The sequence below is a fragment of the Indicator indicator genome, chromosome 7 (assembly GCF_027791375.1).
Source record: "Indicator indicator isolate 239-I01 chromosome 7, UM_Iind_1.1, whole genome shotgun sequence".
NCBI classification, from domain to species: Eukaryota; Metazoa; Chordata; class Aves; order Piciformes; family Indicatoridae; genus Indicator; species Indicator indicator.
In genome coordinates this window covers 35,164,204-35,223,331 of record NC_072016.1, presented here as the reverse complement: position 1 = coordinate 35,223,331, position 59,128 = coordinate 35,164,204, and the positions used below count along the sequence as shown (strand labels likewise).

The window sequence follows — 59,128 nt, the reverse complement described above, 5'->3', positions numbered from 1 at the left end:
GCACTGCCAGCTGGTCCTCTGGGCACTGAGGAAACGCTCCAGGAACCATTCCAAGTCAGGTTAGAGGACTCTGAGCAACCTGCCCTACTTGCACATGTCCATGTTCACTGCAGGAATGTTGGACTAGATGGTCTTTAAAGGTCCCTTCCACCCAAATCAGACTGGGATTCTGTGATTTAAGAATTAAAAGCAATTTTTGGAAATCCCAGTGAACGTTTATGGATTTATGGTCAGGAGAACATGCCCATACCCACAATTTTGTGTTTTTTTTTTTTTTTTCCTCCCTTAAAATAGCCAGATACACAACTGCAGGGAAACCACCCAACACTAACCATCTATCTTGACACCCGTGCTGAGCACACACTGCTCAGCAGAGCCATCCGGGAGCATAAAAGCATTCCACTTCATCAATATTTATAGACCTGGAATTTGAAGCGCTGCTGCTGGGGCCCTGGACCCCCCCTGAAGCTCTCCAGCATCTCCATGGGGTTGGGGTGAGCCTGGAGCCAGGCTGTGTCGGGGCAGGTTGGGATTTCAGGCATCGCCTCCCTAATGCGAGCTGCCTGCGCCGAGCCTGACCTAGATCTGAGCCTCCCCTCACTGGCAGGAGGCTGAGACAAGGACTAACAACCAGCACAGCTCATTTTTAACCATTTCTGCTCACTTCCCTTCACCATTTTATGCCACAGACAGACCCAGACGTAGGGCAAGGCTGGGTGTCTGGCATCAGCAGCATGGAGCATAATCAGGTCTTGCAGCAGGCCCTTCCACTGGGGTGGACAACACTAAATTCAAAGCCAAGTCACAGAATCACAGAGTCACAGAATGATAGAATCACAGACTGGGTGGGGTTGGAAGGGACCTCGAAGATCATCTAGTTCCAAGCCCCCTGCCATAGGCAGGGAGACCTTCCCCTAGACCAGGTTGCTCAAGGCCCCAATTCGACCTGGCCTTGAACACCTCCATGGAGGGGACATTTCCAAACACCCTACCACAGACCACTTCCATTCAGTTCAATCACCACTAACCACAGAGATGCTGACCATGTCCTCCTGATGCAAGCTCTGCCTGTTGGCTCACAGACCAGGTTGCTCAAAAGTCTCATTCAGCCTGGTCTTAAACACTTCCAGGGCATCCACAACTTCTCTGGGCCACCTGTTCCAGTGCCTCACCACCCTCATAGTAAAGAACTTCTTCCTAATGTCAAATCTAAATATACCCTGGGGCACTGCTGTGATGACTGCACACAAAGGATCCATTCAGAACCACTCAGCCTAGAGAGAGTTCCTCATGGACCTTTCGGATTTTCAAAAATTAATCTCTAGAAAATGAAGCCTTCTGCTTGCAGCAATAGGTGAAAGCCAAAGGTAAGTGCACATGAGAAATCTGGTTGGCACCTGGGGCTGAGCTCAAGCATCACAGAATCACAGAACAGCTTGGGTTGGTAAAGACCTATAAGATCATCAAGTCCAACCATCAACCTAAGACCACCATGCCCATCATCCCTGCACAGGTCTGCTCACAAGGTATTGCAACGGTGCCTTCCACTGGGGTGGACAACACTAAATTCATGGCCAAGTCATGGAATGATAGAGTCATAGAATTACAGAATGGTTTGGGTTGGAAAGGGCCTTAAAGATCACCTAGTGATCAACCCTTCTGCCACGGGCAGGAATACCACCTACTAGACCAGGTCACTCAAGGCCTCATCCAGCCTGGCTTGGAACACTTCAGAGGGGCAGCCACAACTTCTCTGAGCAACCTGGTCTACAACAAGTGGTGAGGTGCAAGTTTTCTGTACAGTTTGAAGATCACAGTTACCCAGCATACCAGGGAACAGAAAGACCTCCTGGCTCAGCTCCTCTGTGCTGTATTGGCTCTGAAGCGCAGTGGAAATGAATAATTGAAGCAGAAAGATGGAAAAATCATAAATCCATGGCAGCCTGTCAAGAAGCTGGCTGCTCACAGGGCTTGTTTCCTGTTACAGCTCAGCAGGTCGCAGAAACGAGATCTGCTGCGGCGTTATGAGGTGACATTCCCAAGGGAAGGGTCTCCAAGGAGGGGGAGAGCCTAGTTAAGCTGTAAATGGGGAGCCAGAGCAGAAAACTCAGGCTGACAACCCCACCACAGCTCAGGCTGCTCCTGGAGGAAAGACAGCCCAAGGGCAAGATAGGGGCAAGATGTCAACCCCCATCTCCACCCCAACGAGGAACCCCTGGGTGGGGTCCTCTGGGTTGAAGGCAGATGCTGAACCTTTCTGAAACACCATTCTGGCTCCTCAGCCACCTTTTCATGGCAGCTTTTGGGAAATGTGGCTACAATGAACCCTCTGAGATCTGTTATAGGATAAACAGACAGCCTCAGGATTCCGTGGTTGTTCTCCTGGTGCAATTAGTAGAGCCTGAGAAGGTTCTACTCTGCTCTGCTGAAACCTCACATGGAGCACTATGTCCAGCTCTGCTGCCCCGCCCCCAACACAAGAGCGACATCAAACTGTTGGAGTGGCTCCAGAGAAGGCCATGAAGACCATCAGACCACCATGAAGAAGGCCCTCAGAGGGGTGAAGCACCTCTCCTATGCAAAGGGACTTTTTACATAGCTTGTAGTGATAGGGCAAGGGGCAATGACTTTGAGCTGGAAGAGGGCAGATTTAGACTGGAGATTAGGAAGAAATTCTTTGACAGTGAGGGTGGCAAGACACTGGCACAGGTTGCTCAGGGAGGTTGTGGATGTCTCCTCCCTGGAGGTGTTCAAGGCCAGGTTGGATGAGGCCTTGAGCAACCTGCTCTAGTGGAAGGTGTCCCTGCCCATGGCAGGGGGTTGGAACTGGATGACCTTTAAGGTCCCTTCCAACCCAAACCATTCCATGAGTCTATAAACCTCCCACGACAAATCAGCAGCTTTAAGAGGCTGTGGTCTCTCTTCTGGTGCAATTAGCAGAGCCTGAAAAGATTGCTTTGATTGGACAACCTGTGACTATTCTGCAGCCCTCTTCCCTCATGACCATCACAGCACTCAGCCCATGCTGGTGTCTCCTTGGCAGCCACTCTGACGTTCGTTTCCCCAATTTGTTGTATCCCCAGGGCGAGTTCTTGTTTACCAGGAGAAGGCAGCTGGCCACAGGGGCAATCTGTCTGCAGAGACCAGCCACTGACAGAACACTGCCTTCATCTGCCTCTGCAGATCTGCATGAGGCCATGACAGCTCTTAGTGACTTGGACATGTTCTCCTTTCCTGGGGGAGGTTTGTCTGGGAGTTCTGATGACCTAGAAGTGCAGACAGAGCCACTGTCTGTAACAGTGCCACAGGCTGCAGAGCAGGTGCAGCAGATGTGGTGGGCTTGGGGTGAGCAGGGCTGCAGGAACACTTGTAGGTGCTCTAGGTGGGGATGAGGGGCTGACCACACCAGCTGGACACAACATGTGTATGAAGGAAGCCTTCACATGGCACTGCTGTGGAGCAGATCACAGAGTCATTTTGGATGGAAGAGTCCTTTAAGATCATCAAGTCCGACCCTTAGCCCAGCACTGCCAGGTCACTACTAAACCACAGCCCTCAGCACCACATCTCCACAGCTTTGGAACTCCTCCAAGGATGGGGACTCCATCACTGCCCTGGGCAGCCTGGGCCAGTCTCTTGTCGTTGGTGCCCAGTGACAGAACAATGGGCAACAGACAAAAAGTTGAACCCAGGAGGTTCCATCACAACAGGAGGAGAAACTTATTCGGTGTGAGGGTGGTGGAGCCCTGGAACAGGTTGTCCAGAGAGGTTGTGGGGGCTCCTCTGGAGAGATTCCAACCCCACCTGGCTGTTGTGGTCCTGGGCAAGCTGCTGTGGGTGCCCCTGCTTTAGCAGAGGGGTTGGACTGGATGATCTCCAGCGGCCCCTTCCAGCCCCACCATGCTGGGATTCTTTCATTCTGTGCTAGCCAATATTCATTTCAGCTCAGAATTTGACTCTCCAGGTAACACTGAAGTGTTTTGCTGTGCACCTTGGCTCTGCATCAGAAGCACAAGGATGAGATCCCAACATTTATGCTCATTTATGCTAGAATATGCTCAAAGATATCTATTTTTTTTTCCCTTCCTTTGCTGTCACAAATCAGAAGAACATTGCCCCCAAAGGTCTGTCTGCTCCTAGCCTTGCAAATGACTCCTGTGCACATACAATTGTGTTTGTACACTCAGGGAGTGTGCACACAAGGATTCCCTTGCTGCTGTAATCCTTCTTTGACAAAAAAAAAAAAAATCACTTTTTAATAGATTTTCCAGCTCATTAATTCTTCAGGCTGATACTGTGTTTGGAAGATGATCCAAATGTGTCCTTATTATTTACAGGAACTCAGCAAGAAGCAAATTAAGGGGAAGAAGAGCTCAGATTTGATGACACCAGGATCTGCTGTGCCCGGGAGTGCTTTGGAATGTGAGTGATGGAATGAGTGATTGCCTCCAAAAGCAGCTCTGTGACTCAGGCTTGTTCCAAGTCTCCAGCCTGCCCTCAATGATGCTGAATCTTTGTTTTGGTTAAAATCACTGATTTGGGAGTTTTAGACAAAGAAAACCCTGCACTGCTGATCAGATATGGATGTGAAGGTAACACCAAGGAGGTGTCTGGTCCAGGAGGGATTCTAGGAAATGGTCAGTTTAGGAAGAAAGGTCTCAGTGGGATTTGTTCCAAACTCTGAGTGAAGTTTTCTTTCTGAGAGGAAGGTAGAGGATGAAAGCTCCTGAGGTCTTGAGGGGAAGCAGACAGGACACAGAATTGCTGTGCACAAACTTACAGGATATTTAGACTCAGAGAGAGATCTTCTCTACTTCTCACAGGTATGAGGACTGCCCAGGGAGGTGGTGGAGTTGCTGTCCCTGGAGGAAAGATTGGATGTGGCACTAAGCAACATGGTCTAGTCACTGTGGTGGTGTTAGGTCACAAGCTGGACTTGATGATCCCAGAGCTCTATTCCAGCCTCAATAATTCTGTGATTCTGAGAACACTCACATGAGCCACACTGGCATCAGATCATGGAATAGCTTGGGGTGGAAGGGACCTTAAAGATCATCTAGTTTCAATCCCCTGTCAGGGGCAGGGACATCTCCCACTAGACCAGGTTGCTCAAGGCTTGGAGCCTCCCCAACTTCTCTGGGAAACCTGTTCCAGTTCCTCACCACCTTCATGGGGAAGAATTTCTTCCTCATGTCTCATCCAGCTTCTTCCAGATTGAAGCCATCTCCCTTGTCCTGTCACTTCATGCCTTTGTTTGAAGTCTCTCGCCAGCTCTCCTGTAGCCCACTTCAAGACAGAATCATAGAATCACAGATTGGTAGGGGGTTGGAAGGAACCTCTGAAGATCCTGCCAGAGCAGGTTCACCTAGGGCAGGTCACACCTGAACTCAACCAGATGGGTCTTGAAAGTCTCCAGAGGAGACTCCACAACCTTTCTGAGCAGCCTGTTCCAGTGCTCCAACACCCTCCCAGCAAAGAAGTTTTTCCTCACAGTGAGGTGGAACTTCACACTGTACAACAAAGCAGGAATGTGGGCAGCTTAATGGTAGAGAGGATAAAAGATTGTCCTAGGCCCTGCCCTTCTGAACCTGTCCAGGAAACACAGTAAGAACCCACCACCACAACCAAACAGATGCAACTTTCAGCACGAAGGCAACTTTCAGCAGGTTTGCTTCCAAATTGTTGTCCTCTGGGATTTAGCAAACCAGTAAATTGCCACCTTTCTACCAAGGGAGACCTCCCTGTGCTGAAGCTTTCCCAGAGGTGCCTCAAAGCTGCTCTGCACTGAAGCTCTCTTTGAGCACCAGCAATGTTGTTATTCCTGCCTCAGGACCTCCATCTCATCTCATCCCATCTCTAAATGCAGACTGACATTGTCATTTCTGCACGTTTCAGGCTGTGACCACCCCGAGACATCCCAGCAGAGATCCTGTGCTGTGAGACACTGACACACTTCCATAAACCAGGGATTGTTACGCTGCCAGAAACCACTTCAGAGCAAATCCCTGCTCCTCACTGACACCAAGGAGGTCAGGGAATCACAGAATACTTTCAGTTGGAACAGACTTTTCAGATCATGGAGTCCAACCATTCTCTAACTCTACCAAGGCTGGGGCTAAGCCATGTCCCTCAGCACCACAACTCTGCCTCTTTGGAACACCTCCAGGGATGGGGATTCAGCCACCTCCCTGGGCAGCCTGGGCCAGCCTTTGAGAATCCTTTCAATCAAGACATTTTTTCTAAAGCCCAACCTAAACTTCCCCTGGTGCAACTTGAGGCCATTTCCTCTTGTTCAATCATTTGTTACAAGGGAGAAGAGCCCAACCCCTACCTCACTCCAACCTCCTGTCAGGGAGTTGTAGAGAGCCAGAAGGTCTCCCCTCAGCCTCCTTTTCTCCAGACTGAACAACCCCAGGTCCCTCAGCTGCTCCTCACAAGTCTTGTGCTCTAGACCCTTTACCAGATTTGCTGCCCTTCTCTGGACCTGCTTGAGCCTCTCAATGTCCTTTCTGGAGTGAGGGGCCCAAAACTGAGCTCAGGATTCAAGGTGTGACCTCCCCAGTGATGAGCACCATGGAAAGTGTGCAGCTTTTGCCTCATTTCCCCTCCATCCCCCCAGGAATGGTGTTTGCTCAACTGGAGGCTTGATGGCTTGAACTTCCCCTACATGGTTCACAGATTCACAGAATGCATTGGATTGGAAGGGACCCTCAAAGGTCAACTTGTCCAACCCCCTGCAGTCAGCAGGGACACTTTCAACTAGACCAGGGTGCCCAGGGCCACAGCAAGCTTGACCCTGAATGTCTCCCAGGGATGGGTTCTCAACCACATCCCTGGATAACCTGTTCCAGTATTTCACCTCCTGCAGTGCATGAAGAACTTCCTCCTGCTGCCCAAGCTCAATCTCCCCTGCTCCAGTTTCTAGTTTCCTCCTTACTCCACTTTAAACAAAGAAGTTTTGGGTCATCCTGCCCAGCAGAGCCTTGCTAATTAATATTCTAATGATGCATCTATGACTCCCTGAATCTCATCAGCCTTACCTCAGCAGCCTGTGCAGAGCCATATCTCCAAGCCCTTTCAAAAGGCAGTGATGTGCAGACATACAGCAGGAGGCAGCAGATAAGACACCACAGAGAAACTGAAACTCCAGGAGCTCATCATCTCCCCTGGGGATTGTTTGTGCAAAGATGTGCTGCTGACCTTAAAAAGACCTCTTCTGAGAAGCGGATCCCACCAGTAAAGAAGAATAATTTGATTGTGGAGTCAATTTCAGAGAATCATAGAATTGTTAGGGTTGGAAGGGACCTCAAGAATCATCCAGTTCCAACCCCCCTGCCATAGGCAGGGACACCTCACACTAGAGCAGGTTGCCCAGAGCAGCCTGGCCTTAAAAATTTCCAGGGATGGGGTTTCTACTACCTCCCTGGGCAACCTGTTCCAGTGTCTCACCACCCTCATGGGGAAGAACTTCTTTCTAACATCTAATCTAAATCTCCCCTCCTCCAGCTTGGACGCATTTCCACCCCAGTCCTATCACTCCCTGACACCCTAAAAAGTCCCTCCCCAGCTTTCTTGTAGCCCCCTTCAGATACTGGAAGGTCACAATAAGGTCTCCTCAGAGCCTTCTCTTCTCCAAACTGAATAGTCTCAACTCTCTCAGCCTGTCCTCATAGGAGAGGAGCTCCAGCCCTCTGATCACCCTCATGGCCCTTCTCTGGACACCTTCCAGCACCTCCAGATCCTTCTTGTACCAGGGGCTCCAGAACTGGGCACAGTACTCCAGGTGGAGTCTCACCAGAGCCGAGTAGAGAGGGAGAATCACCTCCCTCAACCTGCTGGCCACACTTCTCTTGATGCAGCTCAGGATCTGGTTTGGTTTCTGGGCTGCAAGTTCACACTGACAGCTCCTGTCCAGCTTCTCATCCACCACCACCCCCAAGTCCTTTTCTTCAGGACAAAGTAATTGAAAGCAAAGTAATTATCTGCTAATCACACAGCCTCACCTGGGCTCTCCCCACCTTCCTGTCACTGACAAAATGGAAATAGTCTTCTCTTAATATTAATAGTGCCAGTGGGGTAATTAAGGTTGAATTAATTAAGACTGTAATTACACCGACAGGGAACCTCTACAGCCATGAAGAAAACTGGACCACCACCCAGATGGGATTCTCTTGACTTTTGTTTTATTATTTATTTGGAATGCTGGTTTATTTATTTGGATTTTTAATGTATTTATTTGGATTTTTTATTTTTGTGGATTTTTAATGTATTTATTTGGAATTTTAATATATTTATGTGGATTTTTAATGTACTTAAGTGGATTTTTAACGTATTTATTTGGAATTTTAAAAATGTATTTATTTGGACTTTTTATGTATTTATTTGGACTTATTTGGATTTTTTACTTATTTGGATTTTTAATGCATTTATTTGGGTTTTTATTTACTTTGAATTTATTTGCATTTATTTGGATTTTTAATGTATTTATTTGGACTTATTTGGATTTTTTACTTATTTGTATTTTTAATGTATTTATTTGGAATTGTAATGTATTTATGTGGATTTTTAATGTATTTATTTGGACTTTTTATGTATTTATTTGGACTTATTTGGATTTTTTTACTTATTTGGATTTTTAATGCATTTATTTGGGTTTTTATTTACTTTGAATTTATTTGCATTTATTTGGATTTTTTAATGCATTTATTTGCCTATTTATTTATTTCTAATTTATTTGCATTTATCTGGATTTTTTATTTATTTGGATTTTTAATGCATTTATTTGGGTTTTTTAAAATGTATTTCCTTGGATTTTTATTTATTTACTTGGAATTTATTTGCATTTATTTGGATTTCTTAATGCATTTATTTGGATTTTTTAAAATGTATTTCCTTGGATTTTTATTTATTTATTTGGAATTTATTTGCATTTATTTGGATTTTTTTAATGCATTTATTTGGATTTTTTATGTATTTATTTGGATTTTTTATGTATTTATTTGGATTTTTTATGTATTTATTTGGAACCTGTTTGGATTTATTTGGAACTTACTGGATTTGCTTGGAAATACACGAGTGCCACTTCTCCCTGGGAGCCTCCCACCCTCCAGAGTATGACCAAAACACTCAGTAAACACCAACTGAGACCAAGCAGCTTCCTGAAGCCGCTTAGAAGCTGGGTGAGGCTTCGAGCAACCTGAGCTCGTGGAACAGAACCCTGCCCACGGCAGGGGTTTGGACTGGATGATCTCCAAGGTCCCTTCCAACCCAACCCACTTCGTGATCCTCTGCTTCTAAGAGAACAAAGCAGCCCACGAGGCAGCAGATCCCTCCCCTGCAGTCCCACCATTCCCAGTTTCCTTGGCTTGTAGCCCCCTCCAGTGGTGAATCTTCTGGTGGTTTCTCTACGATGGACACCTCCCCGCCCTCCACACACACTGTTCCCAGCCCCTCTACCCTTAAGAGCAACCCACCAGGAGTGCTTCAGCTTGTGGTGAAATTTAAGCCAGATGCATAATTAATGCAAATTTTTATTACTGCATCTGTTTGGTGCAGAAAGGTATAGAAGCATTTGAAGCTGCCACCAGGAGAGGTTTAGGTTGGAGATTAAGAAAAGCTTCTTTGCTGCAAGAGTGGTCAGGCAATATTGGAACAGGCTGCCCAGGGAGGTGGTGGAGTCATCATCCCAGGAGGTGTTCAAGAAACATCTGGACATGGCACCTGGGGACGTGGTTTGATGGCCATAGTGGTGTTGGGCAGATGGTTGGACTGGGTCATCTTGGAGATCTTTTCCAACCCAAACAATTCTGTGATACTATGATTCTCTGTACATAAAGTAGCATCATCACTTGCTGATCACACCTGACTGTATGGCACTGCCCAAGAGTTTTTGATTAAGGGTGATGTAAATCCATGCAGGGAGCATTTGGGACCCTATCAGACTGAAATTCAGTTCCTAAAGTACTGAAGTGAAACTGAGGGAAGTAAGGAAGTTTTACATAATGACTTTTGTGACTAAAATAGAACCTCAGAAATGTTTGGGATGGAAAACCCCTCTAAGATCATCTAGTCCACCCATCAATCCAACACCACCATGGGCAATAAACCATGACCCAAGTGCCATGTTCACACAAACACCTCAAGGGATGTGGACTCCACCATCTCCCTAGGCAGCCTGTTCTAATGCCTGACCACTCCTGCAAGGAAGAAGTTTCTTCTAATCTCTAACCTAAACTTCCCCTGGCACAGTTTCAGGCCATTTCCTCTCCTTCCACCACCTGATACTAAGGAGAAGAGACCAACCCCCAACTGGCTCCAACCTCCTTTCAGGCAGTTGTAGAGAGCCAGAAGGTCTCCCCTCAGCCTTTTCTCCAGACTGAACAACCCCAGGTGCCTCAGCTGTTCCTTGTGAAATCTGTTCTCCAGACTCTTCAGCAGCTTTGTTGTCCTTCTCTGGACCTGCTCCAGCACCTCATTACCTGCCCCTGCTCAGCCAGAGCCTTCTCCAGATATTTGTGTTATCATCAGAAGCATTTTCACCCAAGCAAGAGCTGAACAGCCTGGTCAGGTTCCATGCTATAGATACAGCTCTACAATCTCCATATCATTAATGGCTTTCCAGTCAGTCCTACCTGTCACAAGCTCTGCTTTTCCTGCCAGGTGTTTGCAAGAGAAGTTACTCCACCACATCCTGCCCCTTGGGTAACCTTTGTTGCTCTGCAGCCATGGAGAGCTGCAAACAGGAACTTTCTCCTGATGTTGCCCAGCAACCCCGTATTTGTGACCTGGCTGCATCTGCTGAGTCCCATGGGGGGTTTCTTCTGGATTTTCCTTTTTTTCCAGAGGACCTATTTTCCTTCCTGGCTCCTGTGCTGGCCCCCTGGGCTTGGGCTCTTGTGCTCCTTTGCCTGAAGGTGGTAACATCTCTTCCCCCTTGCTGCCTCCTCCAGCCCAGGATGATGTGGTTTATGTTCACTCTTTTCCAGCTCAAACTTTCTTGCTGGGACAGTGTGAAGTTTTTGGGCATCACCCAGGGGCAGCAAATGATGAACTGTTGTGCTGTTTTGCTCATCCTGCCGTGGGCCATGGTCTACTGAAAACTCCAAAAATTCTAGAGCTTGATGTCCTTCGTGTTCATCGTGTCCTTCATATTCTTCATGTCCTTGACAGCTCCATGTCCTTCATAGCTTCATGAAGTGTTCAAGAAATGTGTGGACGTGGCACTTTAGGACATGGTTTAATGGCCATGGTGCTGTTGTGCTGATGGTTGGACTCAGTGATCTTAGGGGTCTTCTCCAACCCAAACAATTCTATGATTCTATGTTCTCAAGCTCAAGCTGTGGGTTGTTCCACAAACCACAGGACATACCCTGTGTTATGAGGAAATACCTTGGGACAATCAACTTCACCTTCACTCACATCAGTCTTTCCATGAGTTACTCCTCTGGAACTCTTCTCAAAATCAGCTTCTTCTTCCAAGACAGATGCTGAAGTAGCTATGAATAACAAACATCAATGCACGACACACAAACCAGGACATGGTCACTTCTACAGAGAAGCAGTTGACTGCCTGCTTAGCAGGGAACCAAAATCTATTCAGTTGATCTGAATGAAGGTATCGCTCCTGAGGCAGAGCTGAGCTACTCCCAGCAGCAGAGCCAGGACCCCAGGAAGGAGCCTGTGGCTGTAGGAGAGGGAAAGGTTGTTTTTGGCTTTCTTCTTCTTCTTCTTCATGGTTGGTGTAGTTCTGGCTTTTCAAAGCCCTCAGTCTGAGGTGCCAGAGGCACAGATGTCACCTGGGCAGAACCTGCCACCTACCCCAGTTCATCTGCAATCTGAAAGGGCCACAGAGATTGCACTTGCCAATGCCAGGAGCAAAATGAGAGAGAGATTTGGGGGTTCTGAGATGGCAAAGTCTCTTTTTCTGGCTGGGAAGCCAATGCTGTCTTCTTGCAGCAGCAGCAGAAGCTGTTGTAGCTTCCTCCGAAGGCTGAAACAAGAGAAGAAATGAAAACATCAAAGAAAAGTTAGTCTGGGCCAAAGCACCATCTGTGAAATTTCTCTAAGGGTTAGGTCTGTCAGTGTCTGTTGGATCTGTACAACAAAGGATTTGTGTGATGTTCTGCTGGGACTGACCCAGTGGGGAACGTTCCCCTCAGTGCCACCTGTGATGTGGCAACTTCTGCTGCCTCTGGGAGCACAGGCTGGCAATGGATCCCCTATGGACCTGGGAAAAAAGGGGTGTAGGTAATATCTAAGGGTCCTGTGCCATGGAGCTTGGAGAAACAGACATTCATGTGTGACATATTCCTCCTAAACCATTCTGGCTGCACAGCTTGAAGGCAGCAGAAGGCCAGGCTGGATGGGGCCTTGAGCAGCCTGGTCCAGTGGAAGGCATCCCTGCCCACGGCAGGGGCTGGAACTAGATGACCTTTAAGGTCCCTTCCAACCCAAACCATTCTATGATTCTGATGTAAGAGGTTGAGCGTGGCTGTGAGCACATCAGAGCCCCCAGCAGTGCAGGGAGAAGGGCACTGGATTCCACATGGATATCCAGGAAGAATCAGCAGGAACAACCCCCTGATGCAGTTAGGGGAACAAGCACAGTCTGGGTGTCCACATTGGGTTGAAGCTCCTTTGCTTTTAACCCTGCTGTGGCTTTCTCTTTCCTTCTCTTCCCTCTGGAGAAAGACATTCCATTCAAAGGTCTTCAGCTTGCTGCTGCCCAGCTTTCACATTTTTATCAAGGCTTTAGAGGTTTCAGTTTTAGGGTTGTCTGGGGGCACCCAGGATACCCCTACCAGTACTGCCAGAGCAACTCTGAGTAGCCAGGGGAAGGCTCTGATGCTTCACAAGAAGAAGAGGAGACCAGAGGCGATCTGAGGGCTTACCTTTTGCATGTGGCCTGAAGGGCTATGACCAAAGAATGAAAGCTAAAGAGAAAAATAAAAACAAAAATAAAAACTGAAAAGGGGAGGGAGAAGAGGAAAAAATGGAAGAGAAGAAAGAGAATCAGAGTTTACAGTGTGTTCAGCTGAGAAACAAGCTGTGCTTACAGACAGGGCACAACAAAAGTCACAGTTGAAAAGAAACATGAAGTGTGAAGTAAGCTCTGAGGCCTTGGAGCTTGACTCAGCCAGAGCCTCTCTGTCCCTCAGATCGATGAGAGTCATCTCCTGCCCCAGCAGAGCCCGGCCCAGCCACAGCCAAGGGCTTGGGAAAAACAGGGAGGAAACAAAATGAGCTGAATTCTTCTGATACCTCAAAAAACCCATCCCAAACTCAACACTGCTAAGGTTTGGGGTCAGTCTGAGGTGAAAATCCAGCTCAGCCTCTGCTCTGACTTAACAAACTCTGCGATGGCAAGGTCAGTGCAAAGAGAGAGTTTCAGATGAGGACAATTTGAGGGTAAAACTCAAGAGTCATGGCTTGACTGGAGGCAGCTTGATGACAATAACCATGGTGACAGTGACTACTGTGGTGGCAGGTGAGGAAAGGACAAAGAGCCTCCTTCTCCTCATTCCCTCTGGATAAGGCTGGTCAGTGCAGTGCTGGAGACGGGAGGGAGGGAGAAAAGATCCTGGCTCCTTCGCCAGAGCATATCTTGACCTCATCTCTCCGTCCCTCCCTTCCCAGGGCAGACAGACCCCTACACCCCTGCTGAGCCCCGAGGTTTGGGCTGTGCTGAAGGAAAACAGAGTGGATTTAAGGTGGAAACCTTTCCTTCTCCAGGGGAATAATACAAATGCAGAAGGGTCTCCTGGAGCACTCTCATGTTAGCTCTTGCACCACCACCAGAGTGTGTTCTGAGCCAGGGTGACATGGACAGATGGTGATGTGCATGTACAACAACTGTTTCATCTGCATTACCTTACCTTTTCCTCTAACTCTTTTATTTGTCTTTTTTGGCCTTCAATTCTTTCTTCTAGCTCTTTAATTCTCTGTCAGATGTCAAATAAAAACACATTTATTAACCAACCAAACACAGAGGCACCCAGCAGACATGTTACTGTGGGAGAGACAAACTGCATGTGCTGTGCTTCTCAAAAGATGACTTGGGGGTTCAAATTGTGAAGGAGTCCTCTGGGAATGTCACTATGTGTTGTTAAGACAGAAGGACATGATGGGTGCCATTCAGAGGGACCTGGGCAGGCTGGAGAAGTTGAGGGTTGAGGAGAATCTCATGAGGTTTGGTAAGGTGAACTGCACCAAGGTCAGGACAATCCTCGATACCACTACAGGCTGGGGGATGATGAGATTGAGAGCAGCCCTGCAGAAAAGGACTTGGGGGTGCTGGTGGATGAGAAGCAGGACATGAGCCAGCAATGGGCACCTGCAGCCCAGCAGGCCAGTGGCATCCTGGGCTGCATCAAAAGCAGTGTGGCCAGCAGACAGAGGGAGGTGATTCTGCCATTCTGCTCTGCTCTGGTGAGACCTCACCTGGAGTACTGTGCCCAGCTATGGGACCCCCAACACAAGAGAGACATGGACCTGATGAAGCAGGTCCAAAGCAGGGCCACAAAGATCATCAGAGGGCTGGAGCACCTCTCCTACAAAGACCGGCTGAGAGAGTTGGGGCTGTTCAGCCTGGAGAAGGCTCCAAGGAGACCTTAGAGCTGCATTTCAATATCTGAAGGGGACCTACAGGAGGGCTGGGGAGGGACTCTTTAGAAGGGTTTGTGGTGATAGGATGAGGGGCAACAGTTTCAAACTGGAGCAGGGCAGATTTAGGTCGGTCACCAGGAAGAATTTCTTCACAATGAGAGTGGTGAGATACTGGAACAGGTTACCCTGAGAGGTGGTGGAAGCCCCATCCCTGGAGACATTCAAGGTCAAATTGATGTGGCCCTGGGCAGCCTGCTCTAGTTGGAGATGTCCCTGCTGAGTGCAGGGGAGTTGGACAAGATGCCCTTTGAGGGTCCCTTCCAACCTGATGCATCTGTGTGACTAATCCATTCAGATCACAGGAGTTATCCCAGGCACGTCCCAGCCTGGCCCCAGGACCAGCCATCTGTGTTTGGCTCCATGAGGAGGGGCTGGTGCTCACAAGTTTATCACTTTTCCAGCTGAGGGAGCATCCCACCCCACAGGCCCCCTGCCTGTGCCTACCTGCTGTGCATGCTGGATGAGCTCCATCCTTTCCCGCAGGATTTGGGCGTCCCTCTCTCGGAGCTCACTCATCACCTGCCTCTTCCATTGCTCTACAGCACTCTTCAGCTTCTCTTTCTCCTCTTCTGAAAGAAGTTCGGAAATTTTGGCTCCAGCTTCTTGCTGCAGGGCATCATAGAGCATGGCTTCTAATTCCAGAATTTGCTAATCAAAGACAATATGAGGCTGTCAGCTTGGCCTTGGCTCTGCTCCCAGCAGGAGTCTGGCAGGAGCTGAAAATCCTGCCCCAGTAAAGGGGGTGTGTGGAAGAGGGGTTGGGAAAGGAGCTTCCCACCAGGGCAGGGAAGGAAGCTCACACCCAAGGGAAAACACTTCAGGGGCTTTCATGCTGTGGGCTCTGAGCAGCACTGGGGTTGGGATCACCTCTGGCACAGCCCCAACTGCCACTGGTGCAGGGTAGGGGTGAGAAGGTCTCCCTTCTGGAGGTGAGGAGGAAAGGGAAATAAAAGGGAAAAAAAGAAATCTGAAAAAGGTAAAAAAGGAGAAGGGGTGAAAAAGGGAGGGAAAGGGGTGAAAAGGGGAGAGGGGAGAAAGAAAATGGATAAAGGGAAAAGAAAAACAGAAAAGGGGGAAAAAAGAGGGGAGGAAGGGAGAAAAGAGGGGGAAAGGGAAAAAGGGAGAAAAGGGAGGAAAAAAAAGGGGGGAAAGGGGAGGGGAAAAGGGGGCAACAGGGGAAAAAGGGGGCAAAAAGGGCGGGGGGGATAAAAAAAGGGGGAAACCCTGAGAAAATAGGGGAGGAAAAGGGGAGGAAAATAAGAAAAGGTTGAATAAAGAGTCACCCTGTGAGTCACAGAGATGTTCTGTCTCCATTTACCTGTCCCAGCTGCTCCCGCAGCAGAGGACACAGCACCAGCTCACCCTCCTGCCAGAGGGGAAGGACTCCCTGCTGTGTGCTTACAGTACTCAGCAACCACTATCTGAGAAGTCCTCATCTGAAGGTGCCTCCAGCACCTCCCCTGGCAGAGCTGCCAGCTCCAAAGGGCCTTCTGCTCCGTCTCTGGTAGCTGGGCTCTGCTCTTGCAGGTCTCAGGCTGCTGAGCCTTTGCTTCACTGCATCAGAGAACATCTCTGGCACACAGACAGATGTGTGTGTCCTCCAGATGTGCTGAGATATGGAGGTGTGGAGGACACGGACTGCCAGCACTTCCCCAAGGTCACCATGTCTGGCACCCTCCTAGGGAAGGTGACTTGGCCAGACAAGGTCTTCTGCTTCAAAGTTGCTCCTTTTGTGAAGATTGCTCCTTCACACAAGCTGAAATCTTTCCCAGCAACTTTGATACAGAGCAAGAGACAAAGCAGCAGCTGATGCCACCTTTCCACACCCCTGGTGGTGTCTCGAAGAGCTCTTTATAGCTTCAAGAGACCAGGACTGCAAAGTGTGTTTTGAAGCCTGGAGAGCTCTCCACGGCTTCAGAACAGGACTGCTGCAGTAGTGCAGCTTGAACCTCTAAGGCTGTTTGGAACTGTACTGGGTGAAAGCTCCACAAGAAGCACAAACTGCTCCAGGGCAAGCAGAACTGTGCTCAAGATTTAAATGAGCTGAAAGAATGAGATAAACTGACATGAAAATCTCTGTTGGTGTCTTCCATGAGTACCTATTGAACTTCCTCTGAAGGAAACCAGGCATCTGAGGGCTAAAGAGGTGGCTGAAGTGGGTTGGGATCAGCTAGTGATGAACCTGACCTAAAAGCAGTTTCACTTCAACTTCACAGAACCACAAAATGCCTCCAGCCTTTGTGCCTACAGAAGATGCAACCAAAGATCTAAGGAGATACCTGGGTCCAAATCTCTATTTTGGAAGGCAAAGAGAAGTTACCAAACCCATCACTTCCTTATCAGTCATTTATCAAAATATCTCCTATGTTAGAACTTGTGGGTTAATAAAGCAATATTTAGGTCTTAATCCTGCAAGGATAACGTCAACAAGAGGAGCTCCATCCACAGGGAACTCAATGGTAGCTTAGGGTATGGAGGACTTGTTGCCCAGGGAGGCTGTGGATGGCCCCTCCATGGAAGTGTTCAAGGCCAGGTTGGATGAGGCCTTGAGCAAACTGGTCTAGGGGAAGATGTCCTGGCCCATGTTCAGGGTGTTTGAAACTAGATGAGCTTTAAGGTCCCTTCCAACACAAACCATTCCATGAATCTAGGAAAATTCAGCCTGGTTAGTCCTTGGGTGAGTCCATGAGCAGTTCTGTCCACAGCAGAGTTGGTCTGACAAGATCAGACTACACTCATTACACAAGGTCACTGATCAAGGGGTCGTAACTCAGCCCAAACTGGGTCTCCTCACCTTGTGAGCTTTGTCCAAGGACTGCTTCCTGAAGTCCAGCTCCTCATCTAGGTAGCCCTTCTGCTTGCTGAACAGCTCCTGAGGACAGAAGGAAGAGGTTGGGCAGTGCAACAGCCACATCCCTGACCCACAGGCTGAGGCTAAACCATGTCCCTCAGCACCACATCTCTGCCTCTCTGAAACACCTCCAGGGATGGGGATTCAACCACCTCCCTGGGCAGCCTGGGAGAACTCTTTCACTCAAGAAGGGTTGCTCATCCAGGTAGCCCTTATGCTTGCTGAACAGCTCCTGAGGACACAAGGAAGAGCTGGGCAGTGCAGCAGCCACATCCCTGGCCCACAGCTCAGCCTCTTCCCCTGGTTCATCCACCCCATCCCTTGGTACCTTTTCATTCTCAAGGTCCAGCATCTTCTGCTGCAGTGCAGACTCGGTCACTTCTATCTGCTGGAGCCACTGTGCACAAAACAGAGGACAGTGCTTTAGCCTAGGAGCAGAGGCAACCCAGCCACAGTCAGCCTTCAGGGGACTTCCTGGAGGGTCAGCAGTAAATAAAAGGGGGGAACATTAACTCTGTTTTCACATTTTTTCTTTTATAGAGATATTGGTGATGGGAAAAAAGCACTGTGGCAAAGCCTGGTCAGGTACCTGTTCACGGAATCACACAATGGTTTTGGTTGGAAGAGATCCTTTCAGATCACAGAGCCCAACCATTCTCTGACTTTGCCAAGGCTGGGGCTAAACCACTTCCCTCTGCACCACATCTCTGCCTCTTTGAAACACCTCCAGGGATGGGGATTCAACCAGCTCCCTAGGGAATCTGAGCCAGTCTCTGAGAACCCTTTCAGTCAAGATATTTCTTCTAATCTCCAACCTAAACCTCCCCTGGTGCAACTCGAGGCCACTTCCTTTTGTTCTATACTGGTTCTGTGGGAGAAGAGCCCAACCCCTACCTCACTCCAACCTCCTGTCAGGGAGTTGTAGAGAGCCAGAAGGTCTCCCCTCAGCCTCCTTTTCTTCAGACTGAACAACCCCAGTTCCCTCAGCTGCTCCTCACAAATCTTGTGCCCTAGACCCTTCACTAGCTTTGCTGCCCTCCTCTGCACCTGCTCCAGCCCTCAATGTCCTTCTTGGAGTGAGGTCCCCAAAACTGAACTCAGAATTAGAGGTGTGGCCTCACCAGAGCCCAGTACAGGGGGGCAATCACTGTCCTTGTCCTGCTGGCCACACCATTGCTAATCCAGGCCAGGATGCTGGTGGCCTCCTTGGCTACCTGGGCACACACTGGCTCATCTGCAATCTGACCAACACCCCCAGGTCCTTTTCCACCAGGCAGTTTCCAGCCACTCTGGCCCCAGCCTGAAGCATTCACGAGGTGGTTGTGACCCAAGTGCAGGACCCAGCACTTGACCACGTTGAACCTCATCCCACTGGCCTTGGCCCATTGATCCAGCCTGGCCAGGTGCCTCTGTAAAGCCTTCCCAGCCTCCAGCAGATCCATGCTACCACCCAGCCTAGTGTCATCAATAAGCAATGTCTGTGTTGGCTTTAATTGGGCAGAACCTCAATGTAAGTGGACTTCCCTGTGAAGAACCACAGAGCTTTGTGATGAAGCTACATCACCAGCTGCTTCCACACCACACATTTACTGCTGAGTGATTATTGCTGTTACCTTTTCAGCCAAGGTGAGGACTGTCCTTGCTTGGATGACAACCACTTGCTCTTCATTGGTCAGGTTCTGCACCAAAAGCAGAGCATAATTACAACAAGTCCCAGTACCTCGTTAATTAATCCACTACCTGGGCCTGCTGTATCAAACAAATACAGAATTAATTACATAGGTTTGAGAAAGAAGAAACAAAGGTGAAGAAAATCAGCACTGCAACATGAGATTGATGTAACCATCCAAGCTGAAGTTATCATAGAATGGTCTGGGTTGGAAGGAACCTCCAAAGGTCATCCAGTCCAACCTCCTCTGCAGTCAGCAGAGACATCCTCAACTAGATCAGGAGGCCCAAAGCCTTGCTGAGCCTCACCTTGAATATCTCCAGGGATGGGGCCTCAACCACCTCCCTGGGCAAGTTAATTCATCTAAAATGCTCATATTTACCATAAAAAAAAGAAAAAGGATCTAATTTTCCCCACCAGGAATGAGCACCCAGTTGCACAAGACAAGCCCAAGCTGAGCATGATGTGCCCTTGAGAAGAGAGATGCAGCTCTAAGTCCTTAAGCTTGTTCCATGCACAGCAGGTTCATACAGTCCTGATTTTGTGCAGCCAAGCCATGGTTCTGGAGAACATTTGTGAAGGTGTTGGCCACTCAGTCCATGCTTGGGTGCTTCTTAAAAGAAAAAGAAAATAAAGCACTGAAGCTGTATTTTGCATTTCGCCCCAAAACTTGGTATTGCTCTGACCACATCTTACATAGAAGTGACTCCTAGTCTGGGACCTGCCTTTGTTCAGACCCAGAGCCATCAGCTCTGCTCCCACAGGGTTGGCTGGCAAGAAGGGTCACTATGGTGAAACTCAAACTGATGCACAAGGCTGGGAAAGTGCTGCCTGGCAGGGATGGAAGAAGACAGGAGCTGTGTTCAAGGCCAGGTTGGACAAGGCCTTGTGCAACCTGGTCTAGTGGAAGGTGTTCCTGCCCATGGCAGGGGGGTTGGAACTAGATGATCTTGAAGGTCCCCTCCAACCTAAACCATTCTAAGATTCTAAGACCCTTCCTGAGGACACCTGAAATTTGTCTCTTGCACAAGGAAGAGTAATTTTTCTTTAAAAAATGATCTGTCACACTGAAAATGAACCATCCCCACAGCACATTAACTGTGGTGCTTCCTCTTCTCCAAGTTGTCCCCAGCCTGCTTCTCCTGCCTGTGGGGAGTCAGAGAATCACAGAATTGTTTTGGTTGGAAGAGACCTTTAAGATCGTCAAGTCCAACCCTTAAGCCAGCACTGCCAGGTCACCACTAAACCATGGCCCTCAGCACCACATCTCCAAGGCTCTGAAATCCCTCCGAGGATGAGGACTCCACCACCACCCTGAGCAGCCTGGGCCAAGCCTTGACAACCCTTAAGTGGAAGAAATTGTTCCTCTTGTCCAGCTTAAACCTCCCCTGAGGCAACGTGAGGCCATTTCCTCTTTTTCTATTGCTTGTTCACTGGGAGGAGAGACCAATCCCTATTTGGCTCCCACCTCCTTTCAGGGAGTTGTAGAGAGCCAGAAGATCTCCCAAAGGAGGAAGAGGAGAGTATCTGTGCTCCTCAACCTCCTCTGTCCCTGTCCCCAGGGACCAGTGGGTAGGGAGGATGTATCCAACCCTTCTAATCTTGTTTCTGCTCTATGTAAAGGTTCTACTCTCCCAAAGGCTGACCTTACTCCAAGCAATATTTAACTTCTGAGAGTTCAGCAGGAAGCAGCTAGAAGCTGCTGGGGGGCTTTCTTGAAATGCAGGTGGGAAAATGCATGGACAAGGATGGAATCACTTGCACACAGGTGGGTTCCCTTTCCCAGCCTCCCTGAGAGTCAGATGTGACAATCTGCAGCCACAGGGCAGAGCCTGTGATGTGAAACATGAAAACAAGATAAAAACAAGTGACAGAACCATCTACACTTGGCTTGAAGCTATCTGAGGTGGGAAGTGGGACTTCCCTTTTGTGTCACATCTGGAAGTTGGTTGTTGGATATAACAAGCGAAAAAAAGCAGGAGGAAATAACATCATCAAGGAATGGATTGGGTTGGAAGGGACCTTAAAGATCATCTAGTTCCATCACCCCTGCCATGGGCAGGGATACCTTCCACTAGATCAGGTTGCTCAAGGCCTCCTCCAACCTGGCTTTGAACATCTCCAGGGAGGGAGCATCCACAACCTCCCTGACAACCTGTTTCAGTGTCTTAAAGAGACCATGAATATAAATAAAGAGGAAACAAATTGGAGCAGAAAACAGGAGAAAGATCTCTGTTTCTGTTCCTTTTTGTCTCCGAGTTGCCTGTTTGGGATGTTGTCCCAAAAATCTCTGTATGGGACTACCCTGATATTAATAATTAAATATTAATAACTGAATGCAAGATTACTTCAGGGATTAATGATCAATAAGTATTATCTTTCTACACATCAGCAGGGTCATTCATAGCTCATTGGTGATTAAAATTCCATCTTTCTGTTCTTCCATTCTTTGCACCCAGAAGGTTTTAGGACTCTTCCCACTGCTGGCAGTGTGACCATCATTAGCTGAGCAGTGGTGGAGCTCAGTAATGGTATCAATGTGTTTCAGGTCCTCCACTACCCCTTGCTTGATTTCATGGGGCAGAACATGTAGATGTCAGAAACCAGGGACAGTGAAGACATGATGACCTGACTGGTCTGGCTGGGGAGGTGCACAGGAGGTACTCCCAGGCTGCCCCATGGCTCCAGGGATGGCAGTTTGCTGGTAACCAAACTGCAGACAGGCAGAAGGCAGAGCTGGGGCAGCTCAGGTGAGGAGCTCTCAGAACCTTTCTGCAGACCTGATGGTGGAGGTGGTGTCTACCAGGAAGGTTCCCTCAGCAGCCAAAGGGTCTGTGAGACTCTGTGCTCTCCTCTGTCCCTCACAGCTCTGTGTCTCTGAGGTGACAGATGAGAGTACAGAACCAAAATATCCAAGACCTTACCTATCTTCTACAGATATGACTACCTCTGGGACTATTCAATTCCACTTGCTGAAGGAGAAACACCTTCTTATTTCTTATTATTTCTTTCTTCTTTTCATGATGCTGCTACAGAATCCCCAAATCCCAGCATAGTGGGGCTGGAAGGGACCTCTGGAGATGATCCAGTCCAATCCCTCTGTTACAGCAGAGTTACCCACAGCAGTTTGCCCAATATCATAACATCCAGGTGGATTTGGAAGCTCTCCAGAGAAGGACTTTTTGTTTCATCTCCTGGTTGCTACCAAAGGTTTGTGGGTTATTAGATGAAATCAAACCAGAAATGCAAAAGCAAAGCAAAGCAGAGTGAGCAAATAAAGATACCAGGTGTGAAGAGTGGGCAGGAAAAAAAACCCCAAACACCACAGTTTGGAAATATTTTCCAACTCATTGGCAAATCCAAAGCAATGCTGTGGGCCCATGATCCTGCAGAGGCTGTTAAGAAGACTTTGTCAAGCCAGAAGACACTTAGCTCATGGCCCAGCACTGGGAGCAGGGGCAGGCCAGGCTGTGCAGCAGCAACCCAAGGCTTTGCTTGCTTAAGAGGAGGACAAAGATGCACCAAAGCATGCACAATTGATTAAAGGAACATACACTTACGGCGTTATCCCCTAAAATGTCCAACTTTTTCATCAGCTCTGCTACTACTATGTCCTACCAAGAGAGAAAGGGAAAACCAGGAGTCAGAACAGAGGGTCTGGTTTGATCTGGGAACAGGGAAGTAGGAAACGAGAATCCCTTACTGTTACACCTTCTGCCTCGCAGTAGACTTGGAGAGGGCTTTTCCCCTCCGTGAAAGGACCGTGGTGGAAGTTGATGGCAGGAGATCGTCTTTCTCTCTCCTGAAACAACAAGAGTTGCTTGGTTACCCACCAGGGCTTACCCACCATGAGTTACTGACCATGGCTTACCCACCATGGCCTACCCACTATGGGTTACTGACCATGGCTTACCCACCATGAGTTACTGACCATGGCTTACCCACCATGGCTTACCCACTATGGGTTACTGACCATGGCTTACCCACCATGGCTTACCCACTATGGTTACTGACCATGGCTTACCCACCATGGCTTACCCACTATGGTTACTGACCATGGCTTACCCACCATGGCTTACCCACTATGGGTTATCCACTATGGGTTACCCACTATGAGTTTCTGACCATGGCTTACCCACCATGGCTTACCCACTATGGGTTACTGACCATGGCTTACCCACTATGGGTTATTGACCACTGCTTACTCACCATGGCTTACCCACTATGGGTTACTGACCATGGCTTACCCACCATGGCTTACCCACTATGGGTTACTGACCATGGCTTACCCACCATGGCTTACCCACTATGGGTTTCTGACCATGGCTTACCCACCATGGCTTACCCACTATAGGTTTCTGACCATTGCTTACCCACCATGGGTTATCCACTATGGGTTACTGACCATGGCTTACCCACTATGAGTTTCTGACCATGGCTTACCCACTATGAGTTACTGACCATGGCTTACCCACCATGGCTTACCCACTATGGGTTACTGACCATGGCTTACCCACTATGGGTTATTGACCACTGCTTACCCACCATGGCTTACCCACTATGGGTTACTGACCATGGCTTACCCACCATGGCTTACCCACTATGAGTTACTGACCATTGCTTACCCACCATGGCTTACCCACTATGAGTTACTGACCACTGCTTACCCACCATGGCTTAATCCACTATGGGTTACTGACCATGGCTTACCCACTATGGGTTATTGACCACTGCTTACCCACCATGGCTTACCCACTATGAGTTACTGACCACTGCTTACCCACCATGGCTTAATCCACTATGGGTTACTGACCATGGCTTACCCACTATGAGTTACTGACCACTGCTTACCCACCATGGCTTAATCCACTATGGGTTACTGACCATGGCTTACCCACTATGAGTTACTGACCACTGCTTACCCACCATGGCTTACCCACTATGGGTTACTGACCATGGCTTACCCACTATGAGTTACTGACCACTGCTTACCCACCATGGCTTAATCCACTATGGGTTACTGACCATGGCTTACCCACTATGAGTTACTGACCACTGCTTACCCACCATGGCTTAATCCACTATGGGTTACTGACCATGGCTTACACACTATGAGTTTCTGACCATGGCTTACCCACCATGGCTTACCCACCATGGCTTAATCCACTATGAGTTTCTGACCATTGCTTACCCACCATAGTTTATCCACTATGGGTTACTGACCATTGACTGCCCACCATGGCTTACCCACTATGGATTACTGACCATTGCTTACCCACCATGGCTTACCCACTATGGGTTACTGACCATGGCTTACCCACCATGGTTTATCCACTGTAAGTTACTGACCATTGCTTACCACCATGGTTTATCCACTATAAGTTACTGACCATTGCTTACCCACCATGGTCTATCCACTATGAGTTTCTGACCATTGCTTACCCACCATGGCTTACCCACTATGGGTTACTGACCATTGACTGCCCACCATGGCTTACCCACTATGGGTTACTGACCATTGACTGCCCACCATGGCTTACCCACTATGGGTTACTGACCATTGACTGCCCACCATGGCTTACCCACTATGGGTTACTGACCATTGACTGACCCACCATGGCTTACCCACTATGGGTTACTGACCATTGACTGCCCACCATGGCTTATCCACTATGGGTTACTGACCATTGACTGCCCACCATGGCTTATCCACTATGGGTTACTGACCACTGACTGCCCACCATGGCTTATCCACTATGTGTTAGCCTCCATGGGGTGCCCACCATGGCTTACACACCATGAGTATGGGTTTTAGAAGAGATACATTCACAGAATCATAGAATGGTCTGGGTTGGAAGGGACTTCCAGAGGCCATCTAGTCCAACCCTCTCTGCAGTTCGCAGGGGCATCCTCAACCAGATCAGGTTGCCCAGAGCCTTGTAGATGCTGACCTTAAATATCTCTAGGGATGGGGCCCCAACCACATCCCTGGGCAACCTGTTTCAGTGTTCCACCACCCTCATGGTAAAGATCTTGTTCCTAACATCCAATCTAAACCTGCTCTTCTCTAATTTGAAGCCATTGCTCCTTTGTCCTACCTCTACAGGCCTTTCTAAACAGTCTCTTTCCACTGTTCTTGTAGCCCTCTTCAGGTACTGGAAGGCTGCTATTAAGTCTCCATGGAGCTTCCTCTTCTCCAGGCTGAACACCCCTAGCTCCCTCAGCCTGACTTTGTAGCAGAGATGCTCCAACCTCCTGATCATTTTCATGTCCCTCCTCTGGACCATTTCCATCAGGTCCACGTCCTTTGTGCATTCAGGGCTCCAGAGCTGGACACAGTACTCCAGGTGAGGTCTCAGCAGAGCAGAGCAGAGTGGCAGAATCACCTCACTTGATCTGCTGGCAGTGCTGCTTTTGATGCAGCCTAAGATGCCATTGGCCTTCCGGGCTGCAAGCTTTCATAGAATGGTTTGGGTTGGAAGGGACATTAAAGATCAGCTAGTTCCAACCACCCTGCCATGGGCAGGGTCACCTTCCACTAGACCGAGTTGCTCAAGGCCTCATCTAGCCCTGCCTTGAACACCTCCAAGGAGGAAGCATCCACAACCTCCCTGGGCAACCTGTTCCAGTGTCTCCCCACCCTCACTGGAAACAATTTCTTCCTAATCTCCAGTCTAAATCTGCCTTCTTGCAGCTCAAAGCCATTGCTTCTCATTCTAGCACTACAAGCCCTGTAAAAAGTCCCTCCCCAGCTTCCCTGTAGCCCCCTTCAGGTACCAGAAGGCTGCTCTAAGGTCTCCTCAGAGCCTTCTCTTCTCCAGGCTGAACAGCCCCAGCTCTCTCAGCCTGTCCCCAGCAGGAGGTGTTCCAGCCCTCTGATCATCTTTCATGGCCTCCTCCGGACCCTCTCCAGGAGTTTGATGTCTGTGTTATGCTGGGGGTACCCAGAATGGGTATGGGTCACCCACTATGAAATTCTCCCCCCTCTACTCTTGTCTGGTGAGATCCCACCTGGGGCACCATGTCCATTTCTGGTGCACCCAACACAAGAAGGACATGGAATGTTTGGGGCAACCTGGTCTAGTGGATATCTTCAAGGTCCCTTCCAACCCAAACCATTCTGCTATGAATGGTCTCAGACTATGAAGTGTCTGAAAACCCTTTCAGCTGATCCACTGTGCCTTCTGTTCCCTAAGCAGTACCTGCATGTACAGAATCCATAGGCTCTTGGAAGCTGTGTCTGAAGTTCTCCACAGAGAGATTAACAAAGCAGCCACTCACAAGAAAAATGCAATCCTATCTATATTGTAATGTTTTTTTTTTCCTTTTCTTAGCACTTGTCCCAGCCCTTTTGGGCCATGTTGCTCTTCACAGCAAACACGGGCGAGCTCCCAACTGCCCTGCCCACAGCTCAGGCAGCCCAGGGCAGGTGGGAAGGACCATGCCTGTAACAAGTGCTCACTTCAAGCTCCAGGATCCTGAACTCCAAGAGCTCATTTTGATCCTTCACATCCTGGACATCATGTTTTAGGCGAGCTTCCTCAGCTTCCATCTGTTTGATCTGGAAAACAAAGCAACAAGCTGTCAGCACTGCAGCATCATTTGAGATCCACCACCCACTGACCATGCTGGGGAAACACCAGGGTCAGTGTGAGGACCCCTGGGGTCAACAGAGCAGGGACATGTGGCTCCAGTACTTGGGGACATGGAGCTTTTCTCCAGCACTACTGTCCTCACCAGGACATGGTGTGGAGCAAGAGGGAATGCCAGAAATCCACTTCTGGCATGTTGGAGGATTTTGTCAAGCTAAATGAATTAATGCCAGTGGAGCTCTGTGATGCAGGTTAGAATACTGCACCTTCTGCATTCCTTAAGCTGCAAATATTCATGGAATAACAACAGAAACATTAACCACCTTTTCTACCAGTTCTTGGTTTCTTCTGTACAATGCTTGCTTCTCCTCAATCCACTTCATGTCCTTGAAAAAGAAATGACCAATATTGTAGGTGAGGCTGCAAACGGTCAGCAAAGACAGCAGAAAGTGTCTGAATAAATCCTAGAATTACAGAATTTGCTTGGAAAAGACCTTTAAGGTCATCAAGTCCAACCATTAGCCCAGCACTACCAGGTCACCACTAAACCATGTCCTTCAGCACCATGTCTCCAGCACATATCCCTTTACAGATGGGGACTCCACCAACTCCCTGAGCAGCCTGTTCCAATGCCTGACCACTCTTGCAGCAAAGATATTTTTCCTCACCTCCCACCTAAACCTCTCCTGGCACAGTTTCAGGCCATTTCCTCTCATTCTATCATCTGATATTAGGGAGAAGAGACCAATCCCCCCCTCTCTACAACTTTTAGGGAGTTGTAGATGTCCAGAAGGTGTCCCTTTAGCCTCCTTTTCTCCAAGCTGAATGACACCATTTCCCCCAGCTGCTCCTCACCAGACCTGTTCTCCAAATCCTTCACCAGCTTCATTGCCCTTCTTTGGACCTATTCCTGCTGCTCAATGTCCTTCTTGGAGTGAGGGGCCCAAAACTGAACCTAGAATTCAAGGTGTGGCCTCACCACTGCCCAGTACAGGGGGACAATCCCTGCCCTGGCCCTGCTGGCCAAACTATTGCTGATCCAGGCCAGGATTCTGGTGGTGGTCTTGGCCACTTGGGCACACACTGGCTCATCTTAATCTGCTGTCAATCAACACCCCCAGGTCCTTTTCTGTCAGGCAACTTTCCAGCCACCCTACCCCAAGCCTGGAGCATTCATAGGGTTGTTGTGACCCAAGTGCACCACCTAGCACTTGGCTTTGTAAACCTCTGTGATGGTTTGAAACTATCTTTTTAATTTTTCCTTGCAAAGTTCAGAACAGAGAAAGTGAAAGAGTGTAAATAAGTCACTATTGGGTGTAAGAAAGCAAAATACTGATTGTTCTAAACACTTCCATTGGATAGATAGAAATGTTTAAGAACTATTACCCAAAACAAAGTAGGCACTCTGCACATTCTGCGTTCGGCAGTGGGGGCAGTTGCTGGGCTGTCTGGCTGCTGTTTCTTCTTCTCTTCTGGCTGAAGATAACACACACTGACCTTGGCAGCTAAGTTAGCAGCTAAGTTAACAACTTTCTGCTTAACTAACTCTGCTTTCTGTCCAAGGGGAGTCTGGGGGGGAAGCTCCTGGGAGAGAGAGAGGCCCCTTTGGGAGGGTCCCCTTGGGGGGAAGCAAAGGGAGATCGGTTGTGCTTTTTCTGTTGATTGTATATATTTGTAAATGTTGTGAATTTTGTATATTTGTACATATTCATTGCATTTCATCATAGATTGTAGATTCTGCTTTCTAAATACAGCTTTTCATTTGCTTCCAGACTAGGCTAGCCTGGTTATTGTCAGTGGGGGGGGGGAATTTCAGCTCACACTGACACAACCTCATACAACAGACCTGAACCCAGCCAGCCAGCCAGCCTGGCCAGATCCCTCTGCTGAGCCTCTGATCCTCAAGCAGATCAACACTGCCACCCAATTTAGTGTCATCTGCAAACTGACTGAGGGTGCTCTCAATCCCCTCATCCAGGTCACTGATAAAGATCAGCCACATCAGGATCGCTCTATAAATCCAGGAACACTTGCTCTGTACATCCAGGAACACTCAGGAGCATCCCCAGTACTTATTACAAGGTGACACGACCAGTCTGATCTCTAGAGCCCCCTCCTGCCCCCAGCACAAGGGCTGGGGACAGGGCTGGTGGCCAGCCCCAGGCATTACCTGCCCCTGCTCAGCCAAAGCCTTCTCCAGGTCTTCTATCTGAGCCTGTGACCGGTGTATTTCTGCTTGCAGCTGCTCACGTGTCTGTAGGATGGGAGGGGAAAGAAGGAATGAAAAAACAGATAATAAATCACCCTTTCTCTAAAAGACAAAAGCTAAAGCAGGCACAGAGAATACAGAGAGCAGCAAATGCTTGCAACAAGTGATTTCTAAACATCTTTGGCAGAGCAGCTGAGCACACAGCTTTACAAATTAGTCACAAAGAGGAGTCTTTGAGATAGGATCATCAACCTGAGATTTAAGGCTACCATAAGCAGCATCCCATTAGGTGGACAGTAGGACAGCAAAATACAAAGGACTTCTTGGAATCAAAGAATTGTTTGGGTTGGAGAAGCCCTCCAAGACCACTGAGTCCAAACACTGGTCTAAGACCACAATGGCCATGAAACCATGTCCCCAGGTGCCATGTCCACATGTTTCTTGAACACCTCCAGGGATATGACTCCACCACCTCCCTGGGCAGCCTGTTCCAATCCCTGACCACTCCTGCAGAAAAGAAATTGTTCCTCATGTACAACGTAAGCCTCACTTCCAACCTCTCTGCCATGGGCAGGGTCACCTTCCACTAGACCGAGCTGCTCAAAGCCTCATCCAGCCTTGCCTTGAACACCTCCAAGGAGGAAGCATCCACAACCTCCCTGGGCAACCTGTTCCAGTGTCTCCCCACCCTCACTGTAAAGAATTTCTTCATACTCTCCAGTCTAAATCACCCCATCCAGCAGCATGGAGCTGACGGAGCTGCCTGGCCCCACTGTTCCTTGAACACAACCTGAGCCAACCCAGCCAGAAACCCTCCCACCACACCAATCCTTTATTTCCAGGTAATATAAGCCATTTAGACCTTAACTTCTCGTTCTGCATCCAATGTTCCTCCGACCTGTTCTTGCAAGAGGGCGTAGGCTCTCTGCAGAGCCTGGTACTCCATCGTCAGCTGCCGAAAACGCAGCTCCGTCTCTTCCTTGGCCATGCCCTGCAATGACAGCAAAAAAAATAAAGGGAGAGTGGATGATGTTTGTTTTCTCCAAAAAGGACCACAAGTAGTCCTTTCCAAATGCAGCTTGGGAAGCACAGTAGCAAAGATCTTGCTGTGCACCCTCAAGACTATGTCTCTTTTGTCCCTTGGATGTCTCTTGGATTCGCTTACTTCAAGAAAATGCAATACAGGAAGAAAAGGGAATTCTCTCCACCTTGGGGAGACAGACACCTGGCATCCATGTAACACTCCAACACCTCCATCTCCTTTCTCACTGCACCAGGCAAAGTCATCAAACCATGGAACTACTCAGGCTGGAAGAGACCTTTGAGACCATCAAGCCCAACCATTCAGCTCACAATCCCACCACTACTGCTAGGCCACTGCCACTAAGCCATGTCACAGAATCACAAAATCATGAAACTGTTGAGGCTGGAACAGACCTTGGAGATCATCAAGTCCAACTGCTCGCCTAGAGCTCACAATCCCACCACTACTGGGACCTTCCAACCCAGCCTTGTATGACTCTGATTTACTGTTAAGTCACCACCACTGAACCACACCTCTGGGCACCACATCCACGTGTCTTTTAAGTACCTCCAGGGATGGTGACTCCACCACCTCCCTGGGCAGCCTGTTCCAATGCCTGACCACTCTTGCAGGAAAGAAATTCTATCTCATCTCCAACCTAAACCTCCTCTGGAACAATTTCAGGTCATTTCCTCTCCTATCACCTGATACTTAGGGACAAGAGACCAATCCCACCTCTCAGGGAGTTGTAGAGAGCCAGAAGGTCTCCCCTCAGCCTCCTTTCTTCCAGACTAAATACCCCTAGTTTCCTCATATGTTCCTCATCAGATTTGTGTTCAAGGCCCTTCATCCACATCACATGTAATGATGAAAACCTGACTTGAAACAACAAAAGGCTTCCAGCCTGGAGATCAGGCAAGCCTGACAGCCTCCCTCAATTATTAAAACACTGATCTTGAGCTGACACTTGTAGAAACAGTGACATCAACATGAAAGAGCCCTTCATCTTCTTCTGCCTCCTCACAATACCCAGCACTGAATGCTTTCATGTGGGGCTGACTGCAATGCTTCACCTGACACAAAATGAGGTTATGCTGCTGGCTGTGTGCAGCAGCTTCCCACTGCCTGAGCAGGGAAAGGTGTCACTGCATCACAGAACTGGTTGGCAGAGACTTCTAAGATCATCCAGTCCAACCATCAACCCAATACCACCATGGCCACTAAACCATGTCCCCAAGTGCCATGAACAACTCCAAGGATGGTGACTCTACCACCTCCCTGGGCAGCCTGTTCCAATGCCTGACCACTCTTGCAGGAAAGAAATTGTTCCTAATCTCCAACCTAAACCTGCCCTGGCACAATTTCAGGCCATTTCCTCTTGTTCTATCAGGATACTAGGAAGAAGAGACTGACCCCACTTCACTCCCACCTCCTGTCAGGGAGTTGTAGAGAGCCAGAAGGTCTATCCCCAGCCTCCTTTTCTCCAGACTAAACAACCCCCCATGTCTCTCCCCTGCTCCTCACTAGCCCTGCTGTCCAGACCCTTCACCAACTTTGTTGACCTTCTCTGGAGCTGCTCCAGCCCCTCAACGTCCTTCTTGGAGTGAGGGGCCCAAAACTGAACCAGGATTCGAGGTGCTTCTTGAGGCAAGGGGATAGTCATTGCTCTGCAGGCAAGGGCCTCCTGTGAAGGCTTACTTCTCCTTCCAGCAACACAAACCTTATTGCTCCATGCTGAAGTCAACATGACCAACAGAAGGACCTGAACCACCTCCTTCTCCTGCCCCAAACCGCACGTGCAACAAACCTGCAGTACACTTCTTTGTGAAGACATCTTCTGAGGGTTGTCCAACTTCACAGTCCTTTTAGACCCCCTAACCTACCATAAATCTCCCATTCTTATGCTGTAACATTTCCAGCTTGGCTACAAGCTGTGAAATGACTGAGGACCTGAGGTCCAGAGATATGAGCCAACATACCCAGTATGACATTCCTGATTTGCTGGTCAAGTAAATGACAAGTAAATGCTAGACCAGAGCAGGAGTTTCATTAGCAGCTAGCAGTGAGGTTGCACAGCAAAAGAACAGAGATGTTTGACAAATACCTCTTCCAGGTCATCTTCAGGAGTGCAAGGGGTTTGATCCGTCCGGTCGGTTTGGTATGAGATGGAGGAACCATCAGACTCCAAGGAAGCTTCTTCATCGTAGCCAAAGAACGTCTCCACCACCGGCTTCTGGCAGAGAGAAGGCATCAGGAGGCGCAGCCCTGGCACGTCGCAGCGCTGCCACGGCTCTGCCAGCACCGTGGCAGCAGGGGGGCAGAGGTGACATGGGCACGTGGCTACACCACCTGGGATCTGAACATATCCACCTCTGGAGGAACCGCAGTTCCAAGGTATTGGACAATTCTCACTCTATCACACAATCACAGAAACATTCAGGGGAAAAAGCCCTCAGGATCACCCAAAAGTCCAACCCAGACCCCTACTCTACCAGGGTCACCCCTACACCATGGCCCCAAGCACCACAGCCAAACCATCTTTAAACACATCCAGGGTTGGTGACTCCACCACCTCCCTGGGCAGCGCATTCCAATCCCTGACCACTCTTGCTGGGAAAAAATTGTTCCTAATGTCCAGTCTAAACCTACCCAGTCATAGCTTTAGGCCATTCCCTCTTGTTCTGTCACTAATTGCCTGTGAGAAGAGACCAACACCAGCCTCTCCACAATGTCCTTTTTTCAGGTAGTTGTAGGAGAGCCATGAGGTCTCCCCTCAGCTTCCTCTTTTCCAAACTATCCCCAGCTCCTTTAGTCACTCTCCATAAGATTTATTCTCCAGGCCCTTCCCCAGCTTCCTTGCCCTCCTCTGCACTCACTCCAGCACCTCCACATCTTTCCTGTATTGAGGTGCCCAAAACTGGACACAATACTCGAGGTGTGGCCTCAGCAGAGTGCAGTCCAAGCTCCTTGAAGAGCTGGTTGTGGCAGTTTTAGACCCTGCCTATGACAATTTTCCACAGATGGAGTAGAAATGTGGTAGAATGTAAATGAGTTACTATTGAATCACAGAATCATAGAATTGTTAGCATGGGAAGGGACCTCAAGGATCATCCAGTTCCAACCCCCCTGCCATTGGGAGGGACACCTCACATTACATCAAGTTGTTCAGAGCCACAGTCAGCCTGGCCTTAAAAGCCTCCAGGGATGTGGCCTCCACCACCTCCCTGGGCAACCTGTTCTAGTGTCTCACCACCCTCATGGGGAAGAACTTCTTCCTAACATCCAATCTGAATCTCCCCACTTCTAGTTTTGTTCCATTCCCCCTACTCCTATCATTACCTGACACCCTATTGGATGCAAAAGAAAAATAATGATAAGGTCTAAACAATCCCGGTGGTCTGACATCTGCCATGAAGGTAGTTGTGTAAACTAACTCCTTCTTCTTTTTGGCCTCCTCACTCTAGCAGATACTAGCTGGGAGCTTTTGCTTTAGCTGTTGCTGACCTTGGCTGCGTTTCTTTGTTGTGGCTAAGTACTAACAAGCTACTCTCTGCCTTTCTCCCTCTCTCTTTTACCTTGTATAGGTGTATGGGAAGGGAGCAGGGAGGAGGAGGTGTTGGTAATCCCCTGGTTTTGTCCAGGGGGGGTTCTTGTGTTGTTTATAAATTGTAAATATATATAAATATTGCCTGTTTTGTACATATTCATTGCATTTCATACTCCTAGATTTGTAGCGTGCTTTTAAATAGAGCTTCATTTGCTTTCACCTGAGCTGGTCTGGCAATTTTATGTTGGGGGTAATTTCAACCCACCACACTGGCCCAGTTCTGACCATGTATGTACATCTACAGGGTCTTCACCCCATGAGAGAGCTCCAGTGGCAGCTAAACCCATCCCAGATGCTGAACTGCCCTGTTTGCTATCAGGTATCAGTGTCCAACCTCAAATCTCCTGCCTTATGGGAATGTGTCTTCTCCTGATTTCTCCCTGAGTGCCCAGCCTGAGGTGGGAGCTGGGCATTGAAACAACTTTGTCAACTCATCATCACCCCCACCATGTCCCTGCTGGCCCTACCACAACCTCCAAAGGACATGTCAGATGTACAAGAAATGTTCTGCTGGGGAGTGTGAAGCTCCTCACCACAGGGCTGGTTTTACAGGCTGAAGAAATCCATTTCTGCACTCCAAGCTGCTTCTCTTTAAAAGGGTGAGGGCAGTGGTGGCAAAAGAAGGTTTGCTGTTAAAGCCTGAAAGCCAAAGGTGACCTTCCAAAGACAGTTCTAAGGTAGTTTTGGTTGTTGATTTACAGAAACATTTCTAGATTTCATAGAACTCCAGGCTGGAAGGGACCTCAAGGATCACCTGGTCCAACCAATGTGGCCTTTTGGTTTTCATTTGCAGTGGATAACTTCCCACATCTCTTTTCCCTGTTGCCATTTCCAGGATGACAAAGATTGAGGAATTATCTCCCTCTCACCCTCAGTTCATTACTGACAGATTCATTAGCTCCAACATCTTCTTAGTCCCTCCTGGATAGAGCAGTGCTTGCTCTCAGGTCCCCAACACTACACCTCATGATGCCATCAGTGCTGACATTGGCATGAACATCCTGCCAATCATTCCTTAACCAGCATTCTCCTTCTGCCTGAATCACACAATCATTAAGGTTGGAAAAGACCTCCAAGATTATCAAGTCCAACCTTCTACCCAACACCTCCATGGCCACTAAACCATGTTACAAAGTGCCACATCTACTCATTTTTTTGAACATTTCTAGGTACGGTGACTCCACCACCGCCCTGGGCAGCCTGTTCCAATGCCTCACCATTCTTTCAGTGAAGAAATTGTTCCACATGTCCAACCTAAACCTCCCCTGGTGGCAACTTGAGGCTGTTTGTTCTTGTCCTATCACTTGTTCCTTGGGAGAAGAAACCAATCCCCACCTCACTCTAACCTCTACAACTCAGGGAATTGCAGAAAGCAATGAGGTCTCCCCTAAGCCTCCTCTTCGCCAGACTAAACATCTCCAGTTCCCTCAGCTGCTCCTCAGCTGCTCCTCATATTCTCTAGAGCCTTCAGCAGCTTTACTGCCCTTCTAAAGGGCAGATCCTCCCAGATCTTCTCTGGATATCCCCACACAGGCTACCAAAGTCCTTGAATTACATGTCCCAAATCTAAGATGAGGACCCATTATGTGCACCCTTGAGGAGAACATTCCCCTGTGTGGGAACCAGAGGAAGCCAGCATGCCCAGGTCACCAGGCAAGCTTTTGCTTTTACCTTGGGAATTCTTGTCATTTTCTTCCTCTGCTTCCTATACCTCAGCAGTTTGTCACGTTCCTGAAAGAACCAGACACAGACAGGAGGTTTATTTACATTACCTGTGGCAGTACTGGGAGTCACTGGGCAACCAAGAAACAGCAAGGTCAGTGTTGGCCAGTGTCCCAAAATCAAATATTTATCCTTTCCTCAGTCAGATCTTAGTTTTACAGAATCACAGAATTCATTGGGGTAGAAGGGACCCTCAAAGGTCATCTTGTCCAAGTCCATCATGACTGCAGCAAGGACATCTCCAACTAGAGCAGGCTGCCCAGGGCCCTATCAAGTTTGACCTTGACTGTCTCCAGGGATGGGTCCTCCACTACATCTCTGGGCAGCCTGCCCCAGTTTTAAAGTCTAACACGTCACAGGTTTGCCATGCAGCTGCTCATTAAAAGAGCAAAAGAAGGCTGATTATAGCCCAAACTGACAGGTTAAGCTTCACTTCAGAGCTGCTCCATGACCAAGCCTCTGTGTGTGTGCCTGTTCAAGGCCACATCTTCTCTGGTGGATTCAGATTCTGGGTTGGAAGGGACATCAAAGATTACCTAGTTCCAACCCCCCTGCTATGGTCAGGGACACCTCCCACTAGAGCAGGTTGCTCAAGGCCTCACCCAGCCTGGCCTTGAACACCTCCAGGGAAGAGGCATTCCCAACTTCCCCAGGCAACCTGTTCTAGTGTCTCACCACCCTCACTGTGAAGAATTCCCTCCTAATCTCCAGTCTAAATCTCCTCTCTTCCAGCTCAAAGACATTACTGCTTGTCTTATCACGACGAGCTCTTGCCAAAAGTCCCTCCCCAGCTCTCCTGTAGCCCCCTTCAGGTACTGGAAGACTCTAAGGATGGGCTCTCTGACCAGGGAGGAGTAGCAAAGACCAACTCCTGCCCATGGCTCTTGGTGCCTCTGGAAGGCAACCCAGCAACACAACACTCAGAGTGTTTGGCCTCAGTACTCTCATTCTCAGCTACTTTCTCTAAGTGTCTGCAGGTGTCCAGTGCCTCTGGAAAAAGAGTTTGAGCATTTATTGCTCCCAGCAGATGTTTTCTTTTTAATTGGAAATTATGATGCTCCTCCTAGAGTCATCACAGAATGGCTTAGGTTGGAAGGGACCTTAGAGATCATCTGCTCCAACTCCCCCACCCTGGGCAGGGGTGCCTCTCAACTAGACTTGGTTGCTCGAGGCCTCGTCCAGTCTGGCCTTGAACACCTCCAGGGAGGGAGCATCCACAGCCTCCCTGGGCAACCTGTTCCAGAGTCATGGCAAGATTTTATAGTGCTGAAAAAAAGGCTTTATTCTGGGTGGGAAATACAGGCAAAGAAAGAAGTTCTAAAGGGAAGCTCACCATAGCAGGAGAAGGAGACACAGACTGGGGAGAAGGAAGAAATGTTTGACACTGGGGGTGGTGAGAGCCTGGCCCAGGTCATGCAGAGAGGTGGGAGATACCCCATCCTAACAAAGAGATGAGTTGGGCAAGGGCAATGACTTGCTATCTGCCATCAGGACAGGGTGAGCACACTGATCTTTGCCTCTGGGGTCATCCTAGAGGGGGAAAACTCAGCTTTCCTCTCTCACCAGAGCTTTCCTGTCCACTATCACTGTGCTCTTCTCTGGTGAACAGCTTCTGCTGAACATCTACATTGACAGAAACCCTCTGTGATCCCCTGCATGCTTTTCATGAGCAGCAGCTTCAAGCACAGGAAGATGAGGATGAAAATGCCCTTACCATGACACTCTTCACATAGCCAGCGGTTTCCAGGGTCTGATGGAAAAGAATTAAATGAGGTCAGCAAGAGAGCAAATTTACACCAATCCAATCCAATCCAATCCAATCCAATCCAATCCAATCCAATCCAATCCAAACCAATCCAATCCAAACCAATCCAATCCAATCCAATCCAAACCAAGATATTTCCTGAAGGAGTGTTGTGATTCCAGTGTTTTCTCCTTCCAAAGACTGAGAACATGTCCAGTTAGCCCCAGTGCAGTGCCCAGCTGAAGGAGCTCTGCCATGTTCTCTCCCAGGTGCAAGACTTGCCCATCAGAACATCTGCTGGGCATGCTGGTTCTGGCATGCAGTGCAGTTAGATTCATTCACAGATTCACAGACTGCTTTGGGTTGGAAGGGACACTGAAGATTATCCAGTTCCGACCCCCCTGCCATAAGCAGGGACACCATCCACTAGACCAAGTCACTCAAGACTTCATCCAACCTGGCCTTGAACAGAGAGGGGACATTTCCAAACACCCTACCACAGACAGCTTCCATTCAGTTCAATCACCACTAACCAACCGTGGTGATTGAGATGCTGACCATGTCCTCTGCCTGTTGGCTCACAGAACCCAAACCACCCCTTGCTTGGTCTTCCTTTCTTGTGCTTTGGCCTTAGCTGACCTTGCACGAAAGCATGAGAGCACCAGAATTGTCTCTCACCTTGGAGAGCTCATCAATGATATTTTGCTGTTCAATAACTTGTAGTCTCAGGAAGTCAACTTCTCTTTCTTCCTGGCTGTGGTCAAGGTCATTTAAAGAGCTTGGTCTCCTGATTGATCCAGCTCTTTGTCTCTAAAAGAAGCAAAGGAGGAGATGATCAGAAGGTTTGCCAAGGGACAGGACATGACTCTTCCCCTTAGTGAGGCATCCAGTCTAATGGCTGTTCTGGCAGCCATCCTGCTTGGCTTTTGCTGAGCCTTACATCCAGACTGCAAACACCCTGGGTGTTCCTGCTGCTCACTGTGCTGCTCATTGTCACCACAGAGGACATGGGGCATGGGGCAGACAGCACACCACAGACAGGTGTTAGCAGCACAGAATCACAGAACGTTAGGGGTTGGAAGGGACCTCCAGAGATCATCAAGTCCAAGCCCCCTGCCAAGCAGGATCACCTAGGGCAGGTCACACAGGAATGCATCCAGGAGACTCCAAAACCTCTCTGGGCAGCCTGCTCCAGTGCTCTGTCACCCTCACCATAAAGAAGTGTTTCCTTGCGTTGAGGTGGAACCTCCTGTGTTCCAGCTTTGTTCTACACATTCCTTGAACACCTCCAGGGATAGTGACTCCACCAGTCCCCTGGACAGCCTGTTCCAATGCCTGATCACTCCTTCAGTAAAGAAATTCTTCCTAATCCCCAATCAAAAGCTCCCCTGGCACAATTTCAGGCCATTTCCTCTTGTTCTATCACCTGATACTATGGAGAAGAAACCAGCCCCCACCTCACTCTAACCTCTTCCTTTCAGGGAGTTACAGAGAGACAGAAGGTCTCCCCTCAGCCTCCTCTTCAGAATAAACAACCCCAGGTCCTTCAGCTGCTTCTCCCCAGACCTGTTCTCCAGACCCTTCACCAGCTTTGTTGCCCTTCTCTGGACCCACTGCAGCCCCTCAACGTCCTTCTTGGAGTGAGGGGCCCAAAACTGAACCCAGGACTCAAGGTGCATCCTCACCAGTGCCCAGTACAAGGGCACCATCACTGCAGCCAGTGCCAGAAAGTGGCATCTTCTCTGTTAAAGCTGGAAGCCTGGGACAATGCCTGACCCTCCCATCCAGTGAGCAGCAGCCCCCTGCTCTCTGGAGCACACAGACACTCACCATGGCGAGGTTCTCCTGGGTTACAAACTTCAATTTATTCTCCATGCGCCGTAAGGCATGGGACAGCTCCTCATTCTTCCTGCTGAGGCGTTTGTTCTTGTCCAAGATGGGCTTGTACTGACTTTCAGCTTCTCTAAGGCGTTTGAGCTGGAAGAGGAGGGGAGAATGAACACCTCTGGAGCTGGCAGCTTTCATCAAAGACATTCATCCTGTTCTCCAACTCTCACACTATCAGCATTTCCTTCTAATGCAAAGCAGAACCGAGCAACAACTCCTGGTATTTTCCATGGGGAAGCAGATTATTCCTCCCTCATCAGGTGTTCAATCTGTGCCTCCTTCATGAAGTGTTCAGTCTGTGCCTCCCTCATGAGGTGTTCCATCTGTGCCACAAGTGTGTCACGTCAGCAGTCTATTCAGCTTATAAATTAATAAAATAATTCCAGTTCATGTCACAGATTGATAGATTCATAGAATGGTGTAGGTTGGGAGGGACCTTGAAGATCATTTAGTTTCAAGCCCCTGCCATGGGCAGGGACATCTTCCACTGCATCAGGTTGCTCAAGGCCTCAGGTCATCTAAAAAAATTCTTTGGTGTATAAGGAAAGATGAGTGTGCTGTCAGATACCAGCAGCTACAGGGTGCACAGAGGAAGCAGCTACTCCTGCAATGATTCCACAGAATCCCTGTATGGTGGGGGCTGGAAGGGACCTCTGGAGATAAGTCAGTCCAAACCCCTCCTAAAGCAGGGGAACCCACAGCCGCTTGCCCAGGATCACAATGACCAGGTGGAGTTGGAATCTCTCCAGAGGAGACTCCACAACCTCTCTGGGCAGCCTGCTCCAGGGCTCAGCACCCTCACACCAAACAAGTTTCTCCTCCTGGTCAGATGGAACCTCCTGGGTTCCAGTTTGTTCACACTGCCCCTTGTCCTGTCACTGGGCACCACTGACAGGAGTCTGGCCATATCTTCTTACCCCCCACAGGTCCTTTAGCTCTTGCTGAGCACTTAGAAGATCCCCTCTCAAGCTGCTCTTTTCCAGGCTCAACAGCCCCAGGTTTCTCAGCCTTTCCTCCTCACAGAGGTGCTCCAGGCCCCTCAGCCTCTTTGGAGCCTCTAGTGCAGTAGTTCCCTGTCTCTTCTGAACTGGGGAGCCCAGAACTGGACCCAGGACTGCAGCTGTGGCATCAGCAGGGCAGACAGGGAGGAGAACCTCCCTCAGCCTCCTGCCCACACTGTTCTTCATGCAACCCAGGAGACCATTGGCGTTTTTGGCAATGAGGGCACATTGCTGGCTCATGGGGATCCTGCTGTTCCCCAGTACTCCAAGGTCCTTCCCCACAGAGCTGCTTTCCAGCAGGTCAACCCCTCACCGACAGTGGTGCAGGGGCTTATCCCTCCCCAGGTGCAGGACCATACGCTCGCCTTGGTTGAACTTCATGAGGTTCCTCTCCGCCCTGGGGAGGTCGGAATTCTTTCCAAAGAGCCCAGAGGAGAAGATCTCCCCATTTTGGGGACAAGGCATGGCCAGAGCAGGATGTGCACTCACCAGCTCGTTTCTCTCCTCGGACAGCAGCGCGTTCCTGTCCTCCAGCTTCCTGATGATGGCGCTCAGCTCAGCGATTTTCAGTTGGAAGCGCCGGGCATCCTTTTCATCCAACTGCTGTTCCTAAAACAAAGATCAACTGCAAATAACTGTTCATCAGTCTGCAGGCAAGGGCAACAGTTTGTCAAAGCTCACACTTTTTTTTGCTTAGCCCAAAATCCAAACATTTCAGAGCGTGGTGGTGGGGCAGAGCGGGGGCTACTCAACCTCAAGTGACCCCTGAGAGCTGCAGGAGGAGACCAATGGGAGGTTGGAGTGGGAATGGAACAAAGAATGCAAATGCAGAAGGATGTAGATGCAGGGATGGAGTCATAGATGGGCAGACTTGGGAATGGAAAGGAGAAGATCCAGAGTGGAGGGAGGAGGCAACGTGCCCCATGTGTGCCACTGCTGAACTGAGTGCTTTAGACACAACACCCACTTTGTGAGGAGAGAATGGGATCAAAATAGTGAAGTACAAAGAGGGGGAAATCCGTGCAGTCAGTCATGGCAGAAGCTCCTCCTCCACAAAGCTCTGGCCCTTATCGACTTCTAAGGGGTCATAAAGCCAAGAGGGTGACACTTGGATTGAGAACACTCCAACTGTAAGCAAACAGAATCAGAGATAGATGTCTCCTGGTGCAGCAGTTACAGCTATTTACAAATGTGACAGACTTTCCCCCTTCTCTAGGACTTCTTCTGCTGTTTGGCAGAGGTTGAGTATCAACTGAGACAAAGAAATTAGTGCCTGTACTGCTGGTGGCACTTTTGGGAGGTCTAAGTTTCCTCATTCAACAGGTGCAGGAGAGGCTTGGGCCAAAGGATTGGTTTGCTCACGTCTAGGTGTCTATATTCTGTCCTGGTTTAAGGACACCCAGGACAACTTCTAGTGAGAAAATTAAGGCTGTTGCAGAAGGTATCTTGATGGGAATCAGTGATGGGGAGAACTTGCAAAGGTCAGATGTATGAGGTCAGTTAATTGCAGGGGTTTCATATCAGCAACTCAAGGCAGAAGCAGAAAGGTACTGTGGTTATAGTAAAAAAACCCAACAGCCATTGAAGAAGGATGATTAAAATGGAATGTTCTGGATTCTTAGATTCAGAGTGGTTTGGGTTGGAAGGGACTTTAAAGACCATCCAGTTCCAATCCCTGTGTCCTGGGCAGGGATACCTTCCACTAGCTCAGGTTGCTCAAGGCCCCATCCACCCTGGCCATGAACACCTCCAGGGAAGAGACATGCACAGCCTCCCTGGGCAACCTGTTGCAGTGTCTCACCACCCTCACTGTAATGCTGGATGCTGCACTGTAGAACAGAAAAAGAAGAGATGTTCCCAGCAGGTGTCTGACTCGCTGTATGGTCCCCTGGAAGTGAGAGCACTCAGCAGCACAAACCCTGAGCCAGTTATAGGAGGACTGGGGGATGCCCCACACCTTTATGCACTGTGTACCTTTCCCTGGGTGAACTGGCCTCGTCCATCTGCTAAGAAGAGCCACTCTTGGAAGTCCCAAGGTGGCAGAGATACATCAGTGGGGCAGGAATGCATTTGCATCGTTTGTTGGCAAAGCTATGTCAAACCAAGGCAGGTGGCAGTGGCATGGAAGGGTGAGGAGAAGGAAGAGAGAAAGCACAGAAAGATTTCCCCCTGCTAACAGAACCAAACCAACCAGGAAACAAAAGCACCAACGAGCAAGAGCTCTCCCATGCCAGGGCTGGGTTTAAACCTGATGGGTCTGGCTAACAAACTGGGCATGAAACCTGATGGGTCTGGCTAACATATTCACAGAATGCATCAGGCTGGAAGGGATCCTCAAAGCTCATCTTGTCCAGCTCCCCTGCACTCAGCAGGGACACCTCCAACTAGACCAGGCTGCACAGGGCCATATCAAGTTTGGCCTTGAATGTCTCCAGGGATGGGTCCTCAACCACCTCCCTGGGCAACCCATTCCACTCTCTCGTTGGAAGAGCTTCCTCCCAATGTCCAACTCAAGTCTACCCTGCTCCAGTTTCAAACCAATGCCTTCATCCTATCACCACAGGCCCTTCTAAACAGTCCCTCCCCAGCCTTCCTGTAGGTTCCGTTCAGATATTGAAAGGCTGCTCTAAGGTCTCCCTGGAGCCTTCTCTTCTCCAGGCTAAGCAACCCCACTCTCAGTCTCTCCTCATAGGAGAAGTGCTCCAGATGGGCCTGCTCCAACACATCCACGCCCCTCTTGTGCTGGGGGCCCCAGAGCTGGATGCAGTCATCATCCCCCAGCTTAAACTGATATCAAGGATTGCCCCAATTCCTTCTCCATTGAAGAGTCCACCCATCAAATCCATGTCTCTCTTAGAGAGAAGACTGTTGTGGGGGACTGGGTCAAAGGCTTTACAAAATTCCAGACAGATGACGTCCATTGGCTTTCCTTTGCCCACTGCTGTAGTTACACCATCAATGAAAGCCACTAGGTAGGTCAAGAGGGACTTGCCCTTGGTGAAGCCACACTGGCTTTCCTGAATCATCTCCTCGTTCTCCATGTGCTTTAGTAGAGCTTTGAGGAGGATGGTCCTGGCTAACAGCCTGGGGCAAGAACTGGTGCCTCAGGGTGTCCCCTGCATGGCTATGGGAAAGCTGTTGCTCGAGGGTGCACTCATCAGGCTTCTGTCACTCTTGTGCCGCCTTGTCCCTCTGTCTGCTCGCTCGTTGAGGTGAAACCATGTGAAAGTGCTTACGGGGCTTCCCGAATGATCTGAAGCGTCTCCTGCACCACTTGGATAAGGAAGTTCCCGCTTGGGGCTGCTCAGATGCCGATCAGACTCTTTGATCTGGGAAAGTTGTTCATCTAAAGCCTCCTTTTGGAGCTGCAGTCTCTGAGCATGCCCGGCTTGAACCCCTAACTCTCTCTCCAGCACGTAGACTGCTCTGTCTTTAAACTTAATCTCCTCCATCTACAAGGAGAAGAGAACAGAATCACACAGAGCATCTCGACAACCCCCAGGGTGGCCAGAGAACAGCCACATGGAGCCAACACCCCTCCACATGGAAAATACAACATCATCCTCCTGGAAACAGCACAGCAGCAAGAGGTTGATAGTGAGAATGTGAACTGAGTCACTCCACCCTCCTGGGAGCATTGTCCCTTCTTCTGGGGACCACCCAGAGCAAAATCTCCCTCTTCAAGCAGAGGTTTTGCCCTTGAGATGGTTGGGAATCATAACAGAATCATAGAATGGTTTGGGTTGGAAGGGACCTTTAAGATCATCAAGTGGGGTTGGGACTAGATGATCTTCAAGGTCCCTTGCAACCCAAACCATTCTACAAATCTACTTCCAACCCCCTGGCACGGGCAGGGAAACCTTCCCCTAGACCAGGTTGCTCAAGACCCTGTGCCTTGAACACTTGCAGGGATGGAGCCCCCCTGGGAGCCCTGTTCCAGGGAAATAACCTGGGAATACAAATAAATACAAATATAAATATATAAAATTGTCATGGGAAATAACCCACGTTCTCAGCACCACTTCAGGACAGAGTAAAACCCATTAAATCCTAACATTCCCAGCACAGTTTGGAGAAGTTCACTCAAACATTTTGATCTCTTTGCAGCATTTTGGCTTGGGAAACTTGCAAATTTGGATTCGTAGCTGTAAAAGAAAACCATTAAAAGCTGCATTTCCTTTTAAATTTCCAAATGCAGAAGGAATGTGAATCCTTTCAGTTCTTTATCCAGGAGTCTCCCAAGAGAGCAATTTGTTTAATTACCCCCTTGCCACAAAAGGTTTTGCTTATGCATAATAAACACGATGCAAAAATCATTAAGTGCTTAAATGACAAATGTCAGTTCTCTCTTGGTCTCTCCTGTTAATTGCCTGCCTGCTCCTGCTGGGCTCAGAGCTGTGCTCATCACCCCTGCATCAGGCATGCTGCACTTGCAGGTGCTCCAGGAATATCTTCTGTGTGGTTTTCCCCAGTGCTAGTGTGGAATTAAAGCCTCCTGTCTACAGAGGTGAGCAGGTTCACCCACGTGGGCGCTTCCCTTGGAGGGGTGCTGGGGTCACAGGGGACACCTCACACACCATGGGCTGGGTGCACATCATGGTTTACACCAGGGTGAGACCCTCAGAGTCACTGGATAGTTTCACAGATTCATAGAATGGTTTGGGTTGGAATGAACCCTCAAGGGTCATCTTGTCCAACTCTCCTGCACTCAGCAACCAGACCAGGATGGTCTGTGCTCTACCTAGCGACCAAAAATTACTGAGCACAGCCCAGAAATGTCCTCCAGGGGCTGTGTTGATGCAGGGCCCTGCTGGAGGATCTGAGGCTCTTCCCAGCTGGATCTCATGCACATCAATTATACATGAAGACAAAGCCTTAATTGCCCTCAGAAGGCTGCCAAATGTGCTTACAGAAGGAGATTGTCTGGGAAGAAAGAAATCATATACCCCCACAACTTTTGGGTTTGGACACCTAAGATTTTGGGCATGAGTTTTAGAGCCTTGACATGTTTAATTTAAATGATCAGATATTACAATGCAGCCTGCTTGAAACAAGAGCATTTTGCCTCACAAGAACCTTGTTTGATGTTTTTACCTTTGCTGGCTTTGTCTGTAAACCTGGTAGAAAAGTGCCCTTGGGAAGTGAGAGGTCACCCATGGTGCTTTGCTTCCAGCAACTGCAGAAATCACAGAATATCTTTGGTTGGAAGAGACCTCAAAGATCATCCAGTCCAACCTTCAACCCAGCACTGCAAGGTCACCACCAGACCATGTCCCTAAGCACCAGGTCCACACACTGTTTAAACACCTCCAGGGATGGTGACTCCACCACTGCCCTGGGCAGACCATTCCAATGTTTGAGAACCCTTTCAGTGAAGACATGTTTCCTAATGTCCAGTCTAAATGGCCCATCCAAGGACTGGCAGTTTACAGACCCAGTGATGGCACTGGGAAGTGGCTTCCCTGGGTGTGTTTGGGTGTGTGGGGGGGTTACAGCTGTGAAAGAGATTAAATTGGAAAGGACACAGGGCATGATATCCCTCTGCTGCACTTCACCACTCACCCCATCACCCTCACAATTCCACAGCTCCAGCCAAGGTGCTCCCTGAAGGGCTGCCTGGAGTAGTCCTGCCCTTGGCTAGCCCAAGGTTGGAAGAATTGAGCCAGAAAGCCAGGGAGATCCCACATCATCCCTGGGGGAAAAGCCAGCCAAAAGACAGCGCAGGACAACCTGTGTGGAATTTGTGTTTTAAAGTCATGCAAAATTTAGATTCTTTTGGTAAAATGGAGCAAAGCAAGGTGCTTTGGGTGCTGTTTCACTAAAGGAGCTTTCCACAATTTCCATGAAGGCAACGGTCTACTAACTTCGAATGAAACAAAGAGATTCCCACTGAGGTCCTCCTGCTAAAAACCTCACCAGGTAGGAATCTAAAAGGCTGTATAAATGAGAAGGCAGCACATCAGCAAATGGTTGTTTGAAATAAGCAGAATATTAGGTAGCTGAATCCCTTTTTGTATGGAAACAAAGACACGGCACTGCACAGACAACACTTTAAAGTGGGAAGAACAAAGAAACGGGAGGAAAAGACAAAACATTTCACAGAGTGTCACCAAAACCCCTAAACACAATCTTCATAAGGAGCAAAGGAAGCATCAGCATTCACATCTCCCCTCTCACATCATTAAATTCAGGTTCATGGAACGTGCACAACAGTTTGATGCTTGCAGCCTGTTATTAAGGAGCAGCATGGCAGAACCAGTACAAATCGAAGGAAGCACTTCACTGAAAAAAATATCATTGTTTAGCACATTTCTTCCTAGATTAGAGACAGTAAGCAGAGGGAAAGAGAAGAAATAAGTTGCAACTCACTGGCAGAGGTGCTGGTCCCCCGTGGTGCACCCCAGGCTGCAGCGTGTGCCAGCCTCATTCTGCGGCGGGTGCGGGACCGCTGGGACTCCTGGCCCGACTCCTCCTCCCCACCCCTCTCTGATGGCTTCAGACACCAGCAGTGCTCAGGAAAGGCTGTCAGCAGGTAGGAACCCAGCATCCAACCACCTGAGAGGACGCCCCGTGCTGCGCTGGGGACATTCCCACCCCAGCTCGAGCAGGCGGCCGCGGCTTGGGATGAATATTTATGTGGGAGCACTAATTAATATCCAGCCCCTGAGCAGAGCTGGTGCCAATTATGCAAACATAATCCCATGCTGAGTTAGATTTGCTGTGCCCTCCTTCTGCCACCAAGCACAGTCTGAAATGCAGCTGGGTTTGAGCCCTCTGATTCTTTTGCCATGTATTATTTCCATCATGATGTCCAACACAAAGGTTCCCTGGTTGGCAGACTTCTTCTCGTGTTGCTCCCACAGCCTTGATTTGCAGCCACGTGCCCCTGAGAGCCTCCTTTGAAGCTGCCAGAGTGTGGTGGATAAAAGGCAGTCACCTGAGGAGCCCCTGTCCAGTTGGAGCTGTGGCATGACAAGGAAATCTCCCCATGGGCCCTGTGTCAGACCTGGCAATTAGGAGACATGAAGAGCCCTGCCCTGTGCCTGGACCTTCAGGGGTGGAAGGGACTGTCAGGCCCTTGTCACCCAGGCTGACACCATGAGAACCAGTTGAAAAGAGATGAGATCACCCCTTGAGAGTTAGGGTTCATATGCCTGGGCTGGCCGGGGGGGTGTCTGTCCCATGTGTGGTGGTGCTCACTTCACCTCCTCTCTCCTATCACTTTCCTCAAGGCTCTTAAATAAAATTCAATTGCCCCTTTATCCTGGTGACCCTGGCTTTGGAACAGGCTGTTCAGGGAAGTGACGGAGTCACTACCCCTAGAACTGTTCCAAAAGTGTGTAGACATGGCAGTTTAGGATGTGGTTTAGTGGGCATGGTGATATTGGATTCACAGTAGGACTTGATGATCTTAAGAGGTCCTTTCCAACCTTAATGATCCTGTGGGCACTGATCAGATCTTCTCCCAGGCTGCTCTTCTCCAGGCTCAACAGCCCCAGGGCCCTCAGCCTTTCCTCCTCACAGAGATGCTCCAGGCCCCTCAAGCACCTTCCCACCCTTTTGTTCTATTCTGCATTCCCCTCTTTTGCTCTACCTTCAGATCCATATCACATTTCCCTCACAACCAGGACATGCTCAGGTCAGTGTCGCTCTCCAGTGCCACTGGTAAATGCCATGAAATGCCAGAAAACACCTCCCAGCCCTGCCCTGCTGACAGCATAAACCTCACAGCCAGCACCAACCGTTTCTAAGGGCTTCCAGATGGCCAGGAGTCCCAAGCCCTGGGAGTCAGGTGTGTGGTAGCACACCACCACCATGGTTAGAGCACATAAAGGAGCAGAGTTCTTGTTTAGCACCACAGAGAAAAAAAAAAAAAACAAAACCAACATTTTGAAGAGCTGGACTAAGATACAAAAGGGACAACTCAGAGCCAGGAGGTTTATTAACCCTCTGAAGTGCAGGAGTGGTCTTGTGTAGCTTTTAAAACACAACCAAATCCTACAGCAGTCCAGGTTTAGCTGGAATAAATACTGTTGTAACTGAAGTGCAAACTACCAATGAGGAAAACAAATCCACCCTTGCAAGAAGGAATTATTCACCTTGAATAATTTGTCTGCCTTGCAGGGCAGGGTGGCTGCTGAGAGTCCTTTATCATACCAAATATGGGAATTTTTCACTGTAGAAGGCAATAAAGAGAAGAATAAAAAGAGTAAATCAATCAGCAAGAAAATGAATATTTAAAAAGTCAGCTGCCTCCACTCTTCCTCTGATGCCCTCCTTTCAAATCTGACAGCTCCACTAATTTACCACTGCCTAAGAGGGAAGTGTCTGCAATCAGGTTCAGAGTGAAGCTGAGAAGATTGATCTCTGTGGGGTGGCAGCCCCACACCAGTGTACAATGGGCTCACATGAGCTATTAGAGCAGGTTGTTAAACCTCCTGGCAGTCATCACCTTAAACTGCAAACAAACCCTTTCTAGTCTCTAACAAATCTCATTTCTTTGGTTTTTCCGATTTCTGCCTCAGCCCCTTACAAAGGAGACAGGAGGGAGGGAGGCTGGGGTGGCCATGGCTGCCCAGTAATATTTACATGGAATTTTAGTCCCTGTCATAGATTCATAGAATGGGTTGGGTTGGAAGTGACCTCTAAGATCATCTAATTCCAAACCCCCTGCCATGGGTAGAGACACCTTCCACTGGAGCAGGTTGCTCCAGGCCTCATCCAACCTGGCTCAAACACCTCCAGGGAGAGGTCATCCACAACCTCCCTGGGCAACCTGCTCCAGTGTCTCACCACCCTCACTGTGAAGAATTTCTTTCTACTATCTGAGTCCAGGTCATCTCCTGACCATGGGCTGTGTCCACCCTAACACAGGGCCTGCTCTCCTCAGCGGGGACCATACAGATCCCATTCAACACCCGGGTGTAGGGTTAAAATGAAACAGATTAAAATGAAACAAAATGTACTCAGTTAGAACTTGTTTAGGAAGGAGGTCATTGCCATTACCACTCTGCCATCTGAAAGGGACTTTCACCTTTCCCATGAACATTTCTTAAGCTCCTGAGCCAGGGAGAGCTTAACTGGGGGAGTTGTACCTCTCTGGAGAGGGTCACCCCCACTTTGGGGACACAAACAGCACAAGCCACTTGTGCCATCAGAAACCACGAGTCTGGAATGATTTGAAGATGTGCTTTAGGACAACACATGCTCTGCTCTGCTGTGTGGGATCTCAGAATTCCAGCATGGTAGGGGTTGGAAGAGACCTCTGGAGATCATCCAGTCCAACCCCCCGATAAAGCAGGGTCATCCCACAGCAGCTGGCCCAGGATCACAACGGCCAGGTGGGTCTGGAACCTCTCCAAAGGCTCCACAACTCTCTGGGCAGCCTGCTCCAGGGCTCCAGCACCCTCACACCAAAGAACTTTGTCCTCGTGTTCTTACAGGTGGGAAACTGGAATGGGTGGCAGCCCTTGACCTCCTCTTCAGGTGGATCCCCCTGGGTTCCAGTTTGTGACCATCACCCCTTGTCCTGTTACAGGACACCATGGAAGAGACTGGCACCTTCTTGACACCCACCCTTACCACACTTACAAATATTAGTAAGATCCTCTCTCAGGCTGCTCTTTTCCACGCTAAACATCCCCAGATCTCTCAGCTTGTCCTCCTCACAGAGATGCTCCAGGCCCCTCAGCATCTTTGTTGCCTCCACTGGACTCTCTCCAGTAGTTCTCTGTCCCTCTTGAACTGGGGAGCCCAGAACTGGACACAATACTCCAATGTGGTCTCACCAGAGCAGAATAGAGGGGGAGAAGAACCTCCTTCGACCTGTGGCCACACTCCTCGATGGCCCCTGCCTTAGCAGGGTGAGAAAGTTCTGGGTTTCAGTAACTCTTTAAATGTTTGGGGACTTGTCTCATTTTCATAGAAAGCAGAGCTTTTATCACACAGCCAGCTCCAGCCTTGCCCCCAACATTAAAGGTCCCTCTTCTGCAAGGTGCCAGCAGCCAAGGGCTCCCACTGAAATCAATTAGGGTCGAGTCAGAGCTGAGAGCACTTGAAGCCATTCAGGAAGCACTCAGGGCTTAGTAAAAGGCTGGCATCATGTAATTTAATTAGTGCAGTTAGATAATCTGAGCCTCTAAGGCAGGAATTAACAACAAAAAAACCTTTGCTTTTCAAAGGCAGTTTAGAAAACATAACCTCAAACCACTCCTTTCCTCCTAACTAAGGCGATATTTATGTTTTAGCTCTGACATTAGAAGCCATCAGCCTGGACTTTTCATGGGATGCAGGGTTTGTTTAGGATGGTCATCATTAGCATCCTCTCCTTCTGACATGAAATCAATGCATCTGGTAATGTAGGTTTGGAGAAGAAGTACTGAGCTGGCAGGATGTTTGAAGAGACAGGGAACTACTGGAGAGAGTCCAGGGGAGGCTCTGAAGATGCTGAGGGGCCTGGAACATCAATGTGAGGAGGAAAGGCTGAGAGACCTGGGACTATTGAGCCTGGAGAAGGGCAGCCTGTGAGGGGATCTGATCAATGCTCAGCAAGAGCTAAAGGACCTGTGGGGGGCAAGAGGATGGGACCAGACTTGACCGTGGTGCCCAAAGGCACAAACTGGAATCCAGGAGTTCTCTGAAGCATGGGCAAGCTGCCATGCTTTGTCTTGGGGTGAGTCTCTGAGGTGATTGTGCATTTCAGATCTTTGTTTAGGGTTTGGATAATAGCCATGGCACAGTGACATGGGTGACTTCATCCTGAGACACTGAGGGCTACAACAAAGCGTGGCAAACACAAACAGATGGGGACTTCAAACAAATACTGAGACAAGACCCAGAAGGTGCATCATGAGAGCATGGGTGTTGTGTTTGTCCCATGGCCTTGGGAACAGCAGCAAGAGCCCAGGGATCAGCCCTGGACATCAGCCCTGCATTCACAGGACTGAGAATGACAAGGTGGGTGTCTGAACTAGTGGTGGAGAAGAAATCATCCTAAATCCTGCAGGCTCTCATGCTGCCCCTTGGAGGCAGCTCCCTCCTGCAGGGAGTCCTCCCCTTTTCCAACCTCCATGGTCTCACTTAACCTCTCCAACAAGTTTTCAAACACACAGGAGGATACTCCAAGGCCACAAGCATGGAGACTCAGTGTGGCATCTGACACTCCAACAGTTCCATGAGGTGACTGAAGGCTGATCAGCACAAAGAAAGACCCAGAGAAGCCCAGGTAACCTTCTGAGATGAGTTGCTTCTCATGGGGGATCACCAAAGGAGGAGCACCAGTGCCTGGCTCTGGGGGAAAGCCACTAAGGTGGGCCACATAAGGTGGGCCACAACCTCTTCCTGAGCACCTTGAAGTGTGAGGGGATCATTGCCTACAGGGTGCAGGACTCAGTATGGCATGCAGAAGAAAGGATTTGGGGTCTGTGTGAAGCTCACTGTGGGAGGAACTAGCAAAGGAACTAGCAGAGGGAGGACCAAAGTGGGTCAGCACGGAATAAACAGTGGTGAAGTAGAGGCATGGGCCAAGGAACATAACTTTTTGGTAGGTGTCCCCTAACCAACTAGCAACCCAAGGCCTCTTCCTGATTATCTGGAATGTGATTAACACTAACAGGTGTTAGAGGTTGAGGACTAAGTGCCCTACCATAGAGATAAATTTCTCCAGAGTACCAGAGAGTTCCAAGGGGCAGACAGTTCCTAGATGGTGGTCACAGGAAATTGTAATTGTGTTATTCCATCCCATAGTCCTGCATCTCCCTATATAAGGGGAGTTTTGGCCTGGTTGAGGCCTGGTATAGATCCAGGTGGAGAACTGGGCTGATTCTGATTTGTGTATAGATTTCCTTTGTGCCTTTATCTCTTTTGTACTTTTGGTTACTTTTGTAAATAGTATTTTCCATTTAACCTCCAGTTATGTGTGAGTGTTTTTATTTACTCCTTTGGGGTAAAATCATAGAATGGTCCACACCAGAAGGGACCTCCAAAGGTCATCCAGTCTGACCTCCCCACAGCCACAGCAGGGACATCTCCAACTAGCTCAGGCTGCCCAGAGCCTCGTTGAGCCCCACCTGGAATATCTCCAGGGAAGGGGCCTCAACCACCACCCTGGGCAAAAAATATTTTCTGTCCTTTTGTCCTGGGCAGCTCCTGGCTCAAACCAGGATAAGAGGCTATGACATGGATAAAAAAAAGTTCTTATGAAACATCCCAATAGTTTTTAAAGAGCATTGTGACATCTCTGCTAGTAAATGTGAACCAAATTTGAGGCAGCTCCAGAGGTCTGAATGCCCATCCTTGTCTCTTCACCTGAACTTTCATTTCCTTACTATCAACATCTGTCAGTAACACCAGAGAAGGAGGCACCAACACGTACCAGCCTACGGATCTCCCTCTCACACTCCCTCTTGATCCTGCTGATCTCCTCCTGGTGCAGGTGGTACACGCTCCTGATCTCTGCTGCTTTGATTTTGTCAGCCTGGATAACCATGGTTAAAGCCTCTTCCACTTGTTTCTTAGCCCCCTTCAGCTCGGAAATCTCTTGTTGCATTTTGATTTTCTCCACCTCAAAGCCCCTCTTGGCCTCCTCCTTGGCCTCCGACAGCAGGACGGTTTTGACCTTGTCGGGAGCCCCGTCGCGTACCGAGTTGAGCAGGGTTTGCAGTCTCTGGATTTCATTGTCTTTGATTTTTATTACTCTAAGCAGCTCAGATTCATGCTGCCTCAGGAGTGTTTCTCGAACAGCCTGGAGCTCCTTCATTTTCTCTTCATGAAGTTTGACCTTGAGCTCTGTCACCACCACTGTACTTTTATGCTGTTCGTGCTCTTTGATTTGCTTCACCTCCTGGTTTTTCTCCCTTTCCAACTTGCTGACCTACAAGGAAAAGCAGAAACATGTTTTCAATCAACAAAATCATTAGCACAAACTACAGGTTGCCCAGGGAGGTCATGGATGCCCCCTCCCTGGAGGTGTTCAAGGCCAGGCTGGATGAGGCCTTGAGCAGCCTGGGCTAGCGGAAGGTGTCCCTGCCCATGGCAAGGGGGTTGGAGCCAGATCATGCCTAAGGTCTCTTCCAACCCAAACCATTCTATAGTTCTATGATTCTATGATCTCATCTAAACATCGTGGAGATCACTTTACAGGATCAGATCTTAACATATGTCTGTGCCTTGGAGTGAAAGTCAGTTTTGTCTTGCCTCACAGGGAACCATACATCTGGCATTTTCTTCTGCCATTTTCTTCTGGCATTTTTGACTGAAAAAATTAATACATACTAAACATGGAGGTGATCAAGACCAGGCTGGAGAAGGCCTTGAGCAAACTGGGCTAGTGAAAGGTGTCCCTGCCCATGGCAAGGGGGTTGGAACTTTAAGGTCCTTTCCAACCCAAACCATTCTGTGATTCTATGAATCATCACTGTGTAAAGAGGTCCTGGGTGAAATTTGGGTGGCTGAGCCCTGCCACAGCCTCCACACTGCAGACTTGCAAAGATTTCCTCTCTTGAGGCATTTGTTGTGAAGAAAATAAAAATTACAATCCTCAAAAAAAACCCCGAACATTTTCCCAGGGAAAAGGACAATTAACAGCAAATATTTCCAAATACTGTCACAGCTGTTGCTGAACTCCAGGTCTGGCAGGTACTTGTGGGGATCTTTAGTGATGGATTTGTTTAGGAAGGCAGTCAGGAGTGCACTTCTGCCTGCTCTGCCTTTTCTGCTCTGCAATGTTCTATCAGAGCAGCCTGGTAACTACTGAAGGCAGCATTAAGAAGTGAATATCCACAGTGGGGAAAATGGTGGCTACTGGGAAAACAAAATGTTCTGGTCAGCTCCGTCCAAGTACAGATCACAGATCAAAGCACCATTCATACCATACAGGCACCTATGACCAGGGAAGGTTTAAGGTTGGACATGAAGAACGATTTCTTCCCTAAAAGGATTGTCAAGGGCTGGCCCAGGCTGCCCAGGGCACTGGTGGAGTCCCCATCCCTGGAGGAGTTTCAGAGCCATGGAGATGTGGTGCTGAGGGACATGAAGGTTGTGGTGAGGTGCGGGGCAGGGTCCTCTCCCTAGAATCAGGTGACAGAAGGAGAGGAAATGGCCTGAAATTGTGCCAAGGGAGGTTTAGGTTGGAGATTATGAACAATTTTTTACTGCAAGAGTGGTCAGGCATTGGAACAGGCTGCCCAGGGAGACAGTGGAGTCACCATCCCCGCAGGTGCTCAAGAAACCTGTGAACTTTTGTACATAGTTTAGAGGCCATGGTGGAGTTGGGTTGATGGTTGGACTTGATAATCATAAGAGTTCTTTTCCATGAGAAACAGTTCTGTGATTCTGTGGCTTAGTGACCTGGCAGTGCTGGGTTAACAGCTGGACTCCATGAGGGGTCCTGCCACAAAGCCAGTCAGAAACAGCAGAGTGCCCTTGCTGTGATGAAGGAGGGAAGGAAAGCAGAGACGCACACCTTACTCTTCTCCTGCTGCAGCTCTATCTGGATGTCGGTGAGCTTGGCCCTGAGCTCTTCATTGGCAGCCTGCAAGGCAGCCAAGGCGTCCGGCTTCTCCCCCCGAGCTCGGCTGCTGGAGCCCTTCTTGGACATGGTGAGGCCGCGCCGCAGGGAGGGAGGTCCTGCCCGGAGGCCCCTGGCCCAGCGCTCGCTCCGGGCTTCTCGTCCTTGCCTCCCTCCCTCTACATTTTCTTACTTGCCTGGAAGGAGGGAAACCACATAACCATGGTCAGAGCACCAGAGGTGGGCAGGTGATGGAGACCCACCAAACACGTGGTGGGACACAGGACTCTTCTACAGCATGAGGTACACATCAGCCGCTTAAAGTGGCTCTTCCCTGGGTGAAGGGAGAGCCAGACATTGTCAGGTGTAATAATATTTTGTGTTTCATCTGCAGAGAGCAAAACATTGGAATCAGAAGCTATAAATGTTCTGTGTCACTTCCCACCCACTGAAACCCACGTGGTGCAGGGGATGTAGATGTCCAAGCGTCATCCCCTGGTACCATCACAGCTTGGAGACAGCAGCAGCTGGGAAAATTATTTTCTGTATGCTCAGGATACTTTTATGTGCTTTACAAAAAAGGTCTTTACAAAACCAGAGTTTGGTTTCCTACAAATGCTTTGCTGGAACAGGTTGCCCAGGGAGGTTGTGGGTGCCCCCTCCCTGGAAGTGTTCAAGACTAGGTTGGATGAGGCCTTGAGCAACCTGGTCTGGTAGAAAGGACCTTGAGGATCATCTAGTTCCAACACAAATTATTCTATGAATCATGAAAACAGTAAGAAACTCCAGAAGCAAGCAGGGATCTCCCAAAGTTCCAACCCACCCCATTGGCAGGGGGTTGGAACTAGATGATCTTCAAGGTCCATTTCAACCCAAACCGTTCTGTGAACCATGAAAACAGTAAGAAACTCCAGAAGCAAGCAGGGATCTCCCACAGGCAGCAGAAGCTTGCCATGCAGGAGGGTGCAGTCATCAAAACCATCATCAAAACAGCAATTAAAATTGTACAGGTTTGTCTAAGCGTGGAAACAGCGTAGGAGTTTTATTCATAAGAAGAGGTTTTGAGTTAAATCTAAGCAAAAAAAAAAAACAGCCCACCAAAAAACCCCAAACCAACCCCAAGACCCTGAGACAAGCACATTCATTCCATTACATAGGAAAGGACCAGGTAAAAGCAGACCCAGCTGCACAGAATTCATGTCTTAATAGGAAGTTTGGACTTCATGCCAACCCATTAATCCCAGCACATCCACGAACTACTTAACATAGACTATTGATGGTGATCACTTCAGATTTGTCACTAGAACAGATGCTAGAATATCAAGCATGGTGCTAAAAGCTACAAGAATTTGTTGATTTCTACTCCAAAGTCCTTCAACATTTTGCCCAAGACTAACCAGCATTGTTCTGGGATGGGGGAAGGTCAAGAAAGTCTGCAGAGACTGTGCCAAGGTTAAAATCATAGAATCATGAAGGTTGGAAAAGACCTTCAAGATCACTCTTGCAGCAAAGAAATTTTTCCTAATCTCCAACCTAAACCTCCCCTGACACAACACAAGCCCATTTCTTCTCCTCCTGTCTCCAGTTATTTGGGAGAAGAGGCCAACATCAGCCTCACTCCAAGATCCTTTCAGGTAGTTGTAGAGAGCAATGAGGTCTCCCCTCAGCCTTCTCCTCTCCAGAATGTTTCACTATCAGTGAAACTCAAAGCTTCTTTACAATGAATACTGTTGTTGGATATATAAAAATATAAACACCACCAGTTACTGAAAACTCCTGCAGAATCCACATTCCAGCTTCATGTGACTGGCAGGGGTAGGGAGCCTAAGAGCAAGACACAAACTCACTCCAAAGAACTTGGGAACAGAAAGGCTGTCCAGGGAGGAGGTGGAGTCCCTGCAGGTGTTTGAGAAACCTGTGGACATGGCACTTTGGTACAGAGTTCAGTGGCCACAGTGGTGTTAGGTTGATGGTTGGACTCAATGATCTTGGAGGTGTTGTCCAACTGAAATGATTCTATGATTTATTTAAGTCAGACTACAAAAATACTCCCCAAAAGCTCAACTTTGGGAAAATATTTCCAACCTTGTTAATACCAACCTTGTGAAGCTGGGTAACAATCTTGCTGGGCGATGACCTTCAGTGCTTTGGTTTATTCATCCTCACTCGTGGTCCAAATCACAATGGAGCAGATCTATTTTCCCTGTCTGAGCACAGGTAAGGAGGCTCAGAAAGTCAGGGCAGCTGGAATCATAAAATAACAGAAAACAATCATGGTAATAGGACAATATAGTAAGAAGAGTGAAATCAAAGTGTAGCAATAATAGTGATACTAGCAGTAATGACAGTAACAAACCAATAGAGCAAACAGCTGCATCCATGAGGGAGAAAAGAGCAGAGCCTGAGGGATCTATAAATGGTGAGACACTGGAACAGGTTGCCCAGAGAGGTTGTGGATGTCCCATCCCTGCAGGTGTCCAAGGCCAGGCTGGATGAGGCTTTCAGCACCATGGTCTCATAGGAGGTGTCCCTGCCCATGATGGAAGGGTTGGAATAGAGGATCTCTGAGGTCCCCTCCAAGCCAAAGCATTCTATGATCCTGGGATGGTCATGTCCTACAGGCACCCATTGGTGCAGTGTGTGGCCTTGTGTCCCACTGCACACTCAGCAGGTGTCTCACCCCACCCAGCCTGATTTCCAGTTACTGTCCCTGGAATAACAGCCCAGCAGACATCAGCTGCAATAGGGTGCCCAAAGAGTTGTGGGTACCCCATCCCTGGAGGTGTTCAGCGCCAGGTTGGATGAGGCCTTGAGCAACCTGGTCTAGTGGAAAATGTCCCTGCCCACATCAGGAAAGTTTGAGTAGATGTTCTTTGAGGTCCCTTCCAACCCAGGCATTCTGTGATGGCTCCAAGTTGTACACCCCTTTGTGATCCCTTTAAGATCAGGCTGGATGAGGCTTTGAGCAACCTGGTCCAGTGGGAGGTTAACCTGGAACTAGAAGATCTTTAAGGTCCCTTCCAACCCAAACCATTCTATGATTCTGTGACGGTCACGTCCTACAGACACCCACTGGTGCAGTGTGGGCAAAGGGGCTGACACCAGTAACACCTTCCAGACTGGAATGCTGAAGCCTTACTGAGGTGTTCCAGAGAAAACTCATCTTATCTCCCTTGCCAGCACTCTCAGTAAGTAGCTGCTTCCAACAGACCCACCCAGAAATCAGCTGAGGACACTTGCCATTAAATCTTTCAGGATGAGAAGGGAAACAGTGCTAAGATACAGATGGAGCCAAGAATAACATCCAAGGATTAAGAGGTCAGATAATGGGAATTTGAACAGCTTGATAGTGTTTGCACATACGAGCTAACAGCAACCAGCCCTGCAGAGCCATTCAAAGCTGCTTCTGTGCACCATGCTTCCCGGCACAGGACCTGTGGGGGTGGCAGTGAAGGTCTCTCAGAGAGAGACATGCAAGGAATCATAGAATAGTGGGGGGTTGGAAGGGGCCTCTAGAGATCATCCAGCCCAATCCCCCTGCCAAAGCAGGGTCACCTAGGGCAGGTCAAATAGGAATGCATCCAGGTAAGTCTTGAAAGTCTCCAACGAAAGAGACTCCACAACCTCTCTGGGCAGCCTGCTCCAGGGCTCTGGCACCCTCACATCTAAGTTTCTCCTCATGTTGAGGTGGATCTTCCTGTTCTCCTGTCTCACAGTAAAAAAGGGCTACCTTTCTTGTAGGTCTGCTCACACAGGGTGGGAAGGAACCTGCAGAGGCAGTGGTTGTGGTGGCCTCACCACATGCATTTGGAAAACCATGTGGATGGAAGTGCTGGTCAGGAAGTGGCAGTGTCCATCAGGGATGCCGAAACTGGATTTCTTCCAGGACATATCCAACCTGGCTTTGAATGTATCTAGAGCTGGATTTCTCTGAGAAACCTGTTCCAGTGCCTCACCATCCTCATGGGCAAGAATTTCTTCCTAATATCTAATCTCAATCCAGCCTCTTCTAGTTTGAAGCCATCACCCCTTGTCCTCTCACAACAGGCCCTGCTCAAAAATCTGTCCCCAGCTTTCTGCTCAGTCCCTTTAAGCACTAAAAAGCCACCAGAAGGTCTCCTGGAGCCTTCTCTTCTGCAGGCTGAACAACCCCAACTCTCTCAGCCTGACTTTACAGCAGAGGGCTTTCCAGCTCTCCCATCATTGCTGTGGCCTCCTTTGGCCCCACTCCAACAGGTCCATGTCTGTTCTGCTGTGCTGAGGACTCCAGAGCTGACCCCAGCACTGCAGGTGGGGGCTCGGCAGAGCAGAGGAGCAGAATCCCCTCCTTCCCCCTGCTGCCCATGCTGCTAGGGATCAGCCCAGGACCCAGCTAGGGCTGGGCTGGGAGCACATGGTGCTGGCTGATCTGTTTTCCACTCCCGGATCCTTCTCCTCAGCACTGCTCTCCACCCATTCTCCACCCAGCCTGAATTTGCTCATGGAATTGTCCTGACCTAGGTGCAAAACCTTGCAATTGACTTTGTTGAACTTCACATCACAAAATCATAGAACAGTTTGGGTTGGAAGGGACCTTGAAGATCACCTCATTACAAACCCCCTGCCATGGCCAGGGACACCTCCCACCGCACCAGGTTGCTCAAAGCCTCATC

At 49.0% G+C, this 59,128-nt stretch overlaps 1 protein-coding gene across 18 annotated transcripts; it reads right to left on the bottom strand.

Annotated features, from left to right (window-relative positions):
* Nucleotides 1–12,912: 12,912 nt before the first annotated feature.
* On the bottom strand, nucleotides 12,913–54,566 carry JAKMIP3 (Janus kinase and microtubule interacting protein 3). 18 transcript variants are annotated; one of them, XM_054382616.1, is made up of 21 exons: nucleotides 54,432–54,566; nucleotides 52,344–52,841; nucleotides 43,207–43,422; nucleotides 40,460–40,579; nucleotides 38,913–39,059; nucleotides 37,761–37,892; nucleotides 37,053–37,088; nucleotides 35,288–35,347; nucleotides 32,114–32,242; nucleotides 29,848–29,976; nucleotides 28,947–29,030; nucleotides 27,100–27,162; nucleotides 26,647–26,745; nucleotides 22,888–22,986; nucleotides 22,739–22,798; nucleotides 19,129–19,194; nucleotides 17,844–17,912; nucleotides 17,459–17,536; nucleotides 15,109–15,312; nucleotides 13,875–13,940; nucleotides 12,913–12,963 (listed from the first exon to the last, which is right to left on the bottom strand). In XM_054382616.1, the coding sequence occupies exons 1-21, from the start codon at nucleotides 54,564–54,566 to the stop codon at nucleotides 12,913–12,915; spliced, it is 2,541 nt and encodes an 846-aa protein (XP_054238591.1). The 18 variants fall into 18 exon arrangements, with proteins under 18 accessions (XP_054238591.1, XP_054238592.1, XP_054238595.1 ...); XM_054382617.1 differs by having other exon boundaries at nucleotides 22,745–22,798; XM_054382620.1 differs by having other exon boundaries at nucleotides 29,854–29,976.
* Between the last annotated feature and the right edge of the window lie 4,562 nt (nucleotides 54,567–59,128).

Bases quoted from the DNA above. Each gene is read 5' to 3' on its own strand.
- JAKMIP3 (XM_054382616.1), bottom strand. From the start codon at position 54,566: ATGTCCAAGAAGGGCTCCAGCAGCCGAGCTCGGGGGGAGAAGCCGGAC. The intron at 35,348-37,052 runs GTAAGGGCATTT...TGGTTCTTTCAG, and splicing joins GCTATGTGAAGAGTGTCATG to GAACGTGACAAACTGCTGAG. The intron at 15,313-17,458 runs GTGAGGAGACCC...GTCTTTGATTAG, and splicing joins CCTTGGACAAAGCTCACAAG to CAAATTCTGGAATTAGAAGC.